The sequence below is a fragment of the Nerophis lumbriciformis genome, linkage group LG15 (assembly GCF_033978685.3).
Source record: "Nerophis lumbriciformis linkage group LG15, RoL_Nlum_v2.1, whole genome shotgun sequence".
In the NCBI taxonomy this organism is placed as follows: Eukaryota; Metazoa; Chordata; class Actinopteri; order Syngnathiformes; family Syngnathidae; genus Nerophis; species Nerophis lumbriciformis.
This window is the reverse complement of record NC_084562.2, coordinates 27,491,769-27,563,857: the sequence shown is the minus strand read 5'-3', so window position 1 is coordinate 27,563,857 and position 72,089 is coordinate 27,491,769. Positions and strand designations below refer to the sequence as shown.

General features: G+C 41.6%; 2 protein-coding genes across 2 annotated transcripts in view; both read right to left on the bottom strand.

Annotated features, from left to right (window-relative positions):
* scg3 (secretogranin III) overlaps positions 1 to 8,855 on the bottom strand; it is a 37,325-nt gene extending 28,470 nt beyond the window's left edge. The window contains exons 1-4 of the mRNA XM_072914809.1: positions 8,610 to 8,855; positions 6,426 to 6,478; positions 4,002 to 4,044; positions 1,416 to 1,670 (exon numbers count right to left, since the gene is read on the bottom strand). Coding sequence (XP_072770910.1) covers positions 1,416 to 1,670; positions 4,002 to 4,044; positions 6,426 to 6,478; positions 8,610 to 8,700 — 442 coding nt within the window. The 5' untranslated portion in view covers positions 8,701 to 8,855. The remainder of the gene's footprint in view (positions 1 to 1,415; positions 1,671 to 4,001; positions 4,045 to 6,425; positions 6,479 to 8,609) is intronic.
* Positions 8,856 to 24,435: 15,580 nt separating this feature from the next.
* Positions 24,436 to 65,276, bottom strand: tnfaip8l3 (tumor necrosis factor, alpha-induced protein 8-like 3). The gene is made up of 2 exons (XM_061975330.2): positions 64,993 to 65,276; positions 24,436 to 25,283 (listed from the first exon to the last, which is right to left on the bottom strand). The coding sequence occupies exons 1-2, from the start codon at positions 65,036 to 65,038 to the stop codon at positions 24,721 to 24,723; spliced, it is 609 nt and encodes a 202-aa protein (XP_061831314.1). The 5' UTR covers positions 65,039 to 65,276; the 3' UTR covers positions 24,436 to 24,720.
* Positions 65,277 to 72,089: the final 6,813 nt, after the last annotated feature.

Genomic DNA, 72,089 nt, shown 5'->3' with positions numbered 1-72,089 from the left:
ATTATCCTGGCAAAATGGGGTCAAAGGTAACCCAGTAGGAATCAACCTCTCAGCTACCGTACTTGCTACTATACCTACTGTACTTGCTACTATACCTACTCTACTTGCTACTGTAACTTTCTACTATACCTACTGTACTTGCTACTATACCCACTGTATTGGATACTGTACCTACTGTATTTGCTACTGTAAATTGTTACTATACCTACTGTACTTGATAATGCACCTACTGTGCTTGCTACTGTACTTGCTACTGTGCTTGCTACTGTGCTTGCTACTGTACTTGCTACTGTGCTTGCTATTGTGCTTGCTACTGTACTTGCTACTGTGCTTGCTACTACACCTACTGCGCTTGCTCCAGTACTTGCTACTGTGCTTGCTACTCTGCTTGCTACTGTGCTTGCTACTGTGCTTGCTACTCTGCTTGCTACTGTGCTTGCTACTACACCTACTGTGCTTGCTACTACACCTACTGTTCTTGCTACTGTGCTTGCTACTACAACTACTGTGCTTGCTATTGTGCTTGCTACTGTGCTTGCTACTACACCTACTGCGCTTGCTCCAGTACTTGCTACTGCGCTTGCTACTGCGCTTGCTACTGTGCTTGCTACTACACCTACTGTGCTTGCTACTGTGCTTGCTACTACACCTACTGTGCTTGCTACTGTGCTTGCTACTACACCTACTGTGCTTGCTATTGTGCTTGCTACTGTGCTTGCTATTACACCTACTGCGCTTGCTCCAGTACTTGCTACTGCGCTTGCTACTGTGCTTGCTACTGTGCTTGCTACTACACCTACTGTGCTTGCTATTGTGCTTGCTACTGTGCTTGCTACTACACCTACTGCGCTTGCTCCAGTACTTGCTACTGCGCTTGCTACTGTGCTTGCTACTACACCTACTGTGCTTGCTCCAGTACTTGCTACTGCGCTTGCTACTGTGCTTGCTACTACACCTACTGTGCTTGCTATTGTGCTTGCTACTGTGCTTGCTACTACACCTACTGCGCTTGCTCCAGTACTTGCTACTGCGCTTGCTACTGTGCTTGCTACTACACCTACTGTGCTTGCTCCAGTACTTGCTACTGCGCTTGCTACTGTGCTTGCTACTGTGCTTGCTACTACACCTACTGCGCTTGCTCCAGTACTTGCTACTGCGCTTGCTACTGTGCTTGCTACTGTGCTTGCTACTACACCTACTGCGCTTGCTCCAGTACTTGCTACTGTACTTGCTACTGCGCTTGCTCCAGTACTTGCTACTATACCTACTGTACTTGCTACTGTACTTGCTACTATACCTACTGTGCTTGCTCCAGTACTTGTTACTGTGCTTGCTACTATACCCACAGTACTTGCTACTGTACTTGCTACTGTACTTGCTACTGTGCTTGCTCCAGTACTGGCTCCAGCACTTGCCATGTTCCATGGCGTTCTTGGTAGAATCGTAGTCCTGCGCCAGACGTCTACTTTTGGTGGAATCGGAGTCATCTGGAACAAAGTGGTGCTTCACCCCCTTCACCTTCTGGCTGTGGACCACAACCTCATCATCCTGGTCCTCATCCTGGTCCTCATCCTGGTCCTTCACCTTCTGGCTGTGGACCACAACCTCATCCTGGTCCTTCACCTTCTGGTTGAGGACCACAACCTCATCCTGGTCCTCCTGCTTCCTCTCTGAGTGGACCGTACATCACATCATCAATGTCGGGTATCAGTCCAATATCATCCAAAACCTGACAAGTATCGCATGTTATGTGCCAGCGTAATTACTTATGTCTCTTAGCATATGCAAAACAAGCAGTCCTTCAGCGTCTTTACTTGTGTGAGATATCATATGCAAAACAAGCAGTCCCGCTGCTTGTTTACTGTGTGGGATATCATGTGCGATACAAGGAGTCCTTCAGCGTGTTTACCTGTGTGTGATATCATGTGCGATACAAGCAGCCCTGCATCATGTACATGTGTGTGAGATATCATGTTCGATACAAACAATCCTGTAGTGTCTTTACTTGTGTAAGATACCATATGGGATACAAGCAGTTCTTCAGCTTGTTTGCGAGGTCATGTGCGATATAAGTTGTCTTGCAGCGTGTTTACTTGCGTGTGAGATATCATGTGCAATACAAGCAGTCCTGCAGTATTTACTTGTGTGTGATATTATATGCGATACAAGCAGCCCTGCAGTGGGTTTACTCGTGTAAGATATAATGTGCAATACAAGCAGTCCTGCAGCGTGTTTACTTTTGTGGGATATCATTTGTGATGCAAGCAGTCCTGCAGAGTGTTCACTTGCGTGTGATATCATGTGTGATACAAGCGGTCCTGCAGAGTGTTTACTTGTGTGTGATATCATGTGTGATACAAGCATTCCTGCAGCGTGTCTACTTTTGTGGGATATCATTTGTGATGCAAGCAGTCCTGCAGAGTGTTCACTTGTGTGTGATATCATGTGTGATACAAGCAGTCCTGCAGAGTGTTCACTTGTGTGTGATATCATGTGTGATACAAGCAGTCCTGCAGAGTGTTTACTTGTGTGTGATATCATGTGCGATACAAGCAGTCCTGCAGAGTGTTCACTTGTGTGTGATATCATGTGTGATACAAGCAGTCCTGCAGAGTGTTTGCCTGTGTGTGATATCATGTGCGATACAAGCAGTCCTGCAGCGTGTTTACTTGTGTGATATCGTGTGCGATACAAGCAGAGTGTTTACTTGTGTGTGATATCATGTGCGATACAAGCAGTCCTGCAGCGTGTTTACTTGTGTGATATCATGTGCGATACAAGCAGAGTGTTTACTTGTGTGAGATATCATGTGCAATACAAGCAGTCCTGCAGTATTTACTTCTGTGTGATATTATATGCGATACAAGCAGCCCTGCAGTGGGTTTACTTGTGTAAGATATAATGTGCACTACAAACAGTCCTGCAGCGTGTTTACTTTTGTGGGATATCATTTGTGATGCAAGCAGTCCTGCAGAGTGTTCACTTGTGTGTGATATCATGTGTGATACAAGCAGTCCTGCAGAGTGTTTACTTGTGTGTGATATCATGTGCGATACAAGCAGTCCTGCAGAGTGTTTACCTGTGTGTGATATCATGTGTGATACAAGCAGTCCTGCAGAGTGTTTACCTGTGTGTGATATCATGTGTGATACAAGCAGTCCTGCAGCGTGTTTACTTGTGTGATATCATGTGCGATACAAGCAGAGTGTTTACTTGTGTGTGATATCATGTGCGATACAAGCAGTCCTGCAGCATGTTTACTTGTGTGATAACACGTGCGATACAAGCAGAGTGTTTACTTGTGTGAGACATCATGTGCGATACAAGCAGAGTGTTTACTCGTACAAAGCTGGACAGCCAGTTAACATCTAATTGTCCTCCAATAATTACACAATTTCTAAAGTCATTTACAAAAGGTAAAAATGCTACTCGGAGCTAGCAGCTACACAGCAGCTAAGCACACAAGCTAGACGTAGAAGCACATTTGTCAACAAGTATCACATCATCATAGTTGCTAAATACACATACAAAGTCTCCAAGGCAGACGCGTACTAGAAAGTATCCAGTGACAACCGTGTCAGCATCAATCCACATATTGCGTCATGAGCTAAACTGAACTTGTTGATGCTTAATGAAAACACTCCACTTCAACTTAAAGAAGGCATAAATCCATTCCTGGCGGTTAATAATAAATAGGTTTGTGTTTTTATACGCCTGTTGTTTATTGTTTGACTCCTTTCATTTGACCTCTATCAACACCTTTACTTAAAAGTGCTATTAAATATCATAAGATATAATATACTATACCATTTCATTTCATGCAATATTATACAAGACAATATGATACAAAATAATAAATGATATGATATACTATGCTATAAAATAATACAATATAATACATTATACTATAACATAATATAATTTAATATAATACTATATAAGACAATATAATACAAAAGAATACATGATATAATATAATATAATTTACAGTTTCCTCTTACCAGCCAACTGCACTGCAGCTTTCACATTGTCTGCTTCAGCAATCTGATGAAATAACAACCACTCAATCAATATTTACAAACTGTTGCTTAGCCATATATATATATATATATATATATATATATATATATATATTAGAGATGCGCGGATAGGCAATTATTTCATCCGCAACCGCATCAGAAAGTCATCAACCATCCGCCATCCACCCGATGTAACATTTGATCAGAACCGCACCCGCCGCATTCGCCCGTTGTTATATATCTAATATAGACGATGCAAGGCATTAGGTTATAAAGCTTTTGCCTGTTAAAGAAAGGAGACTGATCCAATGCAGTACAGACATTCGCGTGCCACGCTGTCACGACCCAGACGCACACCAGTGCGCAATCATATGGGAGCAGCGCTGAGCGCACCTCCAAGCGCGTCTCGCTGCCGGCGACGGCCGGGTATGGGCCCGACGCTCCAGCGCCATCCATTGTCAGGGCTAGTTGATTCGGCAGGTGGGTTGTTACACACTCCTTAGCGGGTTCCGACTTCCATGGCCACCGTCCTGCTGTCTATATCAACCAGGGTGAGCCCCACCCCTTTCGTGAGCGTACTGCGCGCGGAGTGACCCCTGTTACGCGCCCCCGGCAACAGGGGTGGCGGGCAGGTAAGCTGCGCGGGCGGAGCGCGCGGAGTGACCCCTGTTACGAGCCCCCGGCCACGGGGGGTGGCGGGCAGGTAAGCTGCTTACCTGCTGCGACGAAGGCGGACGAGGCGGGGTGTCGGTGCGGTGGGCGCGGTGGTGACCCTGGACGTGCGTCGGGCCCTTCTCGCGGATCGCCTCAGCTACGGCTCCCGGTGGGGCCCTCTCGGGGGAAGGGGCCTCGGTCCCGGACCCCGGCGAGGCGTCCCTTCTCCGCTCCGTAAAAGTGTCCATCTCTTTTCTTTTTTTTTCTTCTGTTGTGGCATATGCTGCAGGTGCCTGCTCGTTTTTCGTATGTGGGTAACAACATTTAACTATGTATATATATTTCCCAATTGGTTTAACTGCCACCCGCCTGAATCTATTTAAAATCTAATTTTTTTTTATTTCAACCGCCTGACCCGACCCGACCCGACCCGCGGATAAAATCTAATTTTTTTTAATTTCATCCGCCCGATCCGCGGATAATCCGCGGACTCCGCGGTTGTGCCCGCAAACCGCGCATCTCTAATGTATGATGAAATTAAAAAAAATTTGATTTTATCCGCGGGTCGGGTCGGGTCGGGTCGGGTCGGGTCGGGCGGTTGAAATAAAAATAAAAAGATTTTAAATAGATTCAGGCGGGTGGCAGTTAAACCAATTGGTAAATATATATACATAGTTAAATGTTGTTACCCACATACGAAAAACGAGCAGGCACCTGCAGCATATGCCACAACAGAAGAAAAAAAAAAAAGAGATGGACACTTTTACGGAGCGGAGAAGGCCCCCGACGCCTCGCCGGGGTCCGGGACCGAGGCCCCTTCCCCCGAGAGGGCCCCACCGGGAGCCGTAGCTGAGGCGATCCGCGAGAAGGGCCCGACGCACGTCCAGGGTCACCACCGCGCCCACCGCACCGACACCCCGCCTCGTCCGCCTTCGCCGCGGCCGGCGTCACGCACAGCAGGTAAGCAGCTTACCTGCCCGCCACCCCCGTGGCCGGGGGCTCGTAACAGGGGTCACTCCGCGCGCTCCGCCCGCGCAGCTTACCTGCCCGCCACCCCTGTTGCCGGGGGTGCGTAACAGCGGCGACTCCGCGCGCAGTGCGCTCACGAAAGGGGTGGGGCTCACCCTGGTTGATATAGACAGCAGGACGCGGTGGCCATGGAAGTCGGAACCCGCTAAGGAGTGTGTAACAACCCACCTGCCGAATCAACTAGCCCTGAAAATGGATGGCGCTGGAGCGTCGGGCCCATACCCGGCCGTCGCCGGCAGCGAGACGCGCTTGGAGGTGCGCTCAGCGCGGCTCCCATATGATTGCGCACTGGTGTGCGTCTGGGTCGTGACAGCGTGGCACGCGAATATCTGTACTGCATTGGATCAGTCTCCTTTCTTTAACAGGCAAAAGCTTTATAACCTCACTAATGCCTTGCATCGTCTATATTAGATATATAACAACGGGCGGGTGCGGTTCTGATCAAATGTTACATCGGGTGGATGGCGGATGGTTGACGACTTTCTGATGCGGTTGCGGATGAAATAATTGCCTATCCGCGCATCTCTAATATATATATATATATATATACACACATTATTATTATTACTTATATGATAGTAAGCATATATGCTTGTGTTTTGATCTATTTGTATGTGTGTGTGTAGCATATTTGCAATAATGAGACATATGAACTACTGTATGTGTTGATAAATGTGCACTGTCCCTTTAAATAAAGAAAGCAACAAACTGAGAGAGCCTCACCTGCTCTTCAGGTAATCTTTCTCCTGTCAGCAGTCCATCATACAAGAATAGATCTGACAACAAACATAATATAGCATCACTTGTTATTGAATCGCACATACAGGTAAAAGCCAGTAAATTAGAATATTTTGAAAAACTTGATTTATTTCAGTAATTGCATTCAAAAGGTGTAACTTGTACATTATATTTATTCATTGCACACAGACTGATGCATTCAAATGTTTATTTCATTTAATTTTGATGATTTGAAGTGGCAACAAATGAAAATCCAAAATTCCGTGTGTCACAAAATTAGAATATTACTTAAGGCTAATACAAAAAAGGGATTTTTAGAAATGTTGGCCAACTGAAAAGTATGAAAATGAAAAATATGAGCATGTACAATACTCAATACTTGGTTGGAGCTCCTTTTGCCTCAATTACTGCGTTAATGCGGCGTGGCATGGAGTCGATGAGTTTCTGGCACTGCTCAGGTGTTATGAGAGCCCAGGTTGCTCTGATAGTGGCCTTCAACTCTTCTGCGTTTTTGGGTCTGGCATTCTGCATCTTCCTTTTCACAATACCCCACAGATTTTCTATGGGGCTAAGGTCAGGGGAGTTGGCGGGCCAATTTAGAACAGAAATACCATGGTCCGTAAACCAGGCACGGGTAGATTTTGCTCTGTGTGCAGGCGCCAAGTCCTGTTGGAACTTGAAATCTCCATCTCCATAGAGCAGGTCAGCAGCAGGAAGCATGAAGTGCTCTAAAACTTGCTGGTAGACGGCTGCCTTGACCCTGGATCTCAGGAAACAGAGTGGACCGACACCAGCAGATGACACGGCACCCCAAACCATCACCCAACCATGCAAATTTTGCATTTCATTTGGAAATTGAGGTCCCAGAGTCTGGAGGAAGACAGGAGAGGCACAGGATCCACGTTGCCTGAAGTCTAGTGTAAAGTTTCCACCATCAGTGATGGTTTGGGGTGCCATGTCATCTGCTGGTGTCGGTCCACTCTGTTTCCTGAGATCCAGGGTCAACGCAGCCGTCTACCAGCAAGTTTTAGAGCACTTCATGCTTCCTGCTGCTGACCTGCTCTGTGGAGATGGAGATTTCAAGTTCCAACAGGACTTGGCGCCTGCACACAGCGCAACATCTACCCGTGCCTGGTTTACGGACCATGGTATTTCTGTTCTAAATTGGCCCGCCAACTCCCCTGACCTTAGCCCCATAGAAAATCTGTGGGGTATTGTGAAAAGGAAGATGCAGAATGCCAGACCCAAAAACGCAGAAGAGTTGAAGGCCACTATCAGAGCAACCTGGGCTCTCATAACACCTGAGCAGTGCCAGAAACTCATCGACTCCATGCCACGCCGCATTAACGCAGTAATTGAGGCAACAGGAGCTCCAACCAAGTATTGAGTATTGTACATGCTCATATTTTTCATTTTCATACTTTTCAGTTGGCCAACATTTCTAAAAAATCTCTTTTTTGTATTAGCCTTAAGTAATATTCTAATTTTGTGACACACGGAATTTTGGATTTTCATTTGTTGCCACTTCAAATCATCAAAATTAAATGAAATAAACATTTGAATGCATCAGTCTGTGTGCAATGAATAAATATAATGTACAAGTTACACCTTTTGAATGCAATTACTGAAATAAATCAAGTTTTTCAAAATATTCTAATTTACTGGCTTTTACCTGTATTTATTACTTTATGTTCCACACATGCACGCTGCACTCTCCTCCCCCCCCCCCCCCCCCCACAGACCTTAATCGGATTATCAAAGAAAAGCTTAAAGTGAGTCAAAAATAGAACACATGCGTCTTAACTTTGCTGTGTTCTGTTAGCCAGCGCATTTAGCCTTAATCGACATCAACAATGATCAGAACTGAACTGTAAATAATAAACAACATCAACAATAATTACAACTAAACTGTAAATAATAAACAACACCAACAATAATTAGAAGTGAAGTGTAATTAACAAACAATAATTCGAAGTGAAGTCATCAGGACTAATGTGAAAATGATGATAATAATGTGTCAAGAATGTGTAATTAAAGCAGTTTGTAAAGAAAAGTTGATGTTTTTGATGCCAACTTTCATGAATGATGATTTGCTCCTCCATCCATTTGCTAGCGCTTGTCCCTCACGACTGCACGTAACAATGGTGATGTTTGAAAAGGCCAACTCACCCTCGCCGGATGGTGTCGGTGTTGGAAAAGCGGAGGTTTGATATGAGAAGAGCAGAAGATGAAAGAAGACGCCGACGTGTTTGGACGCCATCCTCGTGGAATAATCAATAATCGCAATAATGCGATGGTGAAATATAAATGAGATATGAAATCTACTCTTCGATGCTGCTGCCAAATATCGGGAGGTTCTTTCTTGGTCGGCTGGGAAAGAAAGACGGAGATGTTCAGCATCACTGCCAGCATGAAACAGCTGACTAGGGGGCGGAGCCTGACGCGGCACTGGGGGAGGAGCCTAACGCTGTAAAGAGTGTCAACGCTGAAAGAAAGTCTGTGACGTCACCGTGTTTGTCTAAAACATAGCCTTTAAATGAAATATGTCCACATGAACCCTTGAATAAGCAATCATTTATTTATTAACTTTACAAACATAATCTATCTGATTCAAAACATAATCTAATGAATTAATTCATCAACTTTACAATCAGAATCTATCTGATTTAAAACATAATCTAATGAAATGAATTAATTTATTAACTTTACAATCATAACTGATCAGATTTACAACATAATCTATTAAATTATTTACAAACGTTACAATCATAATCCATTTGATTTAAAACTTTACAATCATAATCCATCTGATTTAAAACATTGTCTAATGAATTAATTTTGTAACTTTACAACCATAATCTATCTGAATTAAAACATAATCTACTTAATTTATTAACTTTACAATAACATCTATCTGATTTAAAACATAATTAATGTATTAAATTTACAATCATAATCTATCTGAATTAATATATAATCTAATTTATTTATTTATTAACTTTATAATCATAATTGATCTGATTTAAAACATAATCTAATGAATTAATTTATTGATTTTACAATTTCTGGGGCTGAGGTTGCTGAGGTAGTTAAAAAGCTCCTCGGTGGCAAGGCCCCAGGGGTAGATGAGATCCGCCCAGAGTTCCTTAAGGCTCTGGATGCTGTGGGGCTGTCTTGGTTGACAAGACTCTGCAGCATCGCGTGGACATCGGGGGCGGTACCTCTGGATTGGCAGACCGGGGTGGTGGTTCCTCTCTTTAAGAAGGGGAACCGGAGGGTGTGTTCTAACTATCGTGGGATCACACTCCTCAGCCTTCCCGGTAAGGTCTATTCAGGTGTACTGGAGAGGAGGCTACGCCGGATAGTCGAACCTCGGATTCAGGAGGAACAGTGTGGTTTTCGTCCTGGTCGTGGAACTGTGGACCAGCTCTATACTCTCGGCAGGGTCCTTGAGGGTGCATGGGAGTTTGCCCAACCAGTCTACATGTGTTTTGTGGACTTGGAGAAGGCATTCGACCGTGTCCCTCGGGAAGTCCTGTGGGGAGTGCTCAGAGAGTATGGGGTATCGGACTGATTGTGGCAGTCCGCTCCCTGTATGCTCGGTGCCAGAGCTTGGTCCGCATTGCCGGCTGTAAGTCGGACACGTTTCCAGTGAGGGTTGGACTCCGCCAAGGCTGCCCTTTGTCACCGATTCTGTTCATAACTTTTATGGACAGAATTTCTAGGCGCAGTCAGGGCGTTGAGGGGATCTGGTTTGGTGGCTGCAGGATTAGGTCTCTGCTTTTTGCAGATGATGTGGTCCTGATGGCTTCATCTGGCCAGGATCTTCAGCTCTCGCTGGATCGGTTCGCAGCCGAGTGTGAAGCAACTGGGATGAGAATCAGCACCTCCAAGTCCGAGTCCATGGTTCTCGCCCGGAAAACGGTGGAGTGCCATCTCCGGGTTGGGGAGGAGATCTTGCCCCAAGTGGAGGAGTTCAAGTACCTCGGGGTCTTGTTCACGAGTGGGGGAAGAGTGGATCGTGAGATCGACAGGCGGATCGGTGCGGCGTCTTCAGTAATGCGGACGCTGTATCGATCCGTTGTGGTGAAGAAGGAGCTGAGCCGGAAGGCAAAGCTCTCAATTTACCGGTCAATCTACGTTCCCATCCTCACCTATGGTCATGAGCTTTGGGTTATGACCGAAAGGACAAGATCACGGGTACAAGCGGCCGAAATGAGTTTCCTCCACCGGGTGGCGGGGCTCTCCCTTAGAGATAGGGTGAGAAGCTCTGTCATCCGGGGGGAGCTCAAAGTAAAGCCGCTGCTCCTCCACATGGAGAGGAGCCAGATGAGGTGGTTCGGGCATCTGGTCAGGATGCCACCCGAACGCCTCCCTAGGGAGGTGTTTAGGGCACGTCCGACCGGTAGGAGGCCACGGGGAAGACCCAGGACACGTTGGGAAGACTATGTCTCCCGGCTGGCCTGGGAACGCCTCGGGGTCCCACAGGAAGAGCTGGACGAAGTGGCTGGGGAGAGGGAAGTCTGGGATTCCCTGCTTAGGCTGCTGCCCCCGCGACCCGACCTCGGATAAGCGGAAGAAGATGAGATGAGATGAATTTTACAATTACAATCTATCTGATTTCAAATATAATTTAATGAATTCATGTATTAACTTTACAATCATAATCCATCTGATTTAAAACAATCGAATTGATCAACTTTACAATCATAATTTATCTTATTTAAAACATAATCTAATGAATTAATTTATTAACTTTACAATCACAATCCATCTGATTTAAAACAGTACAATGAGACATCGCTACCCATAGGTAACCCATGTCCAAGTACATAAGACTTCTCGTCACAGGCTCATTTGCAACCCTTGTCCTGGTTCGGGTTTTAAAGAAAAATTGAGAAAAGTGAGAAGGTAGACTGACCCAGACTGGTCTGGCACCTTTTAACTCTACAGCTCACACTGTGACTTTAACTCCAGTGGCAAAGACTTCCACAGATCTGAGAACTTCACTGAGAAGGCAGACTGACCCAGAGTGGTCCGGCACCTTTTCACTCTACAGCTCCCACTGTGACTTTAACTCCAGTGGCAAAGACTTCCACAGATGTAAGAACTTCACTGAGAACACAGACTGACCCAGAGTGGTCCGGCACATTTTCACTCTACAGCTCCCACTGTGACTTTAACTCCAGTGCAAAGACTTCCACAGATGTGAGAACTTCACTGAGAAGGCAGACTGACCCAGAGTGGTCCGGCATATTTTCACTCTACAGCCTCCACTGTGACTTCAACTCCAGTGGCAAAACGTTCCACAGATGTGAGAACTTCACTGAGAAGGCAGACTGACCCAGAGTGGTCCGGCATATTTTCACTCTACGGCTCCTACTGTGACTTTAACTCCGGTGGCAAAGAGTTCCACAGATGTGAGAACTTCACTGAGAAGGCAGACTGACCCAGAGTGGTCTGGCACCTTTTAACTCTACAGCTCACACTGTGACTTTAACTCCAGTGGCAAAGACTTCCACAGATCTGAGAACTTCACTGAGAAGGCAGACTGACCCAGAGTGGTCCGGCACCTTTTCACTGTACAGCTCCCACTGTGACTTTAACTCCGGTGGCAAAGACTTCCACAGATGTAAGAACTTCACTGAGAACACAGACTGACCCAGAGTGGTCCGGCACCTTTTCACTCTACAGCTCCCACTGTGACTTTAACTCCAGTGGCAAAGACTTCCACAGATGTGAGAACTTCACTGAGAAGGCAGACTAGAGTGGTCCGGCATATTTTCACTCTACGGCTCCCACTGTGACTTTAACTCCGGTGGCAAAGAGTTCCACAGATGTGAGAACTTCACTGAGAAGGCAGACTGACCCAGAGTGGTCTGGCACCCTTTAACTCTACAGCTCCCACTGTGACTTTAACTCCAGTGGCAAAGACTTCCACAGATGTAAGAACTTCACTGAGAACACAGACTGACCCAGAGTGGTCTGGCACTTTTTCACTTTACGGCTCCCACTGTGACTTTAACTCCAGTGGCAAAGACTTCCACAGATGTGAGAACTTCACTGAGAACACAGACTGACCCAGAGTGGTCTGGCACTTTTTCACTTTACGGCTCCCACTGTGACTTTAACTCCAGTGGCAAAGACTTCCACATTTGTGATAACTTCACTGACAACACTGACTGACCCAGAGTGGTCCGGCATATTTTCACTCTACAGCCTCCACTGTGACTTTAACTCCAGTGGCAAAACGTTCCACAGATGTGAGAACTTCACTGAGAACACAGACTGACCCAGAGTGGTCCGGCACCTTTTCACTCTACAGCTCCCACTAAGTTATATTTTTGAGTAATAAGGCAGTGATGATGCTTCTTTGGTTTTTGGTCAAATATCTTTAGTGATTGTTTATATAACGACAACAGAGGCTTCACTACACATCTTGTGGCCTGTCCCCAGACCATGGCACAATAAGACATATGAGATAAAAAGTTAAAGTTAAAGTACCCATGATTGTCACACACACACACTAGCTGTGGCGAAATTATTCTCTGCATTTGACCCATCACCCTTGATCACCCCCTGGGAGGTGAGGGAGCAGTGAGCAGCAGCGGTGGCCGCGCCCGGGAATCATTTTTTGGTGATTTAACCCCCAATTTCAACCCTTGATGCTGAGTGAAATCATTGCATGCATGTCAACTTAAACAAGGTCTATTATGCCTGAAATAGTTTATATTTATTTTTATGGTCTCCCTCATTGTTATAATATGGCCATCAAATTTGAGCTTGGCTTCCAAAATAACACCCAAATATTTAAATTCCTTTACCTGCTCTATTTTATTTTGATTCATGTTGACCTGAATTTCATTGAATGATTGTTTCTTCAGAGAGGAACACATTGAGACTGTTTTGTTATCATTTAGGGTTAAACGGTTATTTTGAAACCACGTTGATACTAAAGCTAAGTGTCTGTTTAATATTTCTGAAGCCTGTTGAGGTGTTTCTGCGCCACATAAATGATTGCATCATCTGTATACATTTGGCAGATGGTATTTGTGCAAATATTGGGGAGGTCATTAATATATATGTATACTAGAGATGCGCGGATAGGCAATTATTTCATCCGCAACCGCATCAGAAAGTCGTCAACCATCCGCCATCCACCCGATGTAACATTTGATCAGAACCGCACCCGCCCGCACCCGCCCGTTGTTATATATCTAATATAGACGATGCAAGGCATTAGTGAGGTTATAAAGCTTTTGCCTGTTAAAGAAAGGAGACTGATCCAATGCAGCACAGACATTCGCGTGCCACGCTGTCACGACCCAGACGCACACCAGTGCGTAATCATATGGGAGCCGCGCTGAGCGCACCTCCAAGCGCGTCTCGCTGCCGGCGACGGCCGGGTATGGGCCCGACGCTCCAGCGCCATCCATTGTCAGGGCTAGTTGATTCGGCAGGTGGGTTGTTACACACTCCTTAGCGGGTTCCGACTTCCATGGCCACCGTCCTGCTGTCTATATCAACCAGGGTGAGCCCCACCCCTTTCGTGAGCGCACTGCGCGCGGAGTGACCCCTGTTACGCGCCCCCGGCAACAGGGGTGGCGGGCAGGTAAGCTGCGCGGGCGGAGCGCGCGGAGTGACCCCTGTTACGAGCCCCCGGCCACTGGGGTGGCGGGCAGGTAAGCTGCCTACCTGCTGCGCGTGACGCCGGCCGCGGCGAAAGCGGACGAGGCGGGGTGTCGGTGCGGTGCGCGCGGTGGTGACCCTGGACGTGCGTCGGGCCCTTCTCGCGGATCGCCTCAGCTACGGCTCCCGGTGGGGCCCTCTCGGGGGAAGGGGCCTCGGTCCCGGACCCCGGCGAGGCGTCCCTTCTCCGCTCCGTAAAAGTGTCCATCTCTTTTTCTTTTTTTCTTCTTCTGTTGTGGCATATGCAGCAGGTGCCTGCTCGTTTTTCGTATGTGGGTAACAACATTTAACTATGTATATATATTTCCAAATTGGTTTAACTGCCACCCGCCTGAATCTATTTAAAATCTTTTTTTTTTTAATTTCAACCGCCCGACCCGACCCGCGGATAAAATCTAATTTTTTTTTATTTTATCCGCCCGATCCGCGGATAATCCGCGGACTCCGCGGTTGTGCCCGCAAACCGCGCATCTCTAATGTATACACTGAAAAGCCCAAAATAGATCCTTGTGGCACACCCAAATCACAGTTTTTACATCTGATTTTACACCATTTATCTGAACACATTGTTGTCGCAATTCAAAATATAATTTAAAGCAATGGAGTTTTTTTTTGATACATGACATTGTTTTAATTTTGTCATCAAAACTCTGTGATTTAAAGCTTTTTTTCCAAATCTAAAAATACTGCTTTAACATATTTACCCTTGCCCAAACTACATTTGATCATTTGTGTGAAGCCATTTCACTAGAATGTTTTGAGTCCAAATTATTTAGGATTTAGTCAATTATTTTCCTCTAAATGCGTCGTCAGCAGTGTTGGGTTAGTTACTGAAAACCAGTAACTAGTTACAGTTACTAGTTACTTTATTTCAAAAGTAACTCAGTTACTAACTCTGTTACTTACACCAAAAAGTAATGCGTTACTGTGAAAAGTAACTATTTAGTTACTTGTTTTTTTCTCCTTTTTTTTAAGGCTCCCATTAATGCCCTTTTAGCCTTCGTTTCAGTACTGTTATTGCACTGGAGAATAATACAATCTGTTCATCAACTTGACATGCATTTGCATCACTCAACTCTACTAAGCCATGTGGTCTACATACAACACACAAACAATGTGCTCTACACACAACACACAAACAATGTGCTCTACATACAACACACAAACAATGTGCTCTACATACAACACACAAACAATGTGCTCTACATACAACACACAAACAATGTGCTCTACATACAACACACAAACAATGTGCTCTACATACAACACACAAACAATGTGCTCTACACACAACACACAAACAATGTGCTCTACATACAACACACAAACAATGTGCTCTACATACAACACACAAACAATGTGCTCTACATACAACACACAAACAATGTGCTCTACACACAACGCACAAACAATGTGCTCTACATACAACACACAAACAATGTGCTCTACATACAACACACAAACAATGTGCTCTACATACAACACACAAACAATGTGCTCTACATACAACACACAAACAATGTGCTCTACATACAACACACAAACAATGTGCTCTACATACAACACACAAACAATGTGCTCTACACACAACACACAAACAATGTGCTCTACATACAACACACAAACAATGTGCTCTACACACAACACACAAACAATGTGCTCTACATACAACACACAAACAATGTGCTCTACATACAACACACAAACAATGTGCTCTACATACAACACACAAACAATGTGCTCTACACACAACACACAAACAATGTGCTCTACATACAACACACAAACAATGTGCTCTACATACAACACACAAACAATGTGCTCTACATACAACACACAAACAATGTGCTCTACATACAACACACAAACAATGTGCTCTACATACAACACACAAACAATGTGCTCTACATACAACACACAAACAATGTGCTCTACACACAACACACAAACAATGTGCTCTACATACAACACACAAACAATGTGCTCTACACACAACACACAAACAATGTGCTCTACACACAACACACAAACAATGTGCTCTACATACAACACACAAACAATGTGCTCTACATACAACACACAAACAATGTGCTCTACATACAACACACAAACAATGTGCTCTACATACAACACACAAACAATGTGCTCTACATACAACACACAAACAATGTGCTCTACATACAACACACAAACAATGTGCTCTACACACAACACACAAACAATGTGCTCTACATACAACACACAAACAATGTGCTCTACATACAACACACAATGTGCTCTACATACAACACACAAACAATGTGCTCTACATACAACACACAAACAATGTGCTCTACATACAACACACAAACAATGTGCTCTACATACAACACACAAACAATGTGCTCTACATACAACACACAAACAATGTGCTCTACATACAACACACAAACAATGTGCTCTACATACAACACACAAACAATGTGCTCTACATACAACACACAAAGACAAAGATATGTTTCAAAGGGCCAATTTATTTCAGGCCACAACAAATTGACAAAACTATTGTAAATAGCTGCAACATAACATAGACAAGTAACTAACAGCATAATAACAACATATCTGTAAAGCTGGCTTCACCCAAGGAAGGCACACATGACATACACAAAGCCTAATCAGGCATTTTTTTTCTCTCAAGGAATTGTGAAATAAAATGTATTCAGGAGATCAACAGTGTACTGAAGCCCAGAAGACTCTACACATTTCCCCAGTTTTAGTTTAGAGAAAATGAAAGATTGGCCTGGCCCACTAGGATCCCTCTTCATGTTTGTGAACTTTATAGTCTATACATTTAGAGTGATGTGATAATCAAACACTCTAGAAGTCTAGAATGAAATAGTATATAAGAGAATTGACAGTGTGTACCTTCAATGAAGAGCAGAGGCAGAGTTTGGAGTGTTTTCTTTAGCTCGCTTTCCATGTTTATGTGCTCACTGTCCAGGTACTTGGAACATGTTTTCCGTGCCATTTGCTGTTTGACGCCCGCTATCATGCTAATTAGCTGCCTGAAAGCGGGTGACTCCACTGTAGAAATAGCCTGCATGTCTTCTAGCACATACGCTGCAATGGCTCTATCAATGTTGTCCTGCCTAGCAGTGGCCGTGCCAGCAATCTGAGGGTTACTGGTTCAATCCCCACCTTCTACCATCCTAGTCACGTCCGTTGTGTCCTTGAGCAAGACACTTCACCCTTGCTCCTGATGGGTGGTGGTTAGCGCCTTGCATGGCAGCTCCCGCCATCAGTGTGTGAATGTGTGTGTGAATGGGTGAATGTGGAAGTAGTGTCAAAGCGCTTTGAGTTCCTTAAAAAGGTAGAAAAGCTATACAAGTATAAATCAAATCAAATCAAATCAACTTTATTTATAGAGCACATTTAAAATTTACCACAGGGGTAGCCAAAGTGCTGTACAATGAGCAGGTTAAAAGATAAAACGAGTACCAAGCAAACACAACACAACACAAACAGAACACGATAAAAAATAAATAATTAAAATAGAATAAATAAAAACATAAAAACAGGATCACAGCAGGTGTATTATGGGGCGCCATTGCAGGATGGATATCACTCAGTGTTAAAAGCCATGGAATAAAAGTATGTTTTTAAGAGAGATTTAAAAACAGGAGGAGAGGAGGCTTGTCTAACACTCAGGGGTAGGTCGTTCCAGAGCTTGGGAGCAGCAACGGCGAAAGCTCTGTCACCTCTAAGCTTCAGCCTTGTGTCAGGGACCGTCAACAGCAGCTGATCGGCTGATCTTAAGGATCGGGTGGGGCAGTAAGGCTGAAGGAGGTCGGAGAGATAGGTTGGCGCGAGGTTGTTTAGACATTTAAAAACAAATAAAAGGAGTTTAAAATGTATTCGGTAACGCACAGGGAGCCAGTGAAGGGACGCTAAAATAGGGGTGATGTGCTCACGTCTGCGGGTCTGTGTTAGCAGACGAGCAGCAGAGTTCTGCACGAGCTGCAGGCGGGCGAGGGAGGCCTGGCTAATGCCAACATACAGGGCATTACAGTAATCAAGACGAGTCGAGATAAAAGCGTGGATTAATTTCTCAAGATCATGTCTTGATAGAAGCGGTTTCACTTTCGCTATTTGGCGTAATTGATAAAAGCTTTTTTGAACGACGCTGCTGATTTGTTTTTCGAATTTAAAATCTGAGTCAAACTTTACCCCCAGGTTTGTGACAGAGTCGCTGAGATACGGGGTCAGAGTGCCGAGGTCAACGTTGGGGGAGGGAGAGCGACTTGGACCGAACAACATAACTTCTGTTTTATCTTCATTTAGGCTCAGGAAGTTAGCTGAAAGCCAGACTTTGATGTCGTGCAGGCAGTCAATAAGACGTTGAACCGTGTTATTTTGTGCCATGGGAAAATAAATCTGGCAATCATCGGCATAAAAATGAAATGCAATACTGTACTTCCTAAAAATAGAACCAAGGGGGAGAAGGTAAAGCGCAAATAAAATTGGGGCAAGGATTGAGCCCTGGGGGACCCCATGTGGTAAAAGAGCTGTGGATGACATAAAACTGTCTACTTTTACACAAAAACTCCTGTCGGTTATGTACGACAGGACGACATTGATCATGTGACATGTGTAACAGCAACATTGATCATGTGTAAGAGGAACATTGATCATGTGACATGTGTAACAGCAACATTGATCATGTGTAACAGGAACATTGATCATGTGACATGTGTAACAGGGACATTGATCATGTGTAACAGGAACATTGATCATGTGACATGTGTAACAGCAACATTGATCATGTGTAAGAGGAACATTGATCATGTGACATGTGTAACAGCAACATTGATCATGTGTAACAGGAACATTGATCATGTGACATGTGCAACAGCAACATTGATCATGTGACATGTGTAACAGGAACATTGATCATGTGTAACAGGAACATTGATCATGTGACATGTGCAACAGCAACATTGATCATGTGACATGTGTAACAGGAACATTGATCATGTGACATGTGTAACAGGAACATTGATCATGTGTAACAGGAACATTGATCATGTGACATGTGCAACAGCAACATTGATCATGTGACATGTGTAACAGGAACATTGATCATGTGACATGTGTAAGAGGAACATTGATCATGTGACATGTGTAAGAGGAACATTGATCATGTGTAACAGGAACATTGATCATGTGACATGTGTAAGAGGAACATTGATCATGTGACATGTGTAAGAGGAACATTGATCATGTGACATGTGTAAGAGGAACATTGATCATGTGTTACAGGAACATTGATCTTGTGACATGTGTAAGAGGAACATTGATCATGTGACATGTGTAACAGCAACATTGATCATGTGACATGTGTAACAGGAACATTGATCATGTGTAAGAGGAACATTGATCATGTGACATGTGTAAGAGGAACATTGATCATGTGACATGTGTAACAGCAACATTGATCATGTGACATGTGTAACAGGAACATTGATCATGTGTAACAGCAACATTGATCATGTGTAACAGGAACATTGATCATGTGACATGTGTAAGAGGAACATTGATCATGTGACATGTGTAACAGGAACATTGATCATGTGACATGTGCAACAGGAACATTGATCATGTGACATGTGTAACAGCAACATTGATCATGTGACATGTGTAACAGGAACATTGATCATGTGACATGTGTAACAGCAACATTGATCATGTGTAACAGGAACATTGATCATGTGACATGTGTAACAGGGACATTGATCATGTGTAACAGGAACATTGATCATGTGTAACAGGAACATTGATCATGTGACATGTGTAACAGGAACATTGATCATGTGTAACAGCAACATTGATCATGTGACATGTGTAAGAGGAACATTGATCATGTGACATGTGTAACAGGAACATTGATCATGTGACATGTGTAACAGGAACATTGATCATGTGACATGTGTAACAGCAACATTGATCATGTGTAACAGGAACATTGATCATGTGACATGTGTAACAGCAACATTGATCATGTGTAAGAGGAACATTGATCATGTGACATGTGTAACAGGGACATTGATCATGTGTAACAGGAACATTGATCATGTGACATGTGCAACAGCAACATTGATCATGTGACATGTGTAACAGGGACATTGATCATGTGACATGTGTAACAGGAACATTGATCATGTGACATGTGTAAGAGGAACATTGATCATGTGACATGTGTAACAGGGACATTGATCATGTGTAACAGGAACATTGATCATGTGACATGTGTAACAGCAACATTGATCATGTGTAAGAGGAACATTGATCATGTGACATGTGTAACAGGGACATTGATCATGTGTAACAGGAACATTGATCATGTGACATGTGCAACAGCAACATTGATCATGTGACATGTGTAACAGGGACATTGATCATGTGTTACAGGAACATTGATCATGTGACATGTGTAAGAGGAACATTGATCATGTGACACGTGTAAGAGGAACATTGATCATGTGACATGTGTAAGAGGAACATTGATCATGTGACACGTGTAAGAGGAACATTGATCATGTGACACGTGTAAGAGGAACATTGATCATGTGACATGTGTAAGAGGAACATTGATCATGTGACACGTGTAAGAGGAACATTGATCATGTGACACGTGTAAGAGGAACATTGATCATGTGACACGTGTAAGAGGAACATTGATCATGTGACATGTGAAACAGGGACATTGATCATGTGACATGTGTAACAGGAACATTGATCATGTGACATGTGTAAGAGGAACATTGATCATGTGTAAGAGGAACATTGATCATGTGTAACAGGAACATTGATCATGTGACACGTGTAACAGGAACATTGATCATGTGACATGTGTAAGAGGAACATTGATCATGTGTAAGAGGAACATTGATCGCCTTGCATGGCAGCTCCCTCCATCAGTGTGTGAATGTGTGTGTGAATGGGTAAATGTGGAAGTAGTGTCAAAGCGCTTTGAGTACCTTGAAGGTAGAAAAGCGCTATACAAGTACAACCCATTTATCATTTATTTATCATGTGTAACAGGAACATTGATCATGTGTAAGAGGAACATTGATCATGTGACATGTGTAAGAGGAACATTGATCATGTGACATGTGTAAGAGGAACATTGATCATGTGACATGTGTAAGAGGAACATTGATCATGTGTAACAGGAACATTGATCATGTGTAAGAGGAACATTGATCATGTGACATGTGTAAGAGGAACATTGATCATGTGACATGTGTAAGAGGAACATTGATCATGTGACATGTGTAAGAGGAACATTGATCATGTGACATGTGTAAGAGGAACATTGATCATGTGATTGGGATGTAAAGAAGGTTCATTCATTGCTAGAAAGTCCAAGTTTGAGTTGCTGAGTAGCTGCTTAAGTTGATTAAAGTTTGACAAAAGACTTCCAACGTTAAGATGGCCTTTAAGTCCCATATCACCTTTGAATGATTGACAGTCTGAACATATTTCAGTTCTTTTTGCTTGTTGGTTTCATATTTTGCACTTGTTCACTTGGCTGAATGTTGATGGCTAATGGGTGGCATGGAAAGGGACAAGCAGTAGAAAATGGATGGGTGGCATGGAGTTCAGCTTGATTGGGAAGTGTCCCTCTTGCTCAGGGCCAGTGGGAGTCCTCATCAGGGCAATGGCAGAAGTATCCACAAGATGGTGCTGTTGAAGATGCAACTCAGCTACATTTGTCTTGATATTTTTCATGGACCTAGAGGAAGTTGTATATCAGCGCTCAAAAGTGAAAAGATTAGGAATGTCCATACATATCCCTTCTTTATAAGTACTTTAGATCTAGTGCTGAAATCACGCTTGTTGAATCCACTTGTCACAAACAACTCATGCTATCACAATCCAAATGACAATCATTGATATAGCAGGACTTAAAGTCCATGCTGAGGTTTCATCTTGAAACAGGCGTTGTCTCAAAGGGAGGCCGAGACACCACAAGCACATAAGTCACACAGAGACACACCTTTTACCCTTTACATGTGCCAATGTTCATCTTATAAGTCAAATGTATTATTATTATTATTATTATTATTATTATATGTGTCAATGTTCATCTTATACCTCAAATGTATTATTATTATTATTATTATTATTATTACTATTATTATTATTACATGTGTCAATGTTCATCTTATAAGTCAAATGTATTATTATTATTATTATTATTAAATGTGTCAATGTTCATCTTATAAGTCAAATGTATTATTATTATTATTATTATTATTATTATTATTATTATTATTATTACTATTATTATTATTATATGTGTCAATGTTCATCTTATAAGTCAAATGTATTATTATTATATGTGTCAATGTTCATCTTATAAGTCCAATGTATTATTATTATTATTATTATTATTATTATATGTGTCAATGTTCATCTTATAAGTCAAATGTATTATTATTATTATTATTATTATTATTATTATTATTATTATTATTATTATTATTATTATTATTATTATATGTGTCAATGTTCATCTTATACCTCAAATGTATTATTATTATTATTATTATATGTGTCAATGTTCATCTTATACCTCAAATGTATTATTATTATTATTATTATTATTATATGTGTCAATGTTCATCTTATACCTCAAATGTATTATTATTATTAATATTATTAATATATGTGTCAATGTTCATCTTATAAGTCAAATGTATTATTGTTATTATTATTAAATGTGTCAATGTTCATCTTATAAGTCAAATGTATTATTATTATTATTATTATATGTTTCAATGTTCATCTTATAAGTCAAATGTATTATCATTATTATTATTAAATGTGTCAATGTTCATCTTATAAGTCCAATGTATTATTATTATTATTATTATTATTGTATGTGTCAATGTTCATCTTATAAGTCAAATGTATTATTATTATTATTATTATTATTATTATTATTGTATGTGTCAATGTTCATCTTATAAGTCCAATGTATTATTATTATTATTATTATTATTGTATGTGTCAATGTTCATCTTATAAGTCAAATGTATTATTATAATGCGTCAATGTTCATCTTATATGTAACATGCATTATTATTATTATTAAATGTGTCAATGTTCATCTTATAAGTCAAATGTATTATTATTATTATTATTATATGTGTCAATGTTCATCTTATAAGTCAAATGTATTATTATTATTATTATTATTATTATTATTATTATTATTATATGTTTCAATGTTCATCTTATAAGTCAAATGTATTATCATTATTATTATTAAATGTGTCAATGTTCATCTTAAAAGTCAAATGTATTATTATTATATGTGTCAATGTTCATCTTATAAGTCAAATGTATTATTGTTATTATTATTAAATGTGTCAATGTTCATCTTATAAGTCAAATGTATTATTATTATTATTATTATTATTATTATTATTATATGTTTCAATGTTCATCTTATAAGTCAAATGTATTATCATTATTATTATTATTAAATGTGTCAATGTTAATCTTATAAGTCAAATGTGTTATTATTATTATTAAATGTGTCAATGTTCATCTTATAAGTCAAATGTGTTATTATTATTATTATTAAATGTGTCAATGTTCATCTTATACCTCAAATGTATTATTATTATTATTATTATTTTTATTATATGTGTCAATGTTCATCTTATAAGTCAAATGTATTATTGTTATTATTATTAAATGTGTCAATGTTCATCTTATAAGTCCAATGTATTATTATTATTATTATTATTATTATTATTGTATGTGTCAATGTTCATCTTATAAGTCAAATGTATTATTATTATTATTATTATTATTATTATTATTGTATGTGTCAATGTTCATTTTATAAGTCAAATGTATTATTATAATGTGTCAATGTTCATCTTATATGTAACATGTATTATTATTATTATTATTATTAAATGTGTCAATGTTCATCTTATAAGTAACATGTATTATTATTATTATTAAATGTGTCAATGTTCATCTTATAAGTAACATGTATTATTATTATTATTAAATGTGTCAATGTTCATCTTATAAGTAACACGTATTATTATTATTATTATTATTAGTATTATTATTATATGTGTCAATGTTCACACATTGTGTTGGCCAAGTGGGTATTTGGGTGGTTGTCTTACATTTCTTCGATCGGTGCTGTGAAAACGATGGTTAATGTCGGACTTCAACACATCAATCAGCTGCCTTTGATCTTTTGTTGTCAGAAAGAAGAAGAACACGATGAGGGAAATCATCTTTAATAAAAGATCAGAAATACACTAAAACTACATATCCTTTACACACGCACACACACGCACACACACACACACACACACACACACACACACACACACACACACACACACACACACACACACACACACACACACACACACTCATCAAACATGACACAAACAAACTGCGAGGACAACAGTCTCTTGGCCGCAGCGGCAGGATGCTGACTGTCTCCATGGCAACAGATGCAGGAGACAGGAAAGAGGAGGTGATGCGAGAAGGAGAAGTCCGAGGTGAAAGGTTAAAGCGTGCCCTCGTCCAGCAGTTTGTTGATGCCGTCACAGATCTTCCTCAGAGAGAGTCTGTACTCGTCTCCGTCCCCGTAGAGCCGGGCCAGGAAGTCCAGGCGAGAGAAGTGGTTGAAGGCGTGGTCGATGCGGGCGTGCGAGCGAGCGCTCAGGTGCTGCTGGACCACGGCGTGGAGAAGGTCCCGACACTCCAGCAGCAGCTGGGACAGAATGTTCCGGTCAAAGGTGTAGTCCACCTGGTAGAAGGACACGGCCGTCATGGCGGCCTGGTTCATCTTCTTCTTGAAGCGCTCCACCGTCTCCAGCTCCTCGGGGCTGAACTGCTGCTTGCGGTACAGGATGCCCATCTTCAGGGCCACCTTGATCACGTCCTTGATGATCTTGTGGGCCTCCTTCTTGCTCCTGGTGAACTCCACGCTGCTCTTGTACAGCTCGTCCAGGATCTGGCTGCTGGTGTCGTCCGTCAGCATGTTGGCCACCACCATGGTCGCCATCTTGCTCACAATCTTCTTCTGGGCCTGCAGGGCCAACGAGCGAGAGTTGAAGTTCTCCTGCCCTGAGAGCACAGGGGAAAACAACAATCATACCAATAATGTCTCACAACAATCACTTCAACATACCAATAATGTCTCACAACAATCACTTCAACATACCAATAATGTCTGACAACAATCACTTCTACATACCAATAATGTCTGACAACAATCACTTCAACATACCAATAATGTCTGACAACAATCACACCCTGGACAAGGAAGGTGGGGTACATCCTGGACAAGGAAGGGGAGGTACACCCTGGACAAGTCACCACCTCATCACAGGGCCAACACAGATTCACACTCACATTCACACACTAAGGCTCATAATATCTTATATTATATAATCTTATATTATATTACATTATATTTTATTATATTATATTACATTTTACTATACTATAATATATGATCTTATACTTTATTATATTATTTTACATTATATCATACTATATTTTCTTATGATATATTAAACTACATTACATGATGTTATATTGTATTCTATTATATGATGTTGTATTATATTACATTATATAATACTATATTTTCTCATGTTATATTAAACTGCATGACATTATATTGTATTGTATTGTATTCTTTTATGTCATATGATATTCTATTACATTATCAAGAACTCGTACTATGATGACTTGAACAGTGCAATGATTTAGACGTGTGTGTTAGATTTAGATGTGTGTGTTAGATTTAGACGTGTGTGTTAGATTTAGACGTGTGTGTTCCCAAACTTGTTTACTCCTGCAACACAACATGTCGTAATAATGTTTTCACTACACACCTCTAAATCCAGATCGAGATCATCTCTCTTTCAAGCACACACACACACACACACACACACACACACACACACACACACACACACACACACACACACACACACACACACACACACGTTGCTAGTGACAACATGCGAATGTTTAGCATGACAACAGGTGAGAGTCGGCAGGTGCAAGTGCTGTTGTTTTCCTATCAGGGCACACAAAAACATTTTCTGTGTGCTGATCACATTTTACCCACTTCAACACCTTTCTTCTCCAAACATTATTAGTGGTGTGAAATATATATATATATATATATATATATATATATATATATATATATATATACACATATATATATGCATGTCATGGCGGGTGATTCGTCTGCATCCCGGGGGATGCAGACGGACCACTCCGGACAAGGCGTGCAGGTAAGAACACGATTTATTGTCGAAATCAAACAAGTACAAAAAAACGGAAAACGAGTCAGAGGAAAAAAGGTGCTGATGGCACTGAACACTAACGCTAACACTTAGCATAGACTAGAGACAGGGAATACTCACGTAACGGTAGCTTGAAGCAGACTGACTGACCGGCGAAGGCAGGATTCAATAGTCCCTTTGATTAGTGCTCGGGAAACAGGTGAGCGTCCCGAGCACCAATCAGAGACAGGCGGGAACAATAAGCAGCCATGGTAACTAAAAGCAAACAAGCGTGCACAAAAACAGGAACTAAGGGAGTCCAAAACTAACAGAATATAACAAAAATATCATCCGTGACAGTGCAAAGCAGTTGGCTATTTTGAAGAGACTAGAATATAAAACATGTTTTCAGTTATTTCACCTTTTTTTTGTTAAGTACATAACTCCACATGATAGTTTTGATGTGACAATCGACAATGTAAATAGTCATGAACATAAAGTTGAATGAGGAGAAGGTGTGTCCAAACGTTTGGCCTGACTATATTGCCAAAAGTATGCTGTCCAGCCATCCAAATGATGAGAATCAGGTGTCCTAATCACTAATCACTAATCACAGGTGTATCAAATCAAGCACTTAGGCATGGACACTGTTTCTACAAACATTTGTGAAAGAATGGGCCGCTCTCAGTGATTTCCAGCGTGGAACTGTCACAGGATGCCACCTGTGCAACAAATCCAGTTGTGAAATGTCCTCGCTCCTAAATATTCCAAAGTCAACTTTATTATAAGAAAAGTGAAGAGTTTGGGAACAACAGCAACTCAGCCACCAAGTGGTAAACTGCCGGAGAGGTCAGCATAGTGCAAAGACTTTCTGCACAGTCACTTGCTACACAGCTCCACACTTCATGTCACCTCCCAATTAGCCCACGTGCAGTACGCAGAGAGCTTCATGGAATGGCTTTCCATGGCCGAGCAGCTGCATCTAAGACATACATCATCAAGTCCAATTCAAAGCGTCAAATGCAGTGGTGTAAAGGACATCACCACTGGACTCTAGAGCAGTGGAGACGCCTTCTCTGGACTGATGAATCACACTTTTCCATCTGGCAATCTGATGGACCAGTCTGGGCTTGGAGGTTGCCAGGAGAATGCTACATTTCAGACCGCATTGTGCCGAGTGTGACATTTGGTGGAGGAGGAATTATGGTGTGGGGTTGTTTTTCAGGCCCCTTAGTTCCAGTGAAAGGAAGTTTGAATGCTCCAAGATACCAAAACATGTCGGACAATTCCATGCTCCCAACCTTGTGGGAACAGTTTGGAGCGGGGCCCCTTCCTCTTCCAACATGACTGTGCACCAGTGCACAAAGCAAGGTCCATAAAGACATGGATGACTGGCCTGCACAGAGTCCTGACCTGAACCCGATAGAACACCTTTGGGATGAATTACGTTTGTAGAACAGAGACTGAGAGCCAGGCCTTCTCCACAAACATCAGTGTGTGACCTCACCAATGTGCTTTTGGAAGAATGGTGGAAAATTCCTATAAACACACTCCGCAACCTTGTGGACAGCCTTCCCAGAAGTTATAAACACACTCCACAACCTTGTGGACAGCCTTCCCAGAAGTTATAAACACACTCCACAACCTTGTGGACAGCCTTCCCAGAAGTTATAAACACACTCCACAACCTTGTGGACAGCCTTCCCAGAAGTTATAAACACACTCCGCAACCTTGTGGACAGCCTTCCCAGAAGAGTTGAAGCTGTAATAGCTGCAACATCATATTGAAGCCTATGGGTTAGGAATGGGATGGCACTTCAAGGTCATATGTGAGTCAAGGCAGGTGGCCAAATACTTTTGGCAATATAGTGTATATATATATATAATATCCATCCCATCCATCCATCTTCTTCCGCTTATCCGAGGTCGGGTCGCGGGGGCAGCAGCTTAAGCAGGGAAGCCCAGACTTCCCTCTCCCCAGCCACTTCGTCCAGCTCTTCCCGGGGGATCCCGAGGCGTTCCCAGGCCAGCCGGGAGAGATAGTCTTCCCAGCGTGTCCTGGGTCTTCCCCGTGGCCTCCTACCGGTCGGACGTGCCCGAAACACCTTCCTAGGGAGGCGTTCGGGTGGCATCCTGACCAGATGCCCGAACCACCTCATCTGGCTCCTCTCGATGTGGAGGAGCAGCGGCTTTACTTTGAGCTCCCCCCGGATGACAGAGCTTCTCACCCTATCTCTAAGGGAGAGCCCCGCCACTCGGCGGAGGAAACTCATTTTGGCCGCTTGTACCCGTGATCTTGTCCTTTCGGTCATGACCCAAAGCTCATGACCATAGGTGAGGATGGGAACGTAGATCGACCGGTAAATCGAGAGCTTTGCCTTCCGGCTCAGCTCCTTCTTCACCACAACGGATCGATACAGCGTCCGCATTACTGAAGACGCCGCACCGATCCGCCTGTCGATCTCACGATCCACTCTTCCCCCACTCGTGAACAAGACTCCGAGGTACTTGAACTCCTCCACTTGGGGCAAGATCTCCTCCCCAACCCGGAGATGGCACTCCACCCTTTTCCAGGCGAGAACCATGGACTCGGACTTGGAGGTGCTGATTCCCATCCCAGTCGCTTCACACTCGGCTGCGAACCGATCCAGTGAGAGCTGAAGATCTTGGGCGGAGGAAGCCATCAGGACCACATCATCTGCAAATAGCAGTGACCTAATCCTGCAGCCACCAAACCAGATCCCCTCAATGCCCTGACTGCGCCTAGAAATTCTGTCCATAAAGGTTATGAACAGAATGGGTGACAAAGGGCAGCCTTGGCGGAGTCCAACCCTCACTGGAAACGTGTCCGACTTACTGCCGGCAATGCGGACCAAGCTCTGACACTGATCATACAGGGAGCGAACCACCACAATAAGACAGTCCGTTACCCCATACTCTCTGAGCACTCCCCACAGGACTTCCCGGGGTACACGGTCGAATGCCTTCTCCAAGTCCACAAAGCACATGTAGACTGGTTGGGCAAACTCCCATGCACCCTCAAGGACCCTGCCGAGAGTATAGAGCTGGTCCACAGTTCCACGACCAGGACGAAAACCACACTGTTCCTCCTGAATCCGAGGTTCGACTATCCGGCGTAGCCTCCTCTCCAGTACACCTGAATAGACCTTACCGGGAAGGCTGAGGAGTGTGATCCCACGATAGTTGGAACACACCCTCCGGTTCCCCTTCTTAAAGAGAGGAACCACCACCCCGGTCTGCCAATCCAGAGGTACCGCCCCCGATGTCCACGCGATGTTGCAGAGTCTTGTCAACCAAGACAGCCCCACAACATCCAGAGCCTTAAGGAACTCCGGTCGGATCTCATCCACCCCCGGGGCCTTTCCACCGAGGAGCTTTTTAACTACCTCGGCAACCTCAGCCCCAGAAATAGGAGAGCCCATCACAGATTCCCCAGGCACTGCTTCCTTATAGGAAGACGTGCTGGTAGGATTGAGGAGGTCTTCGAAGTATTCTCTCCACCGATCCACAACATCCGCAGTCGAGGTCAGCAGAACACCATCCTCACCATACACGGTGTTGACACTGCACTGCTTCCCCTTCCCCTTCCTATATAATAAATATAATATATATAGTACATATATTCTATTAATAAAATATATAATGCACATATAATATACATTTATAAACACACACACACACACACACACACACACACACACACACACACACACACACACACACACACACACACACACACACACACACACACACACACACACACTTCTTCTTCTGTTTGTTTGATATTGTCATTACTGCCACAGGTGGTGTAAAAGTGTATTACAAGTGAGTAGCGCTGCATCTCCCAAGGTTTTCTGCTTGTTCCCATCAGTTCCCATGAGTGTGTAACTTTGAGAAGTAGTGTTTTCTGCTTGTTCCCATCAGTTCCCATGAGTGTGTAACTTTGAGAAGTAGTGTTTTCTGCTTATTCCCATTAGTTCCCATGAGTGTGTAACTTTGAGAAGTAGTGTTTTCTGCTTGTTCCCATCAGTTCCCATGAGTGTGTAACTTTGAGAAGTAGTGTCCCTGCAGACTTGAGGCCAAAACAGGAAGTTGCATAAGATGAATACGCTGTTGGTCTGATTGGCTGTCAGAGGAAAGTGGAAGGAAGTGACTTCCGTCAAGGTCACTATGGAGGACAAGACAGTCCACTGAGGATGAGAAGTGATGACCAAGACTTCCCGTGTGAGCAGAGACCATCACTGCTCTTTAGCACAAAGGCTATTGTTGAGTTAGTTGGTCGTGGGGAAATGTAACCCTAACTCTTCTACTGTGGGAGCTTCTTTCTACCACACTGGTCTGCCAAATGCTCATCATCACCTGTTTTTGTAAACCGTACTGTAAACTGCACTGTAAACTGCACTGTAAACCGTACTGTAAACTGTACTGTAAACCGTACTGTAAACTGTACTGTAAACCGTACTGTAAACTGTACTTTAAACTTAACTGTAAACCGTACTGTAAACAGTGCTGCAAACCGTACTGTAAACTTTACTGTAAACTGTACTGTAAACAGTACTGCAAACGTACTGTAAACTTTACTGTATACCGTACTGTAAACAGTACTGCAACTGTACTTTAAACAGTACTGTAAACATTACTGCAAAACCGTACTGTAAACTTTACTGTAAACTGTACTGTAAACAGTACTGTAAACCGTACTGTAAACTTTACTGTAAACCGTACTGCAAACATACTGTGAACAATACTGTAAACAGTACTGCAAACCGTACTGTAAACGTACTGTAAACTTTACTGTAAACAGTTCTGCAAACCGTACTGTAAACTTTACTGTAGACTGCACTGTAAGCTGTAGCGTCACTTATTGACTTTCATGACATGAACAAAACAACATCAAATCTCCCAAATCTTCACCTCCATTCTTTGCTTGATTCTATCAAAGATGTGCTTTTACTTTGAAAAACAGATGGGCGGACATGTCTTATGAATTGAAAATGTCCATTTTCATTTCACGCCATCCCTTCAACAAAACAGGAAGGAGAAAGACAGTTTCTTTGCACAGGTGAGGAATAAACCAATGCAAATGTGGAGTAGAAAAGGGCGGTAAAGGGTTAACTGTGTCCAGGTCTTCTTCATACTTTCCTCCTCAACACAAACATTTTCTGCTCTGCCTCTTCTTTGCTATTTTTCTTCCTCCTTAACTCGGCAAGTCAACACTGAGAGGAAGAGAAGCTTTTCCTCTCATTAGACCTCAGCCAAGTCTCAGCGTGGCTTTAAAGAGACACCATTGTGCCGGGTCAGCATTTCCTACAACTGACTACTTCTCCTCGGACTGACTTCTCCACAAGGACCCACAACTGAGGAGACCACACTGCTGCTGGTCTAATACTAGCTCTTGTAAACCCTGTTTTTAGTCTTTTCTACATCTTATCTTAGGTTTCAGTTCAAGTAAACCCCGTTTTTAGTCTTTTCTACATCTTATCTCAGGTTTCAGTTCAAGTAAACCCTGTTTTTAGTCTTTTCTACATCTTATCTCAGGTTTCAGTTCAAGTAAACCCTGTTTTTAGTCTTTTCTACATCTTATCTTAGGTTTCAGTTCAAGTAAACCCTGTTTTTAGTCTTTTCTACATCTTATCTTAGGTTTCAGTTCAAGTAAACCCTGTTTTTAGTCTTTTCTACATCTTATCTTAGGTTTCAGTTCAAGTAAACCCTGTTTTTAGTCTTTTCTACATCTTATCTTAGGTTTCCGTTCAAGTAAACCCTGTTTTTAGTCTTTTCTACATCTTATCTTAGGTTTCAGTTCAAGTAAACCCTGTTTTTAGTCTTTCCTACATCTTATCTTAGGTTTCAGTTCAGGTAAACCCTGTTTTTAGTCTTTTCTACATCTTATCTTAGGTTTCAGTTCAAGTAAACCCTGTTTTTAGTCTTTTCTACATCTTATCTTAGGTTTCAGTTCAAGTAAACCCTATTTTTAGTCTTTTCTACATCTTATCTTAGGTTTCAGTTCAAGTAAACCCTGTTTTTAGTCTTTCCTACATCTTATCTTAGGTTTCAGTTCAAGTAAACCCTGTTTTTAGTCTTTCCTACATCTTATCTTAGGTTTCAGTTCAAGTAAACCCTGTTTTTAGTCTTTTCTACATCTTATCTTAGGTTTCAGTTCAAGTAAACCCTGTTTTTAGTCTTTTCTACATCTGATCTTAGGTTTCAGTTCAAGTAAACCCTGTTTTTAGTCTTTCCTACATCTTATCTTAGGTTTCAGTTCAAGTAAACCCTGTTTTTAGTCTTTTCTACATCGTATCTTAGGTTTCAGTTCAAGTAAACCCTGTTTTTAGTCTTTTCTACATCTTATCTTAGGTTTCAGTTCAAGTAAACCCTGTTTTTAGTATTTTCTACATCTTATCTTAGGTTTCAGTTCAAGTAAACCCTGTTTTTAGTCTTTCCTACATCTTATCTTAGGTTTCAGTTCAAGTAAACCCTGTTTTTAGTCTTTTGTACATCTTATCTTAGGTTTCAGTTCAAGTAAACCCTGTTTTTAGTCTTTCCTACATCTTATCTTAGGTTTCAGTTCAAGTAAACCCTGTTTTTAGTCTTTTCTACATCTTATCTCAGGTTTCAGTTCAAGTAAACCCTGTTTTTAGTCTTTCCTACATCTTATCTCAGGTTTCAGTTCAAGTAAACCCTGTTTTTAGTCTTTCCTACATCTTATCTTAGGTTTCAGTTCAAGTAAACCCTCTTTTTAGTCTTTTCTACATCTTATCTTAGGTTTCAGTTCAAGTAAACCCTGTTTTTAGTCTTTTCTACATCTTATCTTAGGTTTCAGTTCAAGTAAACCCTGTTTTTAGTCTTTCCTACATCTTATCTTAGGTTTCAGTTCAAGTAAACCCTGTTTTTAGTCTTTTCTACATCTTATCTTAGGTTTCAGTTCAAGTAAACCCTGTTTTTAGTCTTTCCTACATCTTATCTTAGGTTTCAGTTCAAGTAAACCCTGTTTTTAGTCTTTTCTACATCTTATCTTAGGTTTCAGTTCAAGTAAACCCTGTTTTTAGTCTTTCCTACATCTTATCTTAGGTTTCAGTTCAAGTAAACCCTGTTTTTAGTCTTTCCTACATCTTATCTTAGGTTTCAGTTCAAGTAAACCCTGTTTTTAGTCTTTTCTACATCTTATCTTAGGTTTCAGTTCAAGTAAACCCTGTTTTTAGTCTTTTCTACATCTGATCTTAGGTTTCAGTTCAAGTAAACCCTGTTTTTAGTCTTTCCTACATCTTATCTTAGGTTTCAGTTCAAGTAAACCCTGTTTTTAGTCTTTTCTACATCGTATCTTAGGTTTCAGTTCAAGTAAACCCTGTTTTTAGTCTTTTCTACATCTTATCTTAGGTTTCAGTTCAAGTAAACCCTGTTTTTAGTATTTTCTACATCTTATCTTATGTTTCAGTTCAAGTAAACCCTGTTTTTAGTCTTTTGTACATCTTATCTTAGGTTTCAGTTCAAGTAAACCCTGTTTTTAGTCTTTTCTACATCTTATCTTAGGTTTCAGTTCAAGTAAACCCTGTTTTTAGTCTTTCCTACATCTTATCTTAGGTTTCAGTTCAAGTAAACCCTGTTTTTAGTCTTTTGTACATCTTATCTTAGGTTTCAGTTCAAGTAAACCCTGTTTTTAGTCTTTTCTACATCTTATCTTAGGTTTCAGTTCAAGTAAACCCTGTTTTTAGTCTTTCCTACATCTTATCTTAGGTTTCAGTTCAAGTAAACCCTGTTTTTAGTCTTTTCTACATCTTATCTCAGGTTTCAGTTCAAGTAAACCCTGTTTTTAGTCTTTCCTACATCTTATCTCAGGTTTCAGTTCAAGTAAACCCTGTTTTTAGTCTTTCCTACATCTTATCTTAGGTTTCAGTTCAAGTAAACCCTCTTTTTAGTCTTTTCTACATCTTATCTTAGGTTTCAGTTCAAGTAAACCCTGTTTTTAGTCTTTTCTACATCTTATCTTAGGTTTCAGTTCAAGTAAACCCTGTTTTTAGTCTTTCCTACATCTTATCTTAGGTTTCAGTTCAAGTAAACCCTGTTTTTAGTATTTCCTACATCTTATCTTAGGTTTCAGTTCAAGTACCCCCTGTTTTTAGTCTTTTCTACATCTTATCTTAGGTTTCAGTTCAAGTAAACCCTGTTTTTAGTCTTTCCTACATCTTATCTTAGGTTTCAGTTCAAGTAAACCCTGTTTTTAGTCTTTTCTACATCGTATCTTAGGTTTCAGTTCAAGTAAACCCTGTTTTTAGTCTTTTCTACATCTTATCTTAGGTTTCAGTTCAAGTAAACCCTGTTTTTAGTCTTTCCCACATCTTATCTTAGGTTTCAGTTCAAGTAAACCCTGTTTTTAGTCTTTTCTACATCTTATCTTAGGTTTCAGTTCAAGTAAACCCTGTTTTTAGTCTTTTCTACATCTTATCTTAGGTTTCAGTTCAAGTAAACCCTGTTTTTAGTCTTTTCTACATCTTATCTTAGGTTTCAGTTCAAGTAAACCCTGTTTTTAGTCTTTTCTACATCTTATCTTAGGTTTCAGTTCAAGTAAACCCTGTTTTTAGTCTTTTCTACATCTTATCTTAGGTTTCAGTTCAAGTAAACCCTGTTTTTAGTCTTTTCTACATCTTATCTTAGGTTTCAGTTCAAGTAAACCCTGTTTTTAGTCTTTTCTACATCTTATCTCAGGTTTCAGTTCAAGTAAACCTTGTTTTTAGTCTTTTGTACATCTTATCTTAGGTTTCAGTTCAAGTAAACCCTGTTTTTAGTCTTTCCTACATCTTATCTTAGGTTTCAGTTCAAGTAAACCCTGTTTTTAGTCTTTCCTACATCTTATCTTAGGTTTCAGTTCAAGTAAACCCTGTTTTTAGTCTTTCCTACATCTTATCTTAGGTTTCAGTTCAAGTAAACCCTGTTTTTAGTCTTTTCTACATCTTATCTTAGGTTTCAGTTCAAGTAAACCCTGTTTTTAGTCTTTTCTACATCTTATCTCAGGTTTCAGTTCAAGTAAACCTTGTTTTTAGTCTTTTGTACATCTTATCTTAGGTTTCAGTTCAAGTAAACCCTGTTTTTAGTCTTTCCTACATCTTATCTTAGGTTTCAGTTCAAGTAAACCCTGTTTTTAGTCTTTCCTACATCTTATCTTAGGTTTCAGTTCAAGTAAACCCTGTTTTTAGTCTTTTCTACATCTTATCTTAGGTTTCAGTTCAAGTAAACCCTATTTTTAGTCTTTTGTACATCTTATCTTAGGTTTCAGTTCAAGTAAACCCTGTTTTTAGTCTTTTCTACATCTTATCTTAGGTTTCAGTTCAAGTAAACCCTGTTTTTAGCATTTTCTACATCTTATCTTAAGTTTCAGTTCAAGTAAACCCTGTTTTTAGTCTTTTCTACATCTTATCTTAGGTTTCAGTTCAAGTAAACCCTGTTTTTAGTCTTTTCTACATCTTATCTTAGGTTTCAGTTCAAGTAAACCCTGTTTTTAGTCTTTCCCACATCTTATCTTAGGTTTCAGTTCAAGTAAACCCTGTTTTTAGTCTTTTGTACATCTGATCTTAGGTTTCAGTTCAAGTAAACCCTGTTTTTAGTCTTTCCTACATCCTGTCTTAGGTTTCAGTTAAAGTAAACCCTGTTTTTAGTCTTTTCTACATCTTATCTTAGGATTCAGTTCAAGTAAACCCTGTTTTTAGTCTTTTGTACATCTTATCTTAGGTTTCAGTTCAAGTAAATCCTGTTTTTAGTCTTTCCTACATCTTATCTTAGGTTTCAGTTCAAGTAAACCCTGTTTTTAGTCTTTCCTACATCTTATCTTAGGTTTCAGTTCAAGTAAACCCTGTTTTTAGTCTTTCCTACATCTTATCTTAGGTTTCAGTTCAAGTAAACCCTGTTTTTAGTCTTTTCTACATCTTATCTTAGGTTTCAGTTCAAGTAAACTCTGTTTTTAGTCTTTTGTACATCTTATCTTAGGTTTCAGTTCAAGTAAACCCTGTTTTTAGTCTTTCCTACATCTTATCTTAGGTTTCAGTTCAAGTAAACCCTGTTTTTAGTCTTTCCTACATCTTATCTTAGGTTTCAGTTCAAGTAAACCCTGTTTTTAGTCTTTCCTACATCTTATCTTAGGTTTCAGTTCAAGTAAACCCTATTTTTAGTCTTTCCTACATCTTATCTTAGGTTTCAGTTCAAGTAAACCCTGTTTTTAGTCTTTCCTACATCTTATCTTAGGTTTCAGTTCAAGTAAACCCTGTTTTTAGTCTTTCCTACATCTTATCTTAGGTTTCAGTTCAAGTAAACCCTGTTTTTAGTCTTTTCTACATCTTATCTTAGGTTTCAGTTCAAGTAAACCCTGTTTTTAGTCTTTCCTACATCTTATCTTAGGTTTCAGTTCAAGTAAACCCTGTTTTTAGTCTTTTCTACATCTTATCTTAGGATTCAGTTCAAGTAAACCCTGTTTTTAGTCTTTTGTACATCTTATCTTAGGTTTCAGTTCAAGTAAACCCTGTTTTTAGTCTTTCCTACATCTTATCTTAGGTTTCAGTTCAAGTAAACCCTGTTTTTAGTCTTTCCTACATCTTATCTTAGGTTTCAGTTCAAGTAAACCCTGTTTTTAGTCTTTTCTACATCTTATCTTAGGTTTCAGTTCAAGTAAACTCTGTTTTTAGTCTTTTGTACATCTTATCTTAGGTTTCAGTTCAAGTAAACCCTGTTTTTAGTCTTTCCTACATCTTATCTTAGGTTTCAGTTCAAGTAAACCCTGTTTTTAGTCTTTTCTACATCTTATCTTAGGTTTCAGTTCAAGTAAACCCTGTTTTTAGTCTTTTCTACATCTTATCTTAGGTTTCAGTTCAAGTAAACCCTGTTTTTAGTATTTTCTACATCTTATCTCAGGTTTCAGTTCAAGTAAACCCTGTTTTTATTCTTTCCTACATCTTATCTTAGGTTTCAGTTCAAGTAAACCCTGTTTTTAGTCTTTCCTACATCTTATCTCAGGTTTCAGTTCAAGTAAACCCTGTTTTTAGTCTTTCCTACATCTTATCTTAGGTTTCAGTTCAAGTAAACCCTGTTTTTAGTCTTTCCTACATCTTATCTTAGGTTTCAGTTCAAGTAAACCCTGTTTTTAGTCTTTTCTACATCTTATCTTAGGTTTCAGTTCAAGTAAACCCTGTTTTTAGTCTTTTCTACATCTTATCTTAGGATTCAGTTCAAGTAAACCCTGTTTTTAGTCTTTTCTAAATCTTATCTTAGGTTTCAGTTCAAGTAAACCCTGTTTTTAGTCTTTCCCACATCTTATCTTAGGTTTCAGTTCAAGTAAACCCTGTTTTTAGTCTTTTCTACATCTTATCTTAGGTTTCAGTTCAAGTAAACCCTGTTTTTAGTCTTTTCTACATCTTATCTTAGGTTTCAGTTCAAGTAAACCCTGTTTTTAGTCTTTTCTACATCTTATCTTAGGTTTCAGTTCAAGTAAACCCTCTTTTTAGTCTTTTCTACATCTTATCTTAGGTTTCAGTTCAAGTAAACCCTGTTTTTAGTCTTTCCTACATCTTATCTCAGGTTTCAGTTCAAGTAAACCCTGTTTTTAGTCTTTCCTACATCTTATCTTAGGTTTCAGTTCAAGTAAACCCTGTTTTTAGTCTTTCCTACATCTTATCTTAGGTTTCAGTTCAAGTAAACCCTGTTTTTAGTCTTTTGTACATCTTATCTTAGGTTTCAGTTCAAGTAAACCCTGTTTTTAGTCTTTCCTACATCTTATCTTAGGTTTCAGTTCAAGTAAACCCTGTTTTTAGTCTTTTCTACATCTTATCTTAGGTTTCAGTTCAAGTAAACCCTGTTTTTAGTCTTTCCTACATCTTATCTCAGGTTTCAGTTCAAGTAAACCCTGTTTTTAGTCTTTCCTACATCTTATCTTAGGTTTCAGTTCAAGTAAACCCTGTTTTTAGTATTTTCTACATCTTATCTCAGGTTTCAGTTCAAGTAAACCCTGTTTTTAGTCTTTTCTACATCTTATCTTAGGTTTCAGTTCAAGTAAACCCTGTTTTTAGTCTTTCCTACATCTTATCTTAGGTTTCAGTTCAAGTAAACCCTGTTTTTAGTCTTTTCTACATCTTATCTTAGGTTTCAGTTCAAGTAAACCCTGTTTTTAGTCTTTTTTACATCTTATCTTAGGTTTCAGTTCAAGTAAACCCTGTTTTTAGTATTTTCTACATCTTATCTCAGGTTTCAGTTCAAGTAAACCCTGTTTTTAGTATTTTCTACATCTTATCTCAGGTTTCAGTGGAAGTAAATCCTGTTTTTAGTCTTTTCTACATCTTATCTTAGGTTTCAGTTCAAGTAAACCCTGTTTTTAGTCTTTCCTACATCTTATCTTAGGTTTCAGTTCAAGTAAACCCTGTTTTTAGTCTTTTCTACATCTTATCTTAGGTTTCAGTTAAAGTAAACCCTGTTTTTAGTATTTTCTACATCTTATCTTAGGTTTCAGTTCAAGTAAACCCTGTTTTTAGTCTTTTCTACATCTTATCTTAGGTTTCAGTTCAAGTAAACCCTGTTTTTAGTCTTTTCTACATCTTATCTTAGGTTTCAGTTCAAGTAAACCCTGTTTTTAGTCTTTCCTACATCTTATCTTAGGTTTCAGTTCAAGTAAACCCTGTTTTTAGTCTTTTCTACATCTTATCTTAGGTTTCAGTTCAAGTAAACCCTGTTTTTAGTCTTTTTTACATCTTATCTTAGGTTTCAGTTCAAGTAAACCCTGTTTTTAGTCTTTTCTACATCTTATCTTAGGTTTCAGTTCAAGTAAACCCTGTTTTTAGTATTTTCTACATCTTATCTCAGGTTTCAGTGGAAGTAAATCCTGTTTTTAGTCTTACAAGAGAAATGAAATGTGCATCTGGGTTGAAGGTTCTGTCACTTTGTGGGCTCTACAGTACAATTAGTAACCACCATGGTGGACATCTGTTCTCTTCAGAAGTACGCTGGCTTGAACCGCACTGTGTTTATCTATTCGAAAATATAATCCCCAAGGAATGAAAATAACAGGTGGTGGGCACAATAAAAAAATACAAGTAACTCATGGAAACTTGCAGCTTTGAAAGCTGAACTGAACTGAAACCTTGAAAGCTTTGATTGTGGTGATGAAAAGAAGTAGAAGGCTGGAGCGACACACTGATCTGATCTCACCATACAACATTTACCATTGACTACACTTACATCTTTTTGTCAACCCTTTGAAAGGTAAATGGTTTGTATTTATTCAACATTGCTGCATGAAAACCAAATACATGTTGCATTATGATTTTAGTGGGAGTATTTGTGTTGGGACCTCCCCAAAAACAAGATGCTGTTCTTAGTAAATTGAAACCGAGTGTTTGATTGGATAAAATGAGTTGAATTGAAAAGTGAAAGCATCAGTTAATCAATAAAAGATAATGATAATAAAAGATCTGGCAAAAAAAAGTAAACAAATAAAGTGCGATATTTTGGTGGTCACTCGGACCATGCGCTCACTCGGCTGTTCTGGGCGAGTCTTCTTAGCTGCACTCAGTCCCGGGTCATAGCCGTAGCCCCGGGTCATGGCCCTGGTCCCAGGTCATAGCCGTAGCACCGAGTCATGGCCCTAGTCCCGGGTCATGGCCGTAGTCCCGGGTCATGGCCGTAGTCCCGGGTCATGGCCGTAGTCCCAGGTCATGGCCCTAGTCCCAGGTCATGGCCGTAGTCCCGGGTCATGGCCGTAGTCCCGGGTCATGGCCGTAGTCCCGGGTCATGGCCGTAGCCCCGGGTCATGGCCCTAGTCCCAGGTCATGGCCGTAGTCCCGGGTCATGGCCGTAGCCCCGGGTCATGGCTCTAGTCCCAGGTCATGGCCGTAGTCCCGGGTCATGGCCGTAGTCCCAGGTCATGGCCGTAGTCCCGGGTCATGGCCGTAGTCCCATGTCATGGCCGTAGCCCCGGGTCATGGCCCTAGTCCCAGGTCATGGCCGTAGTCCCAGGTTATGGCCATAGTCCCGGGTCATGGTCGTAGTCCCGGGTCATGGCCCTAGTCCCAGGTCATGGCCGTAGTCCCGGGTCATGGCCGTAGTCCCAGGTCATGGCCGTAGTCCCGGGTCATGGCCGTAGCCCCGGGTCATGGCCCTAGCCCCGGGTCATGGCCCTAGTCCCGGGTCATGGCTGTAGTCCCGGGTCATGGCCGTAGCCCCGGGTCATGGCCCTAGTCCCGGGTCATGGCCGTAGCCCTGGGTAATGGCCCTAGTCCCAGGTCATGGCCGTAGTCCCGGGTCATGGCCGTAGTCCCGGGTCATGTCCGTAGTCCCGGGTCATGGCCGTAGTCCCAGGTCATGGCCGTAGTCCCGGGTCATGGCCGTAGTCCCAGGTCATGGCCGTAGTCCCGGGTCAAGGCCGTAGTCCCGGGTCATGGCCGTAGTCCCGGGTCATGGCCGTAGTCCCAGGTCATGGCCGTAGCCCCGGGTCATGGCCCTAGTCCCAGGTCATGGCCGTAGTCCCGGGTCATGGCCGTAGCCCTGGGTAATGGCCCTAGTCCCAGGTCATGGCCGTAGTCCCGGGTCATGGCCCTAGTCCCAGGTCATGGCCGTAGTCCCGGGTCATGGCCGTAGCCCTGGGTAATGGCCCTAGTCCCAGGTCATGGCCGTAGTCCCGGGTCATGGCCCTAGTCCCAGGTCATGGCCGTAGTCCCGGGTCATGGCCGTGCCTGCCCTGGGCTGGAAGCTGCTTATTTTATTTGGGTTTTGTTTTTTACATGGAAGCTGCTCAAATAAGATGACAAATAAAAGTCATCCAAAAAAAGGCACGTTGACTAAGACAAAATGAACTGACATTTTAGTTAAGTATAAAAAAGAGACAGAAACTAAATCCATCATAATTAAGTTGGTCTTGTCCGTGTGTTGGACACGTTTGGAATCCACCCAATCACAGCTCTTTGACCACCAACTTCGAAAGAAGGGTGGGCATTAGTTGGAACGAGAGCCAATCAGATGCTTTTCTTTACAAGATGAGGAAGTCACTGCCAAAAATGAAAGTGTGCCTTTAACATGTTCCACATGGTAATATGTGTACAAGTGGGAGAAAGGGAAAAAGACACATTTCATTTGTACTGCTATGATGCCATCAGCAGACCAATCATCCATTGTGACAGCCACAAAATTGGAAGTTAAATCTATTATTCCCGCGTACGCTTATGAAGGCTGAACTGTTCACAACTGATTGCTACATGAAAGACAGACACTTTGATTTGTGCTTATCTTAAGCATATGTGTTGGAAATTATTTCTTTAGTGCCGAGTTAGCTACAACTGCCTTGACTACATGGGGGTAGAAGCCCTCGCCGAGTTAGCAACAACTGCCAGACTACATGAGGGTAGCAGCCCTCGCCGAGTTAGCTACAAATGCCAGACTACATGGGGGTAGCAGCCCTCGCCGAGTTAGCTACAAATGCCAGACTACATGGGGGTAGCAGCCCTTGCTGAGTTAGCAACAACTGCCAGACTACATGGGGGTAGCAGCCCTTGCCGAGTTAGCAACAACTGCCAGACTACATGGGGGTAGCAGCCCTTGCCGAGTTAGCAACAACTGCCAGACTACATGGGGGTAGCAGCCCTCGCCGAGTTAGCTACAAATGCCAGACTACATGGGGGTAGCAGCCCTTGCCGAGTTAGCTACAAATGCCAGACTACATGGGGGTAGCAGCCCTCGCCGAGTTAGCAACAACTGCCAGACTACATGGGGGTAGCAGCCCTTGCCGAGTTAGCAACAACTGCCAGACTACATGGGGGTAGCAGCCCTCGCCGAGTTAGCAACAACTGCCAGACTACATGGGGGTAGCAGCCCTTGCCGAGTTAGCAACAACTGCCAGACTACATGGGGGTAGCAGCCCTTGCCGAGTTAGCAACAACTGCCAGACTACATGGGGGTAGCAGCCCTTGCCGAGTTAGCTACAACTGCCAGACTACGTGGGGGTAGCAGACCAAGACACCAAACATCTGGAAGGATGCCACAACCTGCGACCACCAAGACACCAAACATCTGGAAGGATGCCACAACCTGCGACCACCAAGACACCAAACATCTGGAATGATGCCACAACCTGCGACCACCAAGACACCAAACATCTGGAAGGATGCCACGACCTGCGACCACCAAGACACCAAACATCTGGAAGGATGCCACAACCTGCGACCACCAACACACCAAACATCTGGAAGGATGCCACAACCTGCGACCACCAAGACACCAAACATCTGGAAGGATGCCACAACCTACGACCACCAAGACACCAAACATCTGGAATGATGCCACAACCTACGACCACCAAGACACCAAACATCTGGAAGGATGCCACAACCTACGACCACCAAGACACCAAACATCTGGAATGATGCCACAACCTACGACCACCAAGACACCAAACATCTGGAAGGATGCCACAACCTGCGACCACCAAGACACCAAACATCTGGAATGATGCCACAACCTACGACCACCAAGACACCAAACATCTGGAAGAATGCCACAACCTACGACCACCAAGACACCAAACATCTGGAATGATGCCACAACCTACGACCACCAAGACACCAAACATCTGGAATGATGCCACAACCTACGACCACCAAGACACCAAACATCTGGAATGATGCCACAACCTACGACCACCAAGACACCAAACATCTGGAATGATGCCACAACCTACGACCACCAAGACACCAAACATCTGGAATGATGCCACAACCTACGACCACCAAGACACCAAACATCTGGAAGAATGCCACAACCTACGACCACCAAGACACCAAACATCTGGAATGATGCCACAACCTGCGACCACCAAGACACCAAACATCTGGAAGGATGCCACAACCCACAAAGAAAAGAGACTGGCTTTGATAGTCCTCCAACACCTGGTGAGACAATCAACGCAAACAAGCCGCAGGTGAGAGGGAAGCGCTCAGAAAGAGAGTAAAGCTAGGGCAAACAGAATACAAACAGAACAGGAAGTGGAAACAAAATAAGAGCGCAAAACAGGAAATGTACCAAAAAAGACAGGAAAAACCCCCACAAACCAAAAAGAAGAATGACCAGATCGTAACAGTGTCCACTTTTAAAAAGAGGAACAACTCAAACACATTTCCTTATGGAGCGAGATGAACTAAATCAGCCAAAGGATACATCAGTTCATGTTTCACAGTTTTAGCTTCAAGACCATCGGGAGCAGCACTACAACTCTCTTTCAACCCCTAAATAGCATTTTAAACATCAAGAGGTGTCATTTTCCTGAAGGAAAAACTGTTTGGGCGAGGGCAAGTCATGGAAAGAGGTTAGTATGCAGTCTGTGCTCATGAAACACATTAGACATGAGAGTGGAAGACCAGATAACAGTCATGAAAGAGGTTCGTATGCAGTCTGTGCTCATGAAACACATTAGACATGAGAGTGGGAGACCAGATAACATTCATGTTGATATGAAACTGAAAATACAGCTTTTGTCAAGAACATTATTCAGATGTCTCCAAAAAGGCTTGTGGAGATGTTGAAAAAGTGTTGCAGTCTAAAAAGCATTCCTTGATTTAGTTCACATTGGTTCCTTAAAAGTCTACATTCTTCCCAATAATTTGTAACCTCCTCAAGCCAAATATGCTTCTGTATTAGAGATGCGCGGTTTGCGGGCACAACCGCGGAGTCCGCGGATTATCCGCGGATCGGGCGGATGAAATTAAAAAAAATTAGATTTTATCCGCGGGTCGGGTCGGGTCGGGTGGTTGAAATAAAAAAAAATTAGATTTTAAATAGATTCAGGCGGGTGGCAGTTAAACCAATTGGGAAATATATATACATAGTTAAATGTTGTTACCCACATACGAAAAACGAGCAGGCACCTGCAGCATATGCCACAACAGAAGAAAAAAAAAAAAAGAGATGGACACTTTTACGGAGCGGAGAAGGGACGCCTCGCCGGGGTCCGGGACCAAGGCCCATTCCCCCGAGAGGGCCCCACTGGGAGCCGTAGCTGAGGCGATCCGCGAGAAGGGCCCGACGCACGTCCAGGGTCACCACCGCGCCCACCGCACCGACACCCCGCCTCGTCCGCCTTCGCCGCGGCCGGCGTCACACGCAGCAGGTAAGCAGCTTACCTGCCCGCCACCCCCGTGGCCGGGGGCTCGTAACAGGGGTCACTCCGCGCGCTCCTCTCGCGCAGCTTACCTGCCCGCCACCCCTGTTGCCGGGGGCGCGTAACAGGGGTCACTCCGCGTGCAGTGCGCTCACGAAAGGGGTGGGGCTCACCCTGGTTGATATAGACAGCAGCTAGGACGGTGGCCATGGAAGTTGGAACCCGCTAAGGAGTGTGTAACAACCCACCTGCCGAATCAACTAGCCCTGAAAATGGATGGCGCTGGAGCGTCGGGCCCATATACCCGGCCGTCGCCGGCAGCGAGACGCGCTTGGAGGTGCGCTCAGCGCGGCTCCCATATGATTGCGCACTGGTGTGCGTCTGGGTCGTGACAGCGTGGCACGCGAATGTCCGTGCTGCATTGGATCAGTCTCCTTTCTTTAACAGGCAAAAGCTTTATAACCTCACTAATGCCTTGCATCGTCTATATTAGATATATAACAACGGGCGGGTGCGGGCGGATGCAGTTCTGATCAAATGTTAGATCGGGTGGATGGCGGATGGTTGACGACTTTCTGATGCGGTTGCGGATGAAATAATTGCCTATCCGCGCATCTCTATTCTGTATGAAACACAGCTCCAGATATATTAGCACTGCAGTAGAAGGACAAAGAGCAAACGTAGAAGGAGGAGAACATCTGCAAGTTGATTTACTGGAGAGCCTGAAAGTGTTGAGTATCAAGGCGCCAGCACAGCTTTCCTTGTGGCTGTGGGCAAACCACCGCTAACTAATGACAAGGAAATAACTGTGGTCCACTTCTTCTCACAAACTCACATTGGAAGACTTGTTGAGGAAATCAAAACCTCCTGAAAACTTAACCCTCTCAGTGTAAAGCCCACATGTGTTGAATCTAATACACATCTTAGTCTCCTTTTCCTCCTTAAAGCCAGAGGGTCCTGGTTTCGATTCCCGGGCTTGCGGTCTTTCTGTGTGGAGTTTGCATGTTCTCCCCGTGACTGCATGGGTTTCCTGCAGGTACTCCGGCTTCTTCCCACCTCCAAAGACACGCACCTGGGTATAGGCCCCTCCCACCTCCAAAAACATTCACCTGGGCTTCTCTGCTTAGGCTGCTGCCCCCGCGACCCGACCTCGGATAAGCGGAAGAAAATGGATGGATGGATGGATGGACAATTTTACACTAATTTCATAATACCACCTTAACATTTGACAACAACACAATTATACACTTATTTAATAATACCACCTTAACATTTGACAACAAAACAATTATACACTTATTTAATAATACCACCTTAACATTCAACAACAAAACAATTACACACTTATTTAATAATACCACCTTAACATTTGACAACAAAACAATTATACACTTATTTAATAATACCACCTTAACATTTGACAACAACACAATTATACACTTATTTAATAATACCACCTTGAAATTTGACAACCAAACAATTATACACTTATTTAATAATACCACCTTAACATTTGACAACAACACAATTATACACTTATTTAATAATACCACCTTGAAATTTGACAACGAAACAATTATACACCTATTTAATAATACCACCTTAACATTTGACAACAACACAATTATACACTTATTTAATAATACCACCTAAACATTTGACAACAACACAATTATACACTTATTTAATAATACCACCTTAACAGTTGACAACAACACAATTATACACTTATTTAATAATACCACCTAAACATTTGACAACAACACAATTATACACTTATTTAATAATACCACCTTAACAGTTGACAACAACACAATTATACACTTATTTAATAATACCACCTTAACATTCAACAACAAAACAATTACACACTTATTTAATAATACCACCTTAACATTTGACAACAAAACAATTATACACTTATTTAATAATACCACCTTAACATTCAACAACAAAACAATTACACACTTATTTAATAATACCACCTTAACATTTGACAACAACACAATTATACACTTATTTAATAATACCACCTAAACATTTGACAACAACACAATTATACACTTATTTAATAAAACCACCTTGAAATTTGACAACGAAACAATTATACACCTATTTAATAATACCACCTTAACATTTGACAACAAAACAATTATACACTTATTTAATAATACCACCTTAACATTCAACAACAAAACAATTACACGCTTATTTAATAATACCACCTTAACATTTGACAACAAAACAATTATACACTTATTTAATAATACCACCTTAACATTCAACAACAAAACAATTACACACTTATTTAATAATACCACCTTAACATTTGACAACAACACAATTATACACTTATTTAATAATACCACCTTAACATTTGACAACAACACAATTATACACTTATTTAATAATACCACCTTAACATTCAACAACAAAACAATTACACACTTATTTAATAATACCACCTTAACATTTGACAACAAAACAATTATACACTTATTTAATAATACCACCTTAATATTTGACAACAACACAATTATACACTTATTTAATAATACCACCTTGAAATTTGACAACGAAACAATTATATACCTATTTAATAATACCACCTTAACATTTGACAACAACACAATTATACACTTATTTAATAATACCACCTTAACATTTGACAACACAATTATACACCTATTTAATAATACCACCTAAACATTTGACAACAACACAATTATACACTTATTTAATAATACCACCTTAACATTTGACAACAACACAATTATACACCTATTTAATAATACCACCTTAACATTTGACAACAAAACAATTATACACTTATTTAATAATACCACCTTAACATTTGACAACAACACAATTATACACTTATTTAATAATACCACCTTAACATTTGACAACAACACAATTATACACTTATTTAATAATACCACCTTAACATTTGACAACAACACAATTACACACTTATTTAATAATACCACCTAAACATTTGACAACAACACAATTATACACTTATTTAATAATACCACCTTAACATTTGACAACAACACAATTATACACCTATTTAATAATACCACCTTAACATTTGACAACAACACAATTATACACTTATTTAATAATACCACCTAAACATTTGACAACACCACAATTATACACTTATTTAATAATACCACCTTAACATTCAATAACAAAACAATTACACACTTATTTAATAATACCACCTAAACATTTGACAACAACACAATTATACACGTATTCAATAATACCACCTTAACTATTGACAACAACACAATTATACACTTATTTAATAATACCACCTAAACATTTGACAACAACACAATTATACACTTATTTAATAATACCACCTTAACATTCAACAACAAAACAATTACACACTTATTTAATAATACCACCTAAACATTTGACAACAACACAATTATACACTTATTTAATAATACCACCTTAACTATTGACAACAACACAATTATACACTTATTTAATAATACCACCTAAACATTTGACAACAACACAATTATACACTTATTTAATAATACCACCTTAACATTCAACAACAAAACAATTACACACTTATTTAATAATACCACCTTAACATTTGACAACAACACAATTATACACTTATTTAATAATACCACCTAAACATTTGACAACAACACAATTATACACTTATTTAATAAAACCACCTTGAAATTTGACAACGAAACAATTATACACCTATTTAATAATACCACCTTAACATTTGACAACAAAACAATTATACACTTATTTAATAATACCACCTTAACATTCAACAACAAAACAATTACACGCTTATTTAATAATACCACCTTAACATTTGACAACAAAACAATTATACACTTATTTAATAATACCACCTTAACATTCAACAACAAAACAATTACACACTTATTTAATAATACCACCTTAACATTTGACAACAACACAATTATACACTTATTTAATAATACCACCTTAACATTTGACAACAACACAATTACACACTTATTTAATAATACCACCTTAACATTTGACAACAAAACATCTATACACTTATTTAATAATACCACCTTAACATTTGACAACAACACAATTACACACTTATTTAATAATACCACCTAAACATTTGACAACAACACAATTATACACTTATTTAATAATACCACCTTAACATTTGACAACAACACAATTATACACTTATTTAATAATACCACTTTAACATTCAACAACAAAACAATTACACACTTATTTAATAATACCACCTTAACATTTGACAACAAAACAATTATACACTTATTTAATAATACCACCTTAACATTCAACAACAAAACAATTACACACTTATTTAATAATACCACCTTAACATTTGACAACAACACAATTATACACTTATTTATTAATACCACCTTAACATTTGACAACAACACAGTTATACACTTATTTAATAATACCACCTTAACATTTGACAACAACACGATTACACACTTATTTAATAATACCACCTTAACATTTGACAACAACACAATTATACACTTATTTAATAATACCACCTTAACATTTGACAACAACACAATTATACACTTATTTAATAATACCACCTTAACATTTGACAACAACACAATTATACACTTATTTAATAATACCACCTTAACATTTGACAACAACACAATTATACACTTATTTAATAATACCACCTTAACATTTGACAACAACACGATTACACACTTATTTAATAATACCACCTTAACATTTGACAACAAAACATCTATACACTTATTTAATAATACCACCTTAACATTTGACAACAACACAATTATACACTTATTTAATAATACCACCTAAACATTTGACAACAACACAATTATACACTTATTTAATAATACCACCTTAACATTTGACAACAAAACAATTATACACTTATTTAATAATACCACCTTAACATTTGACAACAAAACAATTATACACTTATTTAATAATACCACCTAAACATTTGACAACCACACAATTATACACTTATTTAATAATACCACCTAAACATTTGACAACAACACAATTATACACTTATTTAATAATACCACCTTAACATTTGACAACGAAACAATTATACACCTATTTAATAATACCACCTTAACATTTGACAACAAAACAATTATACACTTATTTAATAATACCACCTTAACATTTGACAACAACACAATTACACACTTATTTAATAATACCACCTTAACATTTGACAACAACACAATTACACACTTATTTAATAATACCACCTTAACATTTGACAACAACACAATTATACACTTATTTAATAATACCACCTTGAAATTTGACAACGAAACAATTATACACTTATTTAATAATACCACCTTAACATTTGACAAAAAAACAAGTATACACTTATTTAATAATACCACCTTAACATTCAACAACAAAACAATTACACACTTATTTAATAATACCACCTTAACATTTGACAACAACACAATTATACACTTATTTAATAATACCACCTTAACATTCAACAACAAAACAATTACACACTTATTTAATAATACCACCTTAACATTTGACAACAACACAATTATACACCTATTTAATAATACCACCTTAACATTTGACAACAACACAATTATACACTTATTTAATAATACCACCTAAACATTTGACAACAACACAATTATACACTTATTTAATATTACCACCTTGAAATTTGACAACGAAACAATTATACACCTATTTAATAATACCACCTTAACATTTGACAACAACACAATTATACACTTATTTAATAATACCACCTTAACATTTGACAACAACACAATTATACACTTATTTAATAATACCAGCCTAACATTTGACAACAACACAATTATACACTTATTTAATAATACCACCTTAACATTTGACAACAACACAATTTGTAAAATGTTGTATACTCTAGCCTGTGAATAGCCCCGCTAGCTGTTCAAAGTCAGGACCCAGGATGGATCCTCTGTGCATCACTTGATGACGTCTCTGTCCCACTATGGACTGGACTCTCACACTATTATGTTAGATCCACTATGGACTGGACTCTCACTATTATGTTAGATCCACTATGGACTGGACTCTCACTATTATGTTAGATCCACTATGGACTGGACTCTCACACTATTATGTTAGATCCACTATGGACTGGACTCTCACACTATTATGTTAGATCCACTATGGACTGGACTCACACTATTATGTTAGATCCACTATGGACTGGACTCTCACACTATTATGTTAGATCCACTATGGACTGGACTCTCACACTATTATGTTAGATCCACTATGGACTGGACTCTCACTATTATGTTAGATCCACTATGGACTGGACTCTCACACTATTATGTTAGATCCACTATGGACTGGACTCTCAAACTATTATGTTAGATCCACTATGGACTGGACTGTCACTATTATGTTAGATCCACTATGGACTGGACTCTCACACTATTATGTTAGATCCACTATGGACTGGACTCTCACACTATTATGTTAGATCCACTATGGACTGGACTCTCACACAATTATGTTAGATCCACTATGGACTGGACTCTCACACTATTATGTTAGATCCACTATGGACTGGACTCTCACACTATTATGTTAGATCCACTATGGACTGGACTCTCACACTATTATGTTAGATCCACTATGGACTGGACTCTCACACTATTATGTTAGATCCACTATGGACTGGACTCTCACACTATTATGTTAGATCCACTATGGACTGGACTCTCACACTATTAACTAGATCCACTATGGACTGGACTCTCACACTATTAACTAAATCCACTCCAGCTGGTCCCACTATGGACTGGACTCTCACACTATTAACTAGATACACTATGGGCTGGACTCTCACACTATTAACTAAATCCACTCCTGCTGGTCCCACTATGGACTGGACTCTCACACTATTAACTAGATCCACTATGGACTGGACTCCGTAAAAGTGTCCATCTCTTTTTTTTTTTTCCTTCTGTTGTGGCATATGCTGCAGGTGCCTGCTCGTTTTTCGTATGTGGGTAACAACATTTAACTATGTATATATATTTCCCAATTGGTTTAACTGCCACCCGCCTGAATCTATTTAAAATCTAATTTTTTTTTATTTCAACCGCCCGACCCGACCCGCGGATAAAATCTAATTTTTTTTAATTTCATCCGCCCGATCCGCGGATAATCCGCGGACTCCGCGGTTGTGCCCGCAAACCGCGCATCTCTAAGGACTACTGAACACAACAGCATGAAATGGAACATTTGATGGATTTCTAGCATGAATGTTTATATTGAGAATGTATTGTATCAGGTTGTTTTTTTGAAATCGTCATACTTTAGTCATTCTTTCAAATAATGAGTACAGTTCTGTAATGTGCCACAAGCCCAAACCCTAATCCTAGTCACCAAAATGTCACGAGGGTGTAAAAGCCCACTGTTAGTCCAACTGCCTCCAGTTGGCGTTTGCTTTGTGTGGCCCATCAAACCACAGCCTTCTCGTGTCTGGAGACCTCCTCACATACCTGCCAACTTTTGAAATCAGAAAAACCTAGTAGCTGTCAGGACTAGGACTTTGACGTGGTTTGTTCTCCCGTGGTGCAAATGAGCATTTGGACCAGACATGGCGTGAAGGTGAAGACATTATTTATTTTACACTAACAAAAGAACAAAAGGCACGCTCAAGGCGGATGTACAACTTGACTAATGAAAACAAAAGACTTGCACGGGGGCAAAAAACTATGAACAATAAAAAACACTAACTGTGGCAATAATAAACAAACTTACTTGGCATGGACATGAAGTGCGCAGACGTGGACAGAGTGTGACAGGGGGCATAAATGCGAGGGTGTCGTCAGAACGAACAACAGAAAATGAATGAACTTAAATACTATGGACATGATTAGTGAAAGCAGGTGCGTGACTCAAAACGTGAAACAGGTGCGTGACGTGACAGGTGAAAACTAATGGTTGCTATGGTGACAAGAGTGCACAATGAGTCCAAACGTGGAACAGGTGCGTGACGTGACAGGTGAAACTAATGGTTGCTATGGTGACAAAACAAAACAAAAGTGCACAAAAAGTCCAAAATTTAAACCGAACATTACTAAAACAAAACATGATCACACAGACATGACAGTAGCCAGGGTCCAGGACAAAGTCCTGGTGGGGGGTTCAGGCTTCGCTCCCCGACGCAAAATGATTGATTTCATTCAGACAGGTTAAAATGTTGCTAAAACCATCACTTTTCTATCAGTCACAGTGACTTTTCAAAACAAAAATATTACAGCAAAAATCATATGGGTTGATTGACATGTTTATTATGTAAGCTAACTTCAATAGTTTGAAATTATTTTGACAGTTAATGCCAGTTATCCTGTCAACCTTTCACAAGACTTCAATTTGTTCATTGAAAGTATAAACAGTATAAACACTTTTTACAGTAAACAAATGGTAAAACAGTACTAAACAATTCCATTAAAAAAAAAATTGGTGTCATTATTAACTTTCTGTCCAAGCTTGTATAATCTACTGCCTTGTTCAATTGTAAACAATATTCTGTGCCTAAAATTCACATTTCTATCACAATTATCATACTGTAAACATGGTAAGCTAACTTCATTCAAATTAATAGTCCTGTCAATAGCATGGAATTACAATTCAAATGTCGTTTTTTTGTAAGCCTTTCAAAAGAATTCAAAATATGAAAAATGAATGAAAATTAATTGAAGCCATCAGACACTTGAAAAGTGGCACATCACATCTCTAATGTAATCATTTGAACTTTTCAACAGAAATAGCACTGCAAAAATATTAAGGACATACTTCTGTATTTTGGTAGTTATGCTGTCAACATTTAACAAGATTTCTTCAACTTGGACTTGAAAGCATAAATAGTATAAACACTTTTAACAGTATAACAGTACTAAACAATTCCAATAGATAACATTGGTGTCATTACCTTTTTGTGGCTAAAATCAGATTGATCATACTGCAAAAATGATATGGTAACTTTATGATAAGTTTACTTGAAGTGGCATAAAACACTGAAAGTGATTGTTCCTATAACCCCTTTGTTTCAAATGTTTGTTCCACTTGTGGCAGTCGGGCACCAGCATACCGTCTTTGACAACTTGAAGTGGCATAAAACACTGAAAGTGATTGTTCCTATAACCCCTTTGTTTTAAATGTTTTATGCCACTTCAAGTTGTCAAAGACGTGCTGTGAAATACAGCCGACAGGATTGTGCACCAAACACGAAGCAAGGCCAAAGCGCATGCATGGTGCAGGAGAACAAAGGACTTCTTTCATTTAAGGTTTGTGATAAACCATCAAACTCATTCGTTAAAAAGACTCTAGTAATATAAAGTGAGTTTTTCTGGACATTATCATGCAAGAAAAGTTTATTTTTGGGACCGCGATCACCGCGTAATGATTTTTAAAGGTTGCATTACAAACATTTAACTGTCCCATGTGATCAGCCAGTGCGATTGGAAGTCCATGCTCAATTATTGCCTCCGTAAATAAAACTTCGGCATTTATCACATCCAAAGAATCTGTTTGGGCGACGAAAAACGTTGAAAGTTTTCCACTTGTATCGCTAGCAACGGCATTAGACTTGTGTTTTTTTGTCCCAACGTGGTCTTTTACATCGCTAATTCCTCCGTGTCCGATCGAACAATCTTGTCTGCACAAGGTGCAATTCGCGTAGTTTTCACCCTTTTTGGAACGGATTTTGAATATTCTTCACGGAATGACTGCAGTTTTCTTTTCGGTTTAAGACTCGTTTGCGATTTTTCTCCGGCTGATTCCATGATCGTTCGCTCGTTTGGAAACAATGGCAACTGGTGCCTCGTGCTTGGCAGCGGTGCTATAAATAGCCTCGCTAGAGATGCGCGGTTTGCGGGCACAACCGCGGAGTCCGCGGATTATCCGCGGATCGGGCGGATGAAATTTTAAAAAATTAGATTTTATCCGCGGGTTGGGTCGGGTCGGGTGGTTGAAATAAAAAAAAATTAGATTTTAAATAGATTCAGGCGGGTGGCAGTTAAACCAATTGGTAAATATACATACATAGTTAAATGTTGTTACCCACATACGAAAAACGAGCAGGCACCTGCAGCATATGCCACAACAGAAGAAGAAAAAAAAAAGAGATGGACACTTTTACGGAGCGGTGAAGGGACGCCTCGCCGGGGTCCGGGACCGAGGCCCCTTCCCCCGAGAGGGCCCCACCGGGAGCCGTAGCTGAGGTGATCCGCGAGAAGGGCCCGACGCACGTCCAGGGCCACCACCGCGCCCACCGCACCGACACCCCGCCTCGTCCGCCTTCGCCGCGGCCGGCGTCACGCTCAGCAGGTAAGCAGCTTACCTGCCCGCCACCCCCGTGGCCGGGGGCTTGTAACAGGGGTCACTCCGCGCGCTCCGCCCGCGCAGCTTACCTGCCCGCCACCCCTGTTGCCGGGGGCGCGTAACAGGGGTCACTCCGCGCGCAGCGCGCTCACGAAAGGGGTGGGGCTCACCCTGGTTGATATAGACAGCAGCTAGGACGGTGGCCATGGAAGTCGGAACCCGCTAAGGAGTGTGTAACAACCCACCTGCCGAATCAACTAGCCCTGAAAATGGATGGCGCTGGAGCGTCGGGCCCATATACCCTGCCGTCGCCGGCAGTGATACGCGCTTGAGGTGCGCTCAGCGCGGCTCCCATATGATTGCGCACTGGTGTGCGTCTGGGCCGTGACAGCGTGGCACGCAAATGTCTGTGCTGCATTGGATCAGTCTCCTTTCTTTAACAGGCAAAAGCTTTATAACCTCACTAATGCCTTGCATCGTCTATATTAGATATATAACAACGGGCGGGTGCGGGCGGACGCGGTTCTGATCAAATGCTAGATCGGGTGGATGGCGGATGGTTGACGACTTTCTGATGCGGTTGCGGATGAAATAATTGCCTATCCGCGCATCTCGGCATTTAAAAAAAATATTTTTTTTTAATTAATGAAAAACCGTATTTTTTATCACTATATAGGTTGATGAAAACCGTACTAATTACGGGAAAACCGGAGTAGTTGGCAGGTATGTCCTCACAATGTGTCTTTGGTCCAAGTCCATGCTTTGGTACCAGTTCAAGCAGGGAAGAACCAAAAAACCCTTTCTGGACATTCCACAGATGTTCTAAGACTTGTCATAAAATGCATATAACACCTGGTCTTTGCTGCAACTACAGGGAAATAGCTTCCAAGTTGCTTTTTTTTTTTCTTTCCACTTTCGGGTTCACTCCTTTCCCTTTTTTCTTTTTTTTTTTACAGTGTGTGCTTACATTTTCCAGAAGCAGCGCTTGATGTCTGAGTCTTGGGTGTGTGACGTGTGCAGGGTTGAAGAAGTTGACCGTCTCCTTTATTCAAACACAATGCCTGTGCAGTCCAATGTCAGCCTTTTTGTTGCTAAAAGGATGACCTGTGCTGAGGCTTTGTTTAGAATAGAAGCAGCCCCCCATTGCCCGCATGGATCTGTTAGCTGGCAAAGCACATGTCAACAAGTTCCACTGAAAGGCTTGACCAAAATGTGTGGAAATACCTTCAGCAGATGGCAGATGGATTTCTGTGGACGTGAATCACCAAGTCTTTGTTGCCAAAATAAGCAATGCAATGATTCACTGTCCTCCAACATAATGTCATACTAGCTGAACCAATCAACACTACTTTTTACTGCCGAGGACATTTTGAACACAGATTGGAATGTGTATTTAGTGTGTGTGATGTTTTATTGATGTTGTAATATCAGAATGATAGCTGTTTGTGATACAAAAGAGCTATTACAGCTATAGCGTGCTTACAATCATGCAAATAAGCGTCCTTTACCCCCACACCCACTCTCCCTCAACCCACTGCAATTCTGTGGGAAATCTTGTTGTCAAAACTAAAGTACCGTATTTTCCGCACTATAAGGCGCACCTAAAAACCACAAATTTTCTCAAAAGCTGACAGTGCGCCTTATAACCCGGTGCGCTTTATATATGGATTAATATTACGATTCATTTTCATAAAGTTTCGATCTCGCAACTACGGTAAACAGCCGCCATCCTTTTTCCCGGTAGAACAGGAAGCGCTTCTTCTTCTACGCAAGCAACCGCCAAGGTAAGCACCCGCCCCCATAGAACAGGAAGCGCTTCTTCTTCTACTGTAAGCAACCACCCGCCCGCGTAGAAGAAGAAAAAGCGCGCGGATATTACCGTACGTTTCATTTCCTTTGTGTGTTTACATCTGTAAAGACCACAAAATGGCTCCTACTAAGCGTCAGGGATCCGGTTCATGAAAAGACGCAATCTCTCCATCCGCACACGGATTACTATTTCACAGCAACTGATATTCCTGTGAACCGCACTGTGGATACAACGGGAGCACGTACGGTGAATATTCGCACCACAGGGAATGAGAAGTCATCCTTCACTGTGGTTCTAGCTTGCCATGCTAATGGCCAGAAACTTCCACCCATGGTGATATTCAAAAGGAAGACCTTGCCAAAAGAGACCTTTCCAGCCGGCGTCATCATAAAAGCTAACTCGAAGGGATGGATGAAGAAAAGATGAGCGAGTGGTTAAGGTAAGTTTAAGTTTACGCGAAGAGGCCGGGTGGCTTTTTTCACGCAGCTCTGTCCATGTTGATATACGATTCCATGCGCGCCCACATCACGCTGGTTTTAATATATTATTAAAGTTTGACTGACCTATTTGACTGTTTTTTTGACATTCCTTTAGCACAGTTAGATGCGGCTTACAACACGGGGCGGCTTATAGGTGGACAAAGTTTTGAAATATGCCGTTCATTGAAGGCGCGGCTTATAACCCAGGGCGCCTTATGGTGCGGAAAATACGGTAATTGTTTTTTGTCCGGTAAGGTCTATTCAGGTGTACTGGAGAGGAGGCTACGCCGGATAGTCGAACCTCGGATTCAGGAGGAACAGTGTGGTTTTCGTCTAGGTCGTGGAACTGTGGACCAGCTCTATACTCTGGGCAGGGTCCTTGAGGGTGCATGGGAGTTTGCCCAACCAGTCTACATGTGTTTTGTGGACTTGGAGAAGGCATTCGACCGTGTCCCTCGGGAAGTCCTGTGGGGAGTGCTCGGAGAGTATGGGGTATCGGACTGTCTGATTGTGGCAGTCCGCTCCCTGTATGCTCAGTGCCAGAGCTTGGTCCGCATTGCCGGCAGTAAGTCGGACACGTTTCCAGTGAGGGTTGGACTCCGCCAAGGCTGCCCTTTGTCACCCATTCTGTTCATAACTTTCATGGACAGAATTTCTAGGCGCAGTCAAGGCGTTGAGGGGATCTGGTTTGGTGGCTGCAGGATTAGGTCTCTGCTTTTTGCAGATGATGTGGTCCTGATGGCTTCCTCTGGCCAGGATCTTCAGCTCTCACTGGATCGGTTCGCAGCCGAGTGTGAAGCGACTGGGATGAGAATCAGCACCTCCAAGTCCGAGTCCATGGTTCTCGCCCGGAAAAGGGTGGAGTGCCATCTCCGGGTTGGGGAGGAGATCTTGCCCCAAGTGGAGGAGTTCAAGTACCTCGGAGTCTTGTTCACGAGTGGGGGAAGAGTGGATGGTGAGATCGACAGGCGGATCGGTGTGGCGTCTTCAGTAATGCGGACGCTGTATCGATCCGTTGTGGTGAAGAAGGAGCTGAGCCGGAAGGCAAAGCTCTCGATTTACCGGTCGATCTACGTTCCCATCCTCACCTATGGTCATGAGCTTTGGGTTATGACCGAAAGGACAAGATCACGGGTACAAGCGGCCGAAATGAGTTTCCTCCGCCGGGTGGCGGGGCTCTCCCTTAGAGATAGGGTGAGAAGCTCTGTCATCCGGGGGGAGCTCAAAGTAAAGCCGCTGCTCCTCCACATCGAGAGGAGCCAGATGAGGTGGTTCGGGAATCTGGTCAGGATGCCACCCGAACGCCTCCCTAGGGAGGTGTTTAGGGCACGTCCGACCGGTAGAAGGCCGCGGGGAAGACCCAGGACACGTTGGGAAGACTATGTCTCCCGGCTGGCCTGGGAACGCCTCGGGGTCCCACAGGAAGTGGCTGGGGAGAGGGAAGTCTGGGCTTCCCTGCTTAGGCTGCTGCCCCCGCGACCCGACCTCGGATAAGCGGAAGAAGATGGATGGATAGATGGATGGTTTTTTGTCCAATAATAGTGCTACGCTTATTTAGACATTTGTGTGACGATCAATCATGAGAATACAATAGTGTACATGTTTCTAAATATTGAAATTCAACACGTAACACCATATATGGTTGTATAGTATACCCGTACGAATAAAGTACCACGGTACTATTAAAAAAGGTACTATACTGCTTTTGAAAAATACTGGTACTTTTTTTCCATGAAAATGATGTACACACACACACACACACACACACACACACACACACACACACACACACACACACACACACACACACACACACACACACACACACACATATATAAATAAATACACATACATACATACATATAGACACATACACATATACTTACATATATATATATATCGATATAATACATGCATATACATATATACTGTACATATGTAAACATATATACACACAGACATATATACATCCTTACACACACACACACACACACACACACACACACACACACACACACACACACACACACACACACACACACACACACACACATACAAATAAATACACATACATGTAAACATACACATATATACACACATACATATAGATAAACACAAATATACACATTTATACACACACACATATATCCATCCATCCATTTTTCTACCTATCGCTTGTCCCTTTATCATGACTTGTCCCTTTCGTAGGTTGCGGGGGGTGCTGGAGCCTATCTCAGCTGCATTCGTACGGAAGGTGGAGTACACCCTGGACAAGTCACCACCTCATCGCAGACACACACATATATACACATTTATAAAGATATGCACCTGGGGATAGGTTGATTGGCAACAGGGTGTACCCCGCCTACCGCCCCAATGCAGCTGAGATAAGCTCCAGCACCCCCCCCCTATCCCCAAAGGGACAAGCGGTAAAAAATGAAAGGATGGATATATACACATTTATATATACACGCACACACATGTATACACATTTATATATACACGCACACACATGTATACACATTTATATATACACACACACACATGTATACACATTTATATATACATGCACACACATGTATACACATTTATATATACACACACACACATGTATACACATTTATATATACACGCACACACATGTATACACATTTATATATACACGCACACACATGTATACACATTTATATATACACGCACACACATGTATACACATTTATATATACATGCACACACATGTATACACATTTATATATACACGCACACATATGTATACACATTTATATATACACACACACACATGTATACACATTTATATATACATGCACACACATGTATACACATTTATATATACACACACACACATGTATACACATTTATATATACACGCACACACATGTATACACATTTATATATACACACACACACATGTATACACATTTATATATACACGCACACACATGAATACACATTTATATATACACGCACACACATGTATACACATTTATATATACACGCACACGCATGTATACACATTTATATATACACGCACACACATGTATACACATTTATATATACACGCACACACATGTATACACATTTATATATACACGCACACACATGTATACACATTTATATATACACGCACACACATGTATACACATTTATATATACACGCACACGCATGTATACACATTTATATATACACGCACACACATGTATACACATTTATATATACACGCACACACATGTATACACATTTATATATACACGCACACACATGTATACACATTTATATATACACGCACACACATGTATACACATTTATATCCACACGCACACACATGTATACACATTTATATATACACGCACACACATGTATACACATTTATATATACACGCACACACATGTATACACATTTATATCCACACGCACACACATGTATACACATTTATATATACACGCACACACATGTATACACATTTATATATACACGCACACACATGTATACACATTTATATATACACGCACACACATGTATACACATTTATATATACGCACACATGAATACACATATATATATACACGCACGCACATGTATACACATTTATATATACACGCACACACATGTATACACATTTATATATACACGCACACATATGAATACACATTTATATCCACACACACACACATGTATACACATTTATATACACACGCACACATATGTTCACATTTATATATACACACACACACACACACACACACACACACACACACACACACACACACACACACACACACACACACATGTCTTGCCTACTTTGTGTGGACCCACGTTTGGTTAGTAGGTTGGGAGGGCCCCCCTTTCCACTATAGCTAGAATGATGGAAAAATGTATATCTACCACTAGATGGGAGTAGAGAGTTGCAACCTCACTTCAGAATGCAAAACACACAAAGTAAAACAAAATATTTTACTTCTGTAGTTGTGAGGACCAGGAAAATGTCCTCACAAGTCAAAAGGTCCTCACAGAAAGGTTGGTTTGTCAAGTGTATGTCCACACAAGGATGGTGAGACAAGTGCACACGCACACACACACACACACACAATTGGTTGAAAAAAACTCTCCCAATGTAGACCAGCTGTCTGTTTCACCTGGGGGTGATTAGTGATTGTGTGTTTCACCTGGGGGTGATTAGTGATTGTCTGTTTCACCTGGAGGTGATTAGTGATTGTGTATTTTAGCTGCTGCTCATCACCTGGGCACTATTCAAGACACTTTCACTTGTATGATCATTCTTTCAGTTGCTTGGAGACCTTTTTGGAATCAGGAACACAGAATGTGATATTTAAATTTTTTTGTGTTTAGCTTTCCCTGAAGTCAACTTTTTCATGCACAACCTTCCCTGCAGCACTCTATTTGACTTTTCATTTATTTCATGGACATCAACACGCTGCCATTTTGAGGCCACCACCTCTGCTACAAAGAGCGTAGATAACAAGTCTTTCAAGCCCAATGAGATGATGGCTTACATATCAATGTTGAGCTGTCTGTGCCAGCGCGTCAGACGGACAATGTGCCAGCGCGTCAGACGGAAAATGTGACGGACAATGTGACGGACAATGTGACGGACAATGTGATGGACAATGTGACGGACAATGTGACGGACAATGTGATGGACAATGTGACGGACAATGTGATGGACAATGTGACGGACAATGTGATGGACAATGTGACGGACAATGTGATGGACAATGTGACGGACAATGTGATGGACAATGTGACGGACAATGTGACGGACAATGTGACGGACAATGTGACGGACAATGTGATGGACAATGTGACGGACAATGTGATGGACAATGTGACGGACAATGTGATGGACAATGTGACGGACAATGTGATGGACAATGTGACGGACAATGTGATGGACAATGTGACGGACAATGTGATGGACAATGTGACGGACAATGTGACGGACAATGTGCCAGCGCGCCAGACGGACAATGTGACGGACAATAGAACATGTCCACCTTTTACAAGTTGGACAGGAAGCAGTTATCAGAAGATCCCAGCACAGAGTCATTTTGGACTTTGTAAAGTTATCAGAAGATCCCAGCACAGAGTCATTTAGGACTTTGTAAAGTTATCAGAAGATCCCAGCACAGAGTCATTTAGGACTTTGTAAAGTTATCAGAAGTTCCCAGCACAGAGTCATTTAGGACTTTGTAAAGTTATCAGAAGATCCCTGCACAGAGTCATTTAGGACTTTGTAAAGTTATCAGAAGATCCCAGCACAGAGTCATTTGGACTTTGTAAAGTTATCAGAAGATCCCAGCACAAAGTCATTTAGGACTTTGTAAAGTTATCAGAAGATCCCAGCACAAAGTCATTTAGGACTTTGTAAAGTTATCAGAAGATCCCAGCACAAAGTCATTTAGGACTTTGTAAAGTTATCAGAAGATCCCAGCACAAAGTCATTTAGGACTTTGTAAAGTTATCAAAAGATCCCAGCACAGAGTCATTTGAACTTTGTAAAGTTATCAGAAGATCCCAGCACAAAGTCATTTAGGACTTTGTAAAGTTATCAGAAGATCCCAGCACAAAGTCATTTAGGACTTTGTAAAGTTATCAGAAGATCCCAGCACAGAGTCATTTAGGACTTTGTAAAGTTATCAGAAGATCCCAGCACAAAGTCATTTAGGACTTTGTAAAGTTATCAGAAGATCCCAGCACAAAGTCATTTAGGACTTTGTAAAGTTATCAGAAGATCCCAGCACAAAGTCATTTAGGACTTTGTAAAGTTATCAGAAGATCCCAGCACAGAGTCATTTAGGACTTTGTAAAGTTATCAGAAGATCCCAGCACAAAGTCATTTAGGACTTTGTAAAGTTATCAGAAGATCCCAGCACAGAGTCATTTAGGACTTTGTAAAGTTATCAGAAGATCCCAGCACAAAGTCATTTAGGACTTTGTAAAGTTATCAGAAGATCCCAGCACAAAGTCATTTAGGACTTTGTAAAGTTATCAGAAGATCCCAGCACAAAGTCATTTAGGACTTTGTAAAGTTATCAGAAGATCCCAGCACAGAGTCATTTAGGACTTTGTAAAGTTATCAGAAGATCCCAGCACAAAGTCATTTAGGACTTTGTAAAGTTATCAGAAGATCCCAGCACAAAGTCATTTAGGACTTTGTAAAGTTATCAGAAGATCCCAGCACAAAGTCATTTAGGACTTTGTAAAGTTATCAGAAGATCCAAGCACAGAGTCATTTAGGACTTTGTAAAGTTATCAGAAGATCCCAGCACAGAGTCATTTGGGACTTTGTAAAGTTATCAGAAGATCCCAGCACAAAGTCATTTAGGACTTTGTAAAGTTATCAGAAGATCCCAGCACAAAGTCATTTAGGACTTTGTAAAGTTATCAGAAGATCCCAGCACAGAGTCATTTAGGACTTTGTAAAGTTATCAGAAGATCCCAGCACAGAGTCATTTAGGACTTTGTAAAGTTATCAGAAGATCCCAGCACAAAGTCATTTAGGACTTTGTAAAGTTATCAGAAGATCCCAGCACAAAGTCATTTAGGACTTTGTAAAGTTATCAGAAGATCCCAGCACAAAGTCATTTAGGACTTTGTAAAGTTATCAGAAGATCCCAGCACAGAGTCATTTAGGACTTTGTAAAGTTATCAGAAGATCCCAGCACAAAGTCATTTAGGACTTTGTAAAGTTATCAGAAGATCCCAGCACAAAGTCATTTAGGACTTTGTAAAGTTATCAGAAGATCCCAGCACAAAGTCATTTAGGACTTTGTAAAGTTATCAGAAGATCCAAGCACAGAGTCATTTAGGACTTTGTAAAGTTATCAGAAGATCCCAGCACAGAGTCATTTGGGACTTTGTAAAGTTATCAGAAGATCCCAGCACAAAGTCATTTAGGACTTTGTAAAGTTATCAGAAGATCCCAGCACAAAGTCATTTAGGACTTTGTAAAGTTATCAGAAGATCCCAGCACAGAGTCATTTAGGACTTTGTAAAGTTATCAGAAGATCCCAGCACAGAGTCATTTAGGACTTTGTAAAGTTATCAGAAGATCCCAGCACAAAGTCATTTAGGACTTTGTAAAGTTATCAGAAGATCCCAGCACAAAGTCATTTAGGACTTTGTAAAGTTATCAGAAGATCCCAGCACAAAGTCATTTAGGACTTTGTAAAGTTATCAGAAGATCCCAGCACAAAGTCATTTAGGACTTTGTAAAGTTATCAGAAGATCCCAGCACAAAGTCATTTAGGACTTTGTAAAGTTATCAGAAGATCCCAGCACAAAGTCATTTAGGACTTTGTAAAGTTATCAGAAGATCCCAGCACAGAGTCATTTAGGACTTTGTAAAGTTATCAGAAGATCCCAGCACAGAGTCATTTAGGACTTTGTAAAGTTATCAGAAGATCCCAGCACAAAGTCATTTAGGACTTTGCAAAACCACAATCAATCTTTTGCAGCTTTTCTAAAGCGACGATGCCTTTCTGCGCGAGGTGTCAGAGAGAAACATTCAGGGATGTTCTGGCTCCCTTCGGATGTGTTGATGAGCACCAAACACGTGTTGGAGCTTTCATCAGCACACTTGTCAGTCCTCGGCATCCCAAAGCTCACTTCATGCAGCACACCACAAGAACCCTTTTTTTTGGTGTAGAAATAGATGAACGTACCTGGAGAGAGGTCCCCATCGCTCTGCTCTCCTGAGTCAGAGTCCATGTTCTCCTGCAGGACACGAGAGGCTGTGAAAAACCTTTTCTTGCTTCCTTATTCCTCTCTCCTTCACAGGCAGCCTTCTGATTCCCCACAAAAACAATACTTTATTTTCTCCCTGGAAAGCTTCTCCACCCAGGCTTTGGATCGCTGTGGCTGTGGGAGGAATGTTAGCAGGAGCCTTTGCTTTTTTTCTTCTTTCTGACTCCTTCGCTTTCCTTCTTTCTGCTCTCTCTCCTCCACTTTTCTGCTGCACCCTCCCCACGCTCCCACACGCTCCCTCCCCTTCTCTCCCACTCGTCCATGTCCCACCTCTTCCTCCTCCTCCTCTCATCCGGTGCTGTCACACTCGGCCTCTGGTCACTCCAAGTCTTTGTGCCAAGCACAGCCTGGCCGGCTTTTAGCTGAGCATTGCTCCCACTGCTCCAGTTTAAAATCCATCCCAGCAGTAAAAATCCCATGACCTCTTGCTAGTGGCTCTCTAAAGTGTCAACTGTCACATGAGCTGAGGTCAAGTTTCTGTTGATTTGTAAATGTTTCATGCCACAACCTATCCAGGGTGACCATATATCCATCCATCCATCCATCTTCTTCCGCTTATCCGAGGTCGGGTCGCGGGGGCAGCAGCTTAAGCAGGGAAGCCCAGACTTCCCTCTCCCCAACCACTTCGTCCAGCTCCTCCCGGGGGATCCCGAGGCGTTCCCAGGCCAGCCGGGAGAGATAGTCTTCCCAGCGTGTCCTGGGTCTTCCCCGTGGCCTCCTACCGGTCGGACGTGCCCGAAACACCTTCCTAGGGAGGCGTTCGGGTGGCATCCTGACCAGATGCCCGAACCACCTCATCTGGCTCCTCTCGATGTGGAGGAGCAGCGGCTTTACTTTGAGCTCCCCCCGAATGACAGAGCTTCTCACCCTATCTCTAAGGGAGAGCCCCGCCACCCGGCGGAGGAAACTCATTTCGGCCGCTTGTACCCGTGATCCTGTCCTTTCGGTCATGACCCAAAGCTCATGACCATAGGTGAGGATGGGAACGTAGATCGACCGGTAAATCGAGAGCTTTGCCTTCCGGCTCAGCTCCTTCTTCACCACAACGGATCGATACAGCGTCCGCATTACTGAAGACGTCGCACCGATCCGCCTGTCGATCTCATGATCCACTCTTCCCCCACTCGTGAACAAGACTCCGAGGTACTTGAACTCCTCCACTTGGGGCAAGATCTCCTCCCCCACCCGGAGATGGCACTCCACCCTTTTCCGGGAGAGAACCATGGACTCGGACTTGGAGGTGCTGATTCCCATCCCAGTCGCTTCACACTCGGCTGCGAACCAATCCAGTGAGAGCTGAAGATCTTGGCCGGAGGAAGCCATCAGGACCACATCATCTGCAAATAGCAGAGACCTAATCCTGCAGTCACCAAACCAGATCCCCTCAACGCCCTGACTGCGCCTAGAAATTCTGTCCATAAAGGTTATGAACAGAATCGGTGACAAAGGGCAGCCTTGGCGGAGTCCAACCCTCACTGGAAACGTGTCCGACTTACTGCCGGCAATGCGGACCAAGCTCTGACACTGAGCATACAGGGAGCGAACTGCCACAATAAGACAGTCCGTTACCCCATACTCTCTGAGCACTCCCCACAGGACTTCCCGGGGTACACGGTCGAATGCCTTCTCCAAGTCCACAAAGCACATGTAGACTGGTTGGGCAAACTCCCATGCACCCTCAAGGACCCTGCCGAGAGTATAGAGCTGGTCCACAGTTCCACGACCATGACGAAAACCATACTGTTCCTCCTGAATCCGAGGTTCGACTATCCGGCGTAGCCTTCTCTCCAGTACACCTGAATAGACCTTACCGGGAAGGCTGAGGAGTGTGATCCCACGATAGTTGGAACACACCCTCCGGTTCCCCTTCTTAAAGAGAGGAACCACCACCCCGGTCTGCCAATCCAGAGGTACCGCCCCCGATGTCCACGCGATGAGGGTGACCATATAGTTGTGCCAAATTTGACACAGTAGCTCATGCAATTAATGATGGCATCAATCATGTATGAAGACAAATGAATCACAATTATTTTACCTTTCAGGTACCTTTCAATATTATTACTCTTAATATATTTGAGATCAAACTACGACCAAGTTTGGAGCAAATAAAAAAAAGGTTAGGGTTAGGGTTAGGGTTACGGGTTAGGGGTTAAGGGTTAGGGGGTATGATTAGAGAGAGAGGGAGAGAGAGAGAGAGGGGGGGGGGGGAGGAATGTGCACGATCCGTAAACAATCCGTCAAGGTTGGGCCCCGTCAGACGCAGAACCCCCCGGAAGTCCCCGAAGGAGGCCAACCAGACACCCCCAACGGACAACACCCACAAAGTCAGCCATTCTGCACCCCATTTAGACACCCCCCGATGTATGGGGATTGTGGGTTAGGCCCGCCCATCTTTGGAACCAGCGTGTCAGCACATCGGTGGGAGAGTTCCATGTCACCTCTCTGGCTGGCTGGACGGCGATGGCCGTGAGCGAGCTGTGGTCAGGAGGCTCTATGCGTCCAGCAATCCTCTTCGTCTCAAATCGCCTGCAGGTGGGAGGGGGTTTTTCGCCACAAGTCGCACTCTGTACCTGGGGCGCCTGGGGTCCGATGTTCCATGGTCGAATAAATCACATAAAAATGGTTAAATCACCCAAGGTATGTTGATAAATGATAATAAGGATGACACGGTGGCTACCAGTATCTGTATATTTATTATATCTGTAGAGAGCTCATTCAAATTCAGTTCAGTATTATGATTTATTATTTGCTGAATTACTGGAAATAGCCTTTATACCGTATGTTATTGTTGTGCAACAACAACAACTTCAGCTGTCCAACGTTATTCAGTAAAAATTCATTGGGTTCAACATTAGCATGGACGGTATAGCCAAGTTGTGGTTAAGAAGGTGGACTTTTGTTCCTTATATTTACCAGAAACGAAGTGATCCGAACACACGACCCGGGATTTTGGGGGACTCCAGTGAGAACCGTCCTCGTTTTCCCGGTGTAAAGCTGCGAGCCATTTGTCTCGTCTCTGTGGGCTTTTAGCACGCTTTGGCAGAACAAAATACGACCTTTGTTTTCCCTGTTTCCAGTTGTGGTTTGCACAACCAAAAACAACACCGTTTTTTTGGCATTTTGGAGGCAGAATGACGGGTTTAATCAGCGCAGGTCGACAGGTTAAAGAGTAATAGCGACGGTTTGTTTTCAACGCCAGTCAGGTTGCTATGGCTCCAAGAACCCGTATGTAGCTCAGTTGCCCGGATGTCGGCCCTGCCCTATACGCCGTTGCGTGGCTCAGAGTCGAGGCCACGCTCATCTTTACCGGCGCTAGCGGTTAGCCAAGATGGCGGCACCGCATGTGTTATGCTATTGCTATGAGCTAACAACACAGAGGGGCTGCTTTTGCAAAAACCCGGACATTATATAAAAATAAAAGGCAGGCAATAGAATCGGAGGTAGTTTGTGAACGTGTCAATGGGCAGATAAAAAGGAAAAATAAAAAATACAAATTTCGAAAAAATGCCATCCATCCATCTTCTTCCGCTTATCTGAGGTCGGGTCGCGGGGGCAGCAGCCTAAGCAGGGAAGCCCAGACTTCCCTCTCCCCAGCCACTTCGTCCAGCTCTTCCTGTGGGACCCCGAGGCGTTCCCAGGCCAGCCGGGAGACATAGTCTTCCCAACGTGTCCTGGGTCTTCCCCGCGGCCTCCTACCGGTCGGACGTGCCCTAAACACCTCCCTAGGGAGGCGTTCGGGTGGCATCCTGACCAGATGCCCGAACCACCTCATCTGGCTCCTCTCGATGTGGAGGAGCAGCGGCTTTACTTTGAGCTCCTCCCGGATGACAGAGCTTCTCACCCTATCTCTAAGGGAGAGCCCCGCCACCCGGCGGAGGAAACTAATTTCAGCCGCTTGTACCCGTGATCTTGTCCTTTCGGTCATAACCCAAAGCTCATGACCATAGGTGAGGATGGGAACGCAGATCGACCGGTAAATTGAGAGCTTTGCCTTCCGGCTCAGCTCCTTCTTCACCACAACGGATCGATACAGTGTCCGCATTACTGAAGATGCCGCACCGATCCGCCTGTCGATCTCACGATCCACTCTTCCCCCACTCGTGAACAAGACTCCGAGGTACTTGAACTCCTCCACTTGGGGCAAGATCTCCTCCCCAACCCGGAGATGGCACTCCACCCTTTTCCGGGCGAGAACCATGGACTCGGACTTGGAGGTGCTGATTCTCATCCCAGTCGCTTCACACTCGGCTGCGAACCGATCCAGCGAGAGCTGAAGATCCTGGCCAGATGAAGCCATCAGGACCACATCATCTGCAAAAAGCAGAGACCTAATCCTGCAGCCACCAAACCGGATCCCCTCAACGCCTTGACTGCGCCTAGAAATTCTGTCCATAAAAGTTATGAACAGAATGGGTGACAAAGGGCAGCCTTGGTGGAGTCCAACCCTCACTGGAAACGTGTCCGACTTACTACCGGCAATGCGGACCAAGCTCTGGCACTGATCATACAGGGAGCGGACTGTCAAATTTCCAAAAAATGGCACTATTTATTTATATATAAACTGTGACAAATCGATGCAACGTTTCGGTATATTGTACCTTCATCAGGCTCGATATGTCACAGAAAATAATATTAAAAGAAAAAGTTAAAGAGCTTACAACAAAGTTTCGGGAGTCTTCCTTCCTCATAGCTCGGTGCCCTCTGACCCCAGGTAGGAGCTGGCCTGCAGCCCATTGGCTAAGCAGGAGACATGCATTGTAGGTAAATATGCTAATGACACTCGGTGGAAAAAACTGTTGCTAGAATGCCCTGCATGTAATATTATGTGTATCGCTAGTGCCACTTGGTGGATAAAGCCAGTAACTGCAGTGCACTGCATGTCAATCTGAATAAAACTACAAAATAAACAAATAATAACTAAAATATAAATAAAAACAAATCACCTTAAATTATGCTCTATCCCAATGGAATATTAAAAGACATAATTAGGTGGCACAGAACTTCCTCCCTCCACACATCATTGTGTCATAACATTATCCTTAACTTTATCCTTATTCCTTGAAAAATTGTTACACAAGTTATAACAAGGTTAGGGTTAGGGTTAGGGTTAGGGTTAGGGTTAGGGTTAGAAGGGTTAGGTTTAGGGTTAGGGTTAGGGGGTTAGGGGGTTAGGGCTAGAGGGTTAGGGTTAGGGGGTTAGGGTTAGAGGGTTAGGGTTAGGGTTAGGTTTAGGAGTAGGAGGTGGGGGGTTAGGGTTAGGGTTAGGGTTAGGGTTAGGGTTAGGTTTGGGGGTAGGTTTTAGGTAAGGAGAAGGGAATGGTTAGGGTTAGGGAAGAGTGGGGGTGGGGGATATGGAAAAAATAAAGAAGGGAAAAACGGGAATGTGCACTGTCCGTCAACAATCCAACGGGCTCACACTCACACCTCATTTAGGCCCCCCGGATGTCTGGTGCCCAATTTGCTGATCCAAAGGAGCTCCGCCCGGTGGCGTTGGGCGAGGCTAACCCTCTATGACAGTCGCCCGGACGGAAGACCACCCGTGTCGGGTTAGGGTTAGGTGTTGAGGGTTAGGGTTAGGGGAAGGGGGAGGGGCTAGGCACTGTCCATCGACAATCCGCCCAGTGACACCCCACCAGACGCACACCCCCCAGGGACCCCGAATGAACACCGTCGAATGCGGCGTCAGACACATTGACCTAATCAAGTTTAAACATGCGACGCGTTTCGGTCTTCTGGACCTCTTCAGGCATGACTTGAATCCCGCAGGATGTTCACCATCTTTTTACTGCGAACCTTTTGTCTACCGGGACTTTTCTAATTCCACTAGTAGATGGGGCACTACTAATCCCCTAAGGCTAAAAAAGGGTTAGGGTTAGGGTTAGGAGTTAGGGGTTAGGGGTTAGGGTTAGGGTTAGGGTTAGGGTTAAGATTAGGGTTAGGATTAGGATTAAGGTTAGGGTTAGGGTTAGGGTAACATTTAAAAAAAAAAGTTAAATAAAGTTAAATAAAGTTAAATAAAGTTAAATAAAGTTAAAAAAAAGTTAAGAAAATAGTTTAAAAAGTTTTAAAAAAGTTAAAAAAAGTTAAAAAAAATTTAAAAAATTTATAAAATTTAAAAAATTTAAAAAATTTAAAAAATTTAAAAAATTTAAAAAATTTAAAAAATTTAAAAAATTTAAAAAATTTAAAAAATTTAAAAAATTTAAAAAAAAATTTTTTTAAATTTAAATTTTTTTTAAAAAATTTAAAAAAAAATTAAAACATTTAAAAAAAGTTTAAAATTTTTACAAAAATTTAAAAAAAAAAAACTTAAAAAAAAATAAAAATAAATGTTTTAAGTTAAAACATGATTTTCAAGGTAAAAAATGATTTTCAAGGTAAAATTTTTTTTTCAAGGTAAAATTTTTTTTTCAAGGTAAAAAATTATTTTCAAGGTACAAAAAAATTTTCAAGGTAAAATTTTTTTTTCAAGGTAAAAAATGATTTTCAAATTTTTTTAATTTTTAAAAAATTGTTTTTAATTTTTTTATTTATTTTATTTTTTTTAATTTGTAAACATTTTAAAACTTTTTTTTAATTTTTTAAAACAATTTAAAACAATTTTAAATGTTTTTAATTTTTTAAAACAATTTTAACAATTAACATTTTTTTTAGGGTTAGGGTTAGGGTTAGGTTTAAGATTAGGGTTAGGTTTAGGGTTGGGGGGAGGGGCAGGGGGAGTGCACTGTCCGTCTGCAACCCGCCAAGGCGACGCCCACGCCAAACGCAGGATTATCGCTAAATGTGGTGGCCAACACCCTCAAAATCAATTATAGTGGCTGTCCAACGACGCGTTTCGGTCCCCCTAGACCTCATCAGGTTGGCTTTCAACTCATTCATCTTCCCTTTTTGTCTTCACAGCAGGATGCCCTTCACATCAGCAGCTGGAGAGGGAATGAACCTTCCGGCAGGAGGAGGTTTTATAGATGAGTGCTGCAGGGGGCGGGGCTTCAACTCCCCACTGCAGTGTCGCCAG

Excerpts from the sequence above, each read along its gene's own strand:
- tnfaip8l3 (XM_061975330.2), bottom strand. The coding sequence starts at position 65,038 with ATGGACTCTGACTCAGGAGAGCAGAGCGATGGGGACCTCTCTCCAG. Across the intron at positions 25,284-64,992 it reads CGATGGGGACCTCTCTCCAG|GGCAGGAGAACTTCAACTCT; the intron begins GTACGTTCATCT and ends CTGTGCTCTCAG.